We start from the raw sequence: 72,089 nt of genomic DNA, 5'->3' as shown, positions 1-72,089 counted from the left end.
TGTCCTTGATCTCCACATCAAACTCTTGAAGCAAGAGTATCCAACGAATTAGCCTAGGTTTTGCCTCCTTCTTTGACATCAGGTACCTTAAAGCTGCATGATCAGAATAAATAATAACTTTAGTACCCAACAAATAAGGTCGAAATTTTTCTAAGGCAAAAACAACAGCTAAAAGTTCTTTTTCAGTTGTAGAGTAATTGAGTTGAGCATCATTAAGGGTCCTTGAAGCATAGTAGATGGCATAGGGCTTCTTGTCCTTCCTTTGGCCTAGCACGGCCCCAATGGCATAATCTGAAGCGTCACACATAATCTCAAAGGGAAGAGGACAATCTGGTAGAAGCATGATTGGTGCAGATGTTAGAAGCTCCTTCAAGGTGTTGAATGCCTTCCTGCAATCCTCATCAAACTCGAATGCCACCTCCTTTTGAGGTAGACGACATAGGGGCCTAGAAATTTTTGAAAAGTCCTTGTTAAAGCGCCTGTGGAAACCTGCATGTCCAAGAAAAGAACGGACCTCCCTCACACTTGTAGGGTATGGTAAGTATCTAACAAGATCTACTTTAGCTTTATCTACTTCAATTCCACATTTAGAGATAATATGCCCTAAAACTATCCCTTGTTTAACCATAAAGTGACATTTTTCCCAATTAAGCACAAGGTTAGTCTCTTCACAACGTTCAAGTATCAATTCTAAGTTACTTAAGCAATTTTTGAAATCTTTACCAAAGACAGAAAAGTCATCCATAAAAACTTCAATAGTTTTCTCAATAAAATCAGAAAAAATACTTACCATGCATCTTTGAAACGTACCTGGGGCGTTAGATAGTCCAAATGGCATTCTTATGTAGGCAAACGTTCTAAAAGGACAAGTGAAGGTTGTTTTCTCTTGATCCTCATGAGCAATGGCAATTTGATTGTAACCAGAATATCCATCCAAGAAGCAATAGAACTCATGACCAGCTAACCTCTCAAGCATATGATCAATGAATGGCAAAGGGAAGTGATCCTTCCTAGTAGTTGCGTTGAGCTTCCTATAGTCTATGCAAACTCGATGTCCAGTCACAGTCCTTTGAGGTACCAACTCATTCTCTGCATTCTTCACAACAGTTATCCTAGACTTCTTTGGCACAACTTGAACTGGTGAAACCCATTTGGAGTCTGAGATAGGGTAGATGACGCCACAATCAAGAAGTTTGATGACCTCTTTCTTAACAACTTCCATCATAGGTGGACTCAAATGTCTTTAAGCCTCCCTAGTTGGCTTGGCTCGCTCCTCAAGCAAAATTCTTTGGACACAAGTGGTAGGGCTTATTCCCTTGATATCCGCTAAAGTCCAACCAATTGCAGTCTTGTGCCTCTTAAGCATCTCAACAAGCTTGTCCTCTTGAGCTAACCTCAAAGATGATGAAATAATAACAGGTAACATCTCCTTGTCCCCCAAATAAGCATACTTCAAGTGATCCAGTAATTGCTTCAGTTCTAAAGTAGGTGCCTGAATCACTGAAGGTAGAGGTTTATTAGTAGAAACTGAAATTGACAAAGAAGAGACATTACGTGGTGTTGCTTCAATAAAAGCAACGTTTTCTAGGTGGATGGCCCCATAAAAATCCGTGAGCTCTTCCTTAGGTATGGTTGCGCTATCTTCCAAGAAACCAACACCACTTCCAATGGTTGAAGCCATGGCATCCTTCTCCATAATTTCCATGAATTTCTGCGCAAGACCATCAAGTATATCAATAAAAAAACATGATTGAAAATCAACTAAAGGATACCTCATAGCTTCAAAAATGTTGAAGCCAACAACTTCACCATTAAACTCCATCGTTAATGAGCCAGAATAAACATCAATTTTAGTTCTAGCCGTCCTCATGAAGGGGCGGCCTAGCAACAATGGAGTTCCACTTTTTGAGGATTCCTCCATCTCTAAGACATAGAAATCTGCTAGGAAGATTAGCTCACCAACCTGCACAAGTACATCCTCAACTAACTCCTTAGGGTATGCATTAGATCGATCTGCCAACTGAATGATAACATTATCATGTTTAAGCTCACCTAGACTTAGAGTTTCATAAACAGAATAAGGCATGACATTTATAGAGGAACCTAAGTCTAGCATGGCATTTTCGAATCTACTTGTTCCAATAACACAAGGGATAGAAAAACTCCCTGGATCCTTATACTTTTCAGGCATTCTACGTTGAAGCACAACTGAGACATTCTCACTTACCTTCACCACTTCTTGCTCATGGTTTTGTCTCCTTGTGGTGCAAAGCTCCTTCAAGAATTTGGCGTACTTAGGAATTTGCTTTATGGCCTCAAGGAGAGGGATGTTGATTTGCACTTTCTTAAAGGTTTCCAAGATAGCCTTTTCGGCCTCATCCTTCTTAGATCTAGCATATCTTCTTGGGGAAGGCAAGGGAGAAGAAGATGGATTAGCCAAGATCGAATTGAAAGAGTTAGAAGCATTACCTTGAGGATTCGGTTTAGCATTGGAAGGTGGTGACGTCACTTGAGCCTTAGATGTTGCAGGGTCCTCCTCCTCCTCTAATATTGACTTTGGAACCTTCTTAGGAGGCTTTAGAGGGTCTACAAGGGTCTTACCACTCCTTGTAGTGACGACCTTTGCTTGCTCAAAGTGATGATTAGGGATGGTGCCACTTGGAAGCTTGTCTTGTTCATGAAACTTACCCATAAATTCCACAACTTGGCTCATTTGCTTCTTCATCTCTGCTACATCTGTGGATATGGCGTTGATTTGGTTCCCATGAGTAGTTTGACCTACAATCAAAGCTTGAGTAGATTTAGTTAGTGCCTTGATCAACTCATCATTAGAAGAAGAAGAAGCATTTGAATTAAAATTTGAATTAAAAGGAGTAGGGTTAGGAACTTGAGGCTTTTGATAAAAGCCTTGAGGACGTTGTTGGAAGCCCTGAGGTGCACTTTGAACATTCTCATTGTCCTTTCGACGAAAATTAGGGTCGTCCCTCCATCCAGGGTTGTAGGTGTTTGAGTAAGGATCATTCCTAGGACGTTGGTACCCTTGTTGGAAGCCTAAGGCGTTAACACCTTCAAAGTTGGCGCCTTCCATGAGTTGAGGGCATTGATTTAAGACATGCCCTTGCATAGAACACACACCACATGCCATGACTTGTCCATATATTCCCTGCGACACAAGAGAAGTAAGTTTGTTAATTTTATCCTCCAATTGAGCGAAAGTACTTACCTCATGGACCTTTTCACGTGTGGGCTTTGGCCTAGAGCTCCCATATTGTTGTTGATTCAAGGCCCTATTTTGAATCAACAACATGCTAGCAGGAGGTTGCTTATCCACAAAAGAACCTCTAGAAGCAGCATCAAGCATATCTCTTTCCAAGTTCGTGAGACCATCAGAGAAACAAGTGAGCAAGGTCTCATCCTTCATACCATGTTGAGGACATTGAGTGATGAGAGACTTGAACCTTTCATAGTACTCTGCGTAAGACTCATCTTGGCCTTCTTGAATGCCAATTATCTTCTTCCTTAACATGATGATGCGAGATGTAGGGAAATACTTCTCAAGAAACGCCTTCATCATGTCCTCCCAAGATGTAATGTGTCCACTTGGTAACTCATAAAGCCACTGCTTAGCCTTCTCAGCCAACGAAAAAGGGAAGGCCTTTAACTTCAAGATTTTCTCATCAGCTCCTTGTGGCTTCATGCTTGTGCAAATGAACTTAAACTCCATTAAGTGTTGGTTGGGATCTTCCATAGAGAGTCCATGGAAGATAGGAAGACGATGAAGCAATCCAGATTTCAACTCGAAATCAGCTGTTGATCCCTCAACTGCAGCAGGGTAGGTGATACAAGTGGGGACGCCACCTGGATGTAGAGAGTTGCCTTATGGTGAGAGCCATTGGTGGTGGTGGTAAAAGCAAAGGAAAAGGGATGTTGGGTGGTTCCAAGTGTGGTGAATGTGGAGTATGTGGTGGTGATTGATCAGATGAAATGTTTGAAGCTACTGATCCTCCCTCTACTCTATTCCTTTCACTATCTATTTGAAGCTCACGAAATTGAAGTGGAGTAGTAACTTGGACGTCAAAGATATCCGAGTTCTGCTTTAGCTTCTCAATTCGTGCTTGGATGACGTGGAGGGGTGTCTTGGTGTACTTGGGTGGTTCAGATGATCCGAACATTCATTGATCTGTAGTAAAATAAAAAGAATAAAGTTAGTAAGGTATAAAAAAGACGTGGACCAAGGTACACACATTAAAAACGTCATATATTAACAAGTATACACAAGGCCAACAAAATATTTGATAGTGGTTAGTTACAATCTTCTACAATTTTCGACTGAACCAATTTTAATAAGAGTTTTGCAAGTCAAGGTTTGGACTTGCGGCCCAGAGATTCTAATGTTAATACAAGTTCCCCCCCCCCCCCCCCCCCCCAATCTTTTGGTAACTCTTTTGGCACAGAGCTAGGTAGTAGAGGAACGATTTTTGGCAGGGCTACTTCCACATAGTGGTTTTGGCCCTCTTGTAAGCACTTCTCGTATCCAATCAACCTAGACATCATCCTGTGTTACTAAGGTGCGCCGCAGAGATAAAGGGAGTTGCTTGACAAGTATTAATAAAAGAACTCTCACCTATTCCGTTATGACCTACATTATTCTTACCAAAACCAATTCTTTCGAAAATTGTCTAAGTATATGACTTCAACAAGACATCATGAACTATTGTTTTGGACGTGCGGCCCAAGTCCTTGTCTCCACACATATTTCTTCTCAAATCCTTTGGGCAACCTTACTGAAATGGCCAGTGCGGGGGAGGACGAACACGAGAGGTAGAAACCATTTTGGCACAAGCTACTCCCACATAGTGGTTTAGGCTCGTTTGATTGCACTTCTGGATTCAAAACCCATCATGGACGTTGTCCCCTTCCTAGTCACCATCTCACATAGGCTATACTTACTTAGATAAGAAAAGGCCTAAGTGCAAGACATTTTTCAAGTGTTAATAAAAGCCGCCCACAACCTTAAGAGACCTGAATCAGGTGCCAATAAGGGGTTAAGGCTAATATCAACAAACGAGACTTCACCTATTCCATAATAGTTCATAATCTCTTACCAAAATCATACCTTAGTGGCGTTTTCATCACATGAAGACTTTTCAATCCTCGGCAACGGCACCAAAAATTGATACGAAAAATGAAATTGCCAATTTAAACCCTGAAAAATATCATCGTTAGTATAGAGCAAATAGGGTATCGTTCAAAACCGGGGATTGAGGGTGCTAACATGTAACAAACGAAATTAAATAGTTAATAATATACATTCACACGAAATTTTACAAGAACACAAAGTTTATATATACAACATGCATAAAATCTCAAAAAAACAAAGAACTAGAGAGAGAGACATACATTTAACACGAAATTATAGAACAAAGAATGAAAACAAACATATATATACTCACACAATTCGAAACAAACAAAGAATTTAAGTTAGAAAAGGTTATGGAAATCCTAATCCTATTTATACACATTTTTCAAGTCATAGTTATATTAGAAATCCATATACAACAAGGATTACTAGTTATACACTAATTAGGATTACTTAATTATAGACCAAGTCAAACAAGGAATCCTAAGTCAAAACTAACTCTAACTACTTTTCTTAAAAACAAGGAACCAATCCCTAAAATTAAGGAAGACATCCCTTAAAACAAGGAAAACCTAACAAACTTATAACAAACACCAAAATTAATTCCTATAATACACTAACACATATTACTATTTTGGAATCACTATTCACAAATTTAATTAATTATTTTCAGATTATATACCTTATTATTTATGTGAACATGCTATCTAAAAATCCTAAAATTAATTTTATTTATTTACAAATATACAAAACATCAAGAACATAACAAAGGGGGTTTTTAGAGATTGAAATATGAAATTTACGAAAACAAATAAAAATAAAAAAAATCGTTTTATTTACAAAGGTGGGAAAAGAAGAATTTTCAAAGAACAACTTATCAAGAACCATTCAAGATCAACGTTTCATGCATCCCTTAATCTTTCTTTTAATTACCATGGAAAGCTATCAACCAAGACACAAAGATCAAAGCAACCATTGTCTCTTTTAACTTTCTTTCTTAAGTCAAATCGAAATAGCAAAGCACCAAATCAATTTTATTTTGAAAAGTTCGATATCACACACTCAAAGTAACTGCGATGAAAATCCCGTTTTCAAATCATTAAGTTCAAGAAAGAATCAATAGACATGCAAATCCAAGCACTCAAAGCAAGTCAAACTTATCATCACATGCATAATCTGATTTGTCTCAAAGCAAGCCTTTACTACTTATTCAAATTAGGGTTACAAAGCATAAACCTAATTACTAGCAAATTACGTGCAAGTCTTCCTATGTTTGCAACCACAAGAATGTTCCATGTAATGAAGCACAAAATCAGATCAACAATCCATATATTCGGCAATTGATCAAGACAAAGGACACATAAACACATCAATCATTGAATAGAACATCAAAATTATACTTGAAAATAGATTTGCATACTCAAAAGATTCGGTTTACACATAGAAAATCCAAAGCAGAAAATCCATTCAACAATTACACAAAACCGTGAATTATATGTATGATAAAAAATATGAACAACCCTTAGTTACGTCCCAAGGTCCAAAGCAGCTCCTTAGCACGGCAACAAGTGAAGACCACGGTGGTGGAGGGTGATGGCACGGCTTTACTCCTTGAAGATTGTGAAAACCTGAAAACTAGAGAGCAAACAAGTGAGAATCGAATTTGTGGAGAAAAGTGTTAACCTTGAGACATCAAATACACTAGGTATATATAGGGGAACGTCTCAAAGCACTCCCAATTCATTTCTACTTGACTTCTCTTAGTTTGTGTTGATCTAGGACTTCTTTGACACAAAACAGATTTCCGGCAGACTTGACCTCAGTCTACTAAAACGGTCATAACTTCCTCTAGAAAATAAATATTGACGAGATGTAAAACGTTATGGAAACTAGAAATCTGTAGCTTTCGATAAAGATCATAATTTTCTGAGCTCTGAGCTAGTTTTGACACTCCGTTGAAATTAACTGATCTGCACAGGCAATTTTCCGAATCTATAATGGATTTGACTTTTAAAGCACAACTTAAGTCCAATTTGGTTTTCTTTCATATCACATGCCTCTCACATGTCTTCCATGCCTTATTGGAGAATGAAACGTCAAGAACTCCCTATAACCTTCAAGAATCTCACGGCAATTCCAATCCAAACTCAACTAGAAATCTAAACTCCATATTGCTTTGAAATCCGATTTCTTTGAGACTTCATCTTCCATGTGCACGGCATATGATCTTCTTGAGACTTCTAGATGCTTCATGAACTTTCCAAGACTCTCCTAATATGAGTAGAACTCCTTATGCAAGTAGGTTTCCTAGTTGAATACAAACTTCTTTTCTGCGATTCTTCCACACTCTTCCGGAACCTTCTTGAGTAATCCTTATCCAATAGGGACTCTTTGTCATACTAGTATTCCTTATTTGAGTAGAATTAGGTTTCCTTGTCCAAGTAGAACTTCTAATTTCCGCGACTTAAGAGTTTGAATCCAAGTCAGCTTCTGATTCCTATTCCAACTAGGATTCATTTTCCTAGTCAAACTGGGAGAACTTCCATTTCTTCATTTCTTTCCATTTCTACGCCACTTGTGCCTTCCTTAGCCATTTTTGGACTTTGAGACTCCATTTAACCTGTAAAACACTAACTAAGTTAAATTGATCAAGATAAAGGAAATAACTTAGCAAAATATAGGTAGTTAAACATTATAACGTCACATTTTATGCTCCTATCAGAGTCATAGTTACACTTTGAAGCATTTTCCTCAGCGGCTTAGCGACAAGGTGATGAACTTATCTCTTCTATGGTGATAGAGAGTCTTTGACTCAGCGCCTAAGAGCTTTGTAGATTGGTGGAAGGATGGTGGTCACGGTCTTGTAATGATGGAAGTTTGAGGAGTGAATTGGGCAGAGTCTTGAAATAGTTTTTGGCCAGGAAGTGATAGGCAAGGAAGTGATGCCAATTCTATTCTGGAAGTTGCCTATTTATAGGGGAGCATTGGTTGACTTTTGTCGATCATACCCTTCATCATTGGACAGATGAGATTGCATCACAATTCCTTTAATTTTCCAACTGAAACGTCTCCTTTATGGCCTTAATTCCTCTCATAATGGGGCCCTTTAATTTCCAACTGAAACGTCTTTCTCCTTTATTCTCCAGCTGAAAACGTCTTTCTCCTTTATTCCCCAACTGAAAACGTACATCTTTCTCCTCTATTCCCCTTCTTCATTGCTTGGTCAAACATCTTAAATGCTTTATTTTCTGATTCCATCGTCGTTATTTCCAAGAGTTCCACCAGGCAAGGTTTCCTACAACAATGAGGAGAATATCACAATTTTTAGAGAAAATAAAAGGGAATTAAATGTAAAGACCACAAAAACGTCGACAGTGAGGAATCTTGATCCAACTAAGATTTTTCATGAATTTTTCATTTTCCTCCTATTTCACCCCAAACACTCTACAAAACTCGAAAAACGACTCAATGACTCAAAACACAAAACTAAGGAAGAAACAAGGCTAAAATGGGGCATATACTCATTAATATCGTCGCACTTTTTGCTCCTATCAATGAGCCTACAAATTCATCCATTGAAGAATTATTTGCTCAATTCAAAGCTATAAGTGAGAATGTAGATCCAATCATGGAGCAACTCAAGGCTAGCCTACTTCAAGAGCAACCTCCCGCCACTTTATATTTGCAAAAGTCTTTCTTTGATCAAGTGGAGCCTATTTCAAAAAAAGAAGTGTATATCGAGCATCTTGAGCAAGAGTCATTTATTCAAGTTGAAGATGATGATAATGATGTTGATCTACAAGAAAGTGAGCTTGGTTATGAAAGTTCCAATGCAAGTGGTGTGAGAGGCTACACTTCAGAGGAATGGGTGCAATATTGGAAATCTAAACTTCACCATGAAGCGGAGATATTTGAAGATGATTCTGAAGAAGAGGATGTCTTGCCTAATGGGGAGGATGTGGAGTTTTGAAGTCATGTACCACAATCCCTTATTCATTGAGGCCGTAATTGAACATGATTCCAATAAGGAGGATGTCTTTTCTAGTAGGGAGGATGCGGAGCTTGAAGTTATACACCATAATCTGTTATTTATTGAGGCTGATATTCCCAAGGAGGAAGAGAGTCCTTCACTACCTTGTGACGAAGAAGTTGAAAAGACGTGGATTTTCTATCCTCCCACATCCAAGGAGATCCATCATGAGCTTCCCAAGGTGGAGAGTAGAACATTCAGCACTTATGTTCTTATTAAGAAAATTGAGACCAATGTAATTTTAACCTCTCAATCCACCATTAGGTGGTCAATGTTTCTACAAAAAGGTGATCGATTTTGCACTTACCTTTTCTCATCACTCTCAAGAGCTTCTACAACCTATTGTTCCTATACGCATCATTTGTACACCACTTTTGAAGGAGAATGCAAGGTTGGCTACTATAAGAACAATTATGAAAAAGAGGAAGGTTAAGAAGCTACACTTTTGGCCTCCAATTGGATTATGCATTGATAGCTCTTGGTCTTGCCTCTATGATACATCAAAGAGTCCCTTTGCCCCAAACAATAGGGTGGTCGCACTTAAGAAGTACCCCCCTTGACAAAAATTACAATCTATAAACTGGCTTGGGGTCTTTAAAAACAAGCGCTTCTAGGGAGGCAACCCTAGGTGATTTTGAAATTTACTTGTTCATTTTGCATCAATAAGGCTATTTAGCCATCTTTTTGGGAGGATGGGAGGTGTTCAGAGTTGGAAGTGTGAAGAAAGAAAGAATGTGGTAGTGAGCAATTTATGTTTAGAAAGTTCAGTTGAATTGGGTGACTATGTTTTTCAATATACAGACTAGTTTGAGCTGACATTTTCTAGAGCTATTCTTCTGTTTGTCTACTATGATCTGCCCAAATTTCAGCCTTGTTGAATCTCTGGAACTTCAGTTATTTAATGGTCAATGCATGCAGGTCAGAACAGACGCATCTATTGTAGAGTGAATTTGGGAAGCTACACCCTCTAGATATCAAGCAATTTGGAGCTACAATTTTTCAGAGATGTATCTACACATGTTCTCTATGTGCTGGAAAAACAGTTTTTAATTTGAACCTTGCTAGCTTCTGATACAGTGTTCCAAATTACAAAAGTCAGAAACAGGGCACAGCAAAAACTGCATAACAGATTAGTGAGTTTGGAGGCTAATCATTTTTGACTCAGAAACTATTTTTCAGTGAAATCTGACCAGATGGTCGATATATGAGTCTGCTTTCACATCCATTTGGTTTTACCCTCTTTGCTCCTCTAGAGTTTTAGATATTGAAGTTTTGGTGATTGAGGGTCATCAGCAGAATTCATTGCAAGCCAACAACTTTGAGCAGCTTTAGTTTTCATCTCAGTCGGATATATGTGACTCACTTTATATGGATAGAAAGCTCTATGAGTCTACTTTCCATCCCAAGTGACTTATCACTTTCGGATTTTGAGATATGGGCATTTGAAGACAGAAAATTCATTGCTGGAAGTTTTCTACACTCACTAGTGGTTGGACTTCTTTGCATTTTATTTCATCTTTGGAGGATAATCTATGGGCAGTTTTGGGTGTGTTGGAGGTGGCAAAGTGTTGGAGACATCATTGAGTATGAAAGTGTGTGCAAATTTGTGTATGATGTTCCTTACTTCCAAGTGTAGAAGGTCAAGTTTTAGTAAGGGAAAGTGTAGAGTATCGTACCCAAGGGATTGGGGGAAACTCCACCCTAGCTAGATCACCGCAAAAATAAACCTAGAAAATACATGCAAGGTCTACCTTTTTACAAGTTCAATAGTTTTGGCCCTTTGGAAGCCTAACTACCAAAAGTGATATTAACAATGGATAGTAGTGAATTGGCTTTTGAGTTAATTTTAACTATATTAAAATTAAAGTGCAAATAAAGCAAAATAAACTAACAAAGTATAAGAGATTTGATCGAATGAGATAAAAGGGGTTGTAAGGCATCACACCTAACCTCCTTTGTGCAAATTCTAAGTAACGAAATCTAACATGCTCATGCCAAGATGGAATCCCCTTCGGTTCTCCTGATTATCGAGTAACCAATCAAGAAACAATTATACTAGAGAATGTATTAAAGCTACCCCTTGATTATCGGACATAACTCTCCTACAATCCTTTTAGTTTCTACCCATTCCTTGATTATCGGACACAAGTAGACCTATATAGATGCAAGCTAAGATCCCTTGATTATCGGACACCTAAGCCACATCCACATGATAAGCTCAATTGTAAGGACCCAAGCAACCTTATTTGATTATCACAAGATTACCATTTCTACATCTGCAACATGCTTTAGTTTACTAAGTTTGTCAAGCCTAGCATACTTCCATGAAATTATCAACATTTACCAACCTTAGGTGACGAATCTAAGAAGCATAAATGATGAAAAATTAAACTAGCAAAGTAAAAATTCATGGCATGATCCATATTAAATTTAACTACATAGTTTGTACACAAATTCGGCTAGGGCTAAACCCTAGCCCCAAATTATTCTACTCACAACTCATAGTTCCATAAATTAAATCCATAAACTTGTAAAACATTAAGTTAAGAGAGAAAATAGTAGATAAAGAAAGGAATACCCACGGGTTTGGTTCCAAAAAGAACCAAACCGTACCTCTAAGAACACTTTCTACCCTCCAAGATGCAAAATAAGGTGAGAAATATTTCCTACCATGGTATTTTTGGTTTCTAATAAGAGAAAGGATCCAAAAACACCATGCAACTCCACAAATCTCTCAGAAGTATGATGAGCAAGACTGGAATATGTGAAACTAGAGTTGTGATTGATCAAAAATGTATAGATACTTCGGTTTTGGTAAGGAAAAACCAAGAACCCAAGAAGCTGTACACCTATCTCTACACAAAGCTAAGAAACTATGAACTAAAGCTATGAAACTAAGAGAAATGTGTGAGAAAGTGAGAGAAGAACATGAAAAACTTCCACCATGAGGGGAGGGTGTTTTTATAGGCCAAGAGTGATGAATGGAGGGTGGAGATCAAAGGAAATGAAGGGCTAGATGTAAAGAACAAATGTGTAAGCACAAAATGTGGATCTAATCTTTAACTCCACATGAAAATGACTTAGGAAGCTCATAGATATTTTGGTGGAGGAGATGAAATAAGGGTAGAAGGGTCATTGGGAGACAAAGGTGTAAGATGTAAGAGGAGGACCATTTGTCATCCTTCAAATTTTGAATTTCAAAATAACCTAGACCTAAAGTCATTCCATCTAAACTCTTTAACCCTAGTCAACAGCTGTTCCATGCCCTCCACACATGTCCTTGGCTGGAGAACCTGAATTCACCGGTTTACTAGTCATTTGGACGGTAAACGATCTTTACTTTCACTTTTACTGTCGTTTCAGTACGTGTAGTGGCCCTAAAAGTTGACTTTTTGGTCGGGGCAAAATTTGAGAAAATGTTCTTCATGGAAGTTGTAGAGGACGTTAGACCGAGCACGTGCATATGTGGTATGTAAAAATCGGAGTTGTAACGAAGAAGTTATAAGGGTTTTAATTTAGTGGCAGTTTTGTAATTTTGTGGAATTCATGTCTATAAATAGAAATTTGGACTTTCCGTTTTGGAAGCCCCGAAAATTTTCAGCTTTCTTCCTCGCTCGCCGATGTAACTTCCTAGCGTTACCGTCGCCTCGTCCGGCCACCTATGGCCATGAAATTGGTGTCCATCTATTCGTCTTGAAACAAGGTTTCTATCCATATATGCCTTGCACCTTATCATTCACCATAGACGACGAATCGAAGCGAAGAAGATTACTGTAGCAGTTTGGCATTTTCGGCGTTTTCTTCCTATTCCGGCCTTCTCCGGCCACCAAACTGGTGTCGAAGGTTCGGTTTTTGCCAAGGATCATTTTGCCCCTAGCCTTGAGCCACGATTTGCAGTGTGGAGGATGAATCGACGGTTTGAAGTTTGAGGTTACTATTCATAATTCGGATTCAACCTTCTCCATAATTGTTGAGGTACTTCTACTCATTTTCTGACTTTGTCACAGTTGAGAAACTTGTTGGGTCTGTTGAGTAGGTGCTACTACCAAAGTTTGGTGGCCATCGGAGCTGGTGGCTGTAGCGGCAGCTGCGGCGTGTAGGGCAGTGTTTTGATTCTAGTTTTTAGCCCATTAAATCCTATAAATGTTGAAGAGCTTGTATGTGAAGTTTGGTGAATTTTGGAGGAGTTTGGAATTGTTTGTGATTTTCCGAAGTTCTAAGTTTTGTGATTGAATTGTGGGAAACCCGGCCGTCAGATTTCCCGCGTTTTCTTTGTGGAATATGTAAATCGAGGAATTGGTGTTATAGGTGTTATTTGGGTGGAATTTGAGAAGTAATGGAGATATGGATTTCGGGTTTCGTTTAGGTTCGTAATTATTTATTCGAATTTTCATTTATGGAAGTGTACTTGTGTACAGGACGATATATCGAGCTACCGCTTGATGAAGGAACTCGTTTGCATGATCGCCAACCAGTACTGTGAGTGGACATTCATTTTAAATTAAATGTGCATACAGTATATTATTATTTTACCGATTGAGGTTTAATATATTATTTGAATTATTGAGTGTTATGATTTTATGAGCTTGATTTCTTGAGATTTATTATGCTCTATGAGTTACGGGATTTTTTTAATGGATTTCCTTCCCGAGGGCTTTCAATAGATTTTTCAAGCTATTTATTTATGAGTTATTGAGTTGGGAAATGATTTTCGGGAAGTGACTGATTAAGAAAATATTATGAGAATTATTGTTTTCGAATATCGGTTTTTATGAGGATTCACGAGTACGAACGTTTCATCGATTATTTGAGCATGATTGAATTATCGAGATTTATTGAGCTCTGAGCTCCGCACTTATCAGCCTTGAAGTTAGATTGAGATTTCTTTCTGAAAGCATTTATTGATTTACAGAGTATTTGATTTATGCTTTCGAGGATTTATTGAGGTTTGAGTTAGCGAGATAATCCTGAGTTATGCATTCGGTGAATTATTAATGATTTATTGAAGCAATATCAAGTTTCTTTCCGAAAGCAAGTAATTGATAGAGGTTGTTTCCAGTTTATTGAGGAGGCTATCAGTCAGCGCATGCATGCATTACCTAGTTGGCAGTCCCTTCTAGGTAATAGTCTAGTTGGCAGTCCCTTCCAGATGACATGAGGTAGTTAGTTGGCAGTCCCTTCTATCCACCGCCTCATATTCCAGTTGGCAGTCCCTTTCGATGCCTCATCTGGGTGGCAGTCCCTCCCAGATGGCATGAGATGACTAGACAGCAGTCCTTTCTGGTCATCAAATGAACCTCTTGAAAAGGATGTTTTAAAAAGGATTGAGGATGAGATTTTAAGAGATTGCAGTAAAGATGATGATTAAAAGTATTTCCAAGATGGTTACTGCATGCGAAGTTTTAGAGAATAACTTGGGAAAACATTAAGTTTTACTTATTCATTCGAAATTACTTATTTTTCGTCCACTCACTCTAACGTTTTTTTAAATGATTTCCCCTGGGCCCTTCTGTTTTAAATGCCCAGTTTGTAGGCCAGTTTAGCTGTTTTAAGGTGATGTACCTTAGGCTCCAGCATAAACTGACTAAGTGTATTCACCGCATAAGTAATCTCCGGCCTAGTGATTGTAAGATAAATTAACTTCCCAATCAATCTCCGGTACCGAGTAGGATCCTTGAGGGTATCACTCCCTTTTTCGGTTAGCACCAAATTGGGCACCATAGGTACCTTTGCAGGTTTCACCCCAAGTAATCCATCCTCCTCCAATATATCCAACGTATACTTGCGTTGGCAAACTGAAATTCCAGCTTTGGAGCGTGCAACTTCTATGCCAAGGAAGTATTTGAGTGGTCCAAGATCTTTAATCTTGAAACAATTGTTAATAAACTTCTTGAGATCACTAATGGGCTTCTCATTGTTCCCTGTAATAACCATATCATCAACATAAAGTAATATCACAGTAATGGAATTCTCATGGACCTGTGTAAACAATGAATAATCGGCACGAGACTGCTGAAAACCAACTTCTTGAATGGCAGAAAAGAACCATTGGAGCAAACTGCGGGATGCTTGTTTAAGACCATAGAGGGATTTATGAAGTCTACAAACCATGTTCTCCCCCTGTCGACCATAACCAGGAGGAGGCAGCATGTAGACCTCCTCAAGAAGCTGGCCGTGGAGGAAGGCATTTTGCACATCCATTTGGTGCAAAGGCCAATCTCGCACTACAGCAACAGCCAACAGACACCGAACTATAATCAATTTCGCAACAGGGACAAATGTATCTTTGTAATCAATGCCTTCGCATTGAGTAAACCCCTTTGCAACCAGCTGAGCCTTGTAGCGTTCGATGGTGCCGTCGGCATGGTATTTGATCTTGAAAACCCATTTGCAGCCAATGGGACGGTGACCAAAAGGTAGAGGAACCATGGACCATGTATCATTATCTTCAAGGGCTCGAATTTCAGAATTCATTGCCTTAACCCATTAAGTATGATGACGAGCCTACTCATAGTTTACTGGTTCAACCAATTGAGAAATATTGTGCACAAAGGAACGATATCTGGGAAAGAACCCATAGTAGGATACATACCGGTGAAGTGGGTATCGAGTGCCGGATGTGGAGGAAGAGGAAGCAGCTGGGTCAAGCAAAATGGCGTGATTTGTCTTGTAGTCTCGAAGATAGGGTGGTGGCTGTTTGGGACAATAAGAGTGTCGTGGGGCTGGCATAGGAGGAGGAACAAGCTCTATCGACAGAAAAGAACCCACTGGAGTCGGGGACAGAATTTGGGCAATTGGTGAAGGTGAATTCGGAAGCTGGGATTGGGTTGGAGATTGGGAGGACGGCAGTGAGGGATCGGTAGTGGATTGGGTGGGCGGTGGGTATGGGCTTGGGGATGGTAGCGCCGACGATGGGGACGATGATGGAGAAAAAGGAAGCAGCAAGTTCTGGTGAGTTGCGTCTGATGTTGAAGAAGGAAGAGAGAGATTATGACCGAGATGAGGTGAAGTGGGCTGGGCGGGTTCTAAAGATAAAATGGGCTCTGGTGAAATAATGGACTGAGAAAATTAGGATGGGTCAGTGGTAGAAGTGGGCTGGGAGGGTTCTAGAGTGGGTAGGATTGGAGAGTCTTCTTGTTCCTCAAATGGCAATTTAGTTAGAGGCATAATGTGTTCATGAAAAATCACATCCCGGAAAGTGAAGAATTTTTTGCTTTCAAGATCATAGAGACGGTAGTCCTTTTGACCATGTGGGTAGCCAAGAAAAATACATCGCCATGCACGGGAATCAAATTTGTGAGAAGGAGTGAGATTGGTCGCATAACACAAGCAACCGAAGACACGGAGATGTGAATAAGTTGGAGATGTGCCATGCAAGAGTTCATATGGAGATTTATGAGAAAGTAGAGGTGGGGGAAGACGATTGATAAGATAACAAGCTGTTTGAACACTTTCACCCCAGAATTGTAATGATAAATTTGCCTGGAATCGAAGAGCACGAGCAATGTTCAAAAGATGGCGATGTTTATGCTCTACGACCTCATTTTGTTGGGGGGTGTAGACACAAGTATGTTGAAAAATAGTGTCATGCACATCAAAGAAACCACACATGGATATGAACTCTGCCCCATTGTCGGCACGGAGTATTTTAATGTCACTATTAAATTGTGTTTTTACCCAAGAAAAGAATGATTTCAAGATTGTTTGAGTGTTGGATTTGAAACTCATAAGATGAACCCAGGTAAAACGTGTGAAATCATCGATAATGGTGAGAAAATAACGAGCCCTAGAATGTGTGTGAGTTTTGTGTGGTCCCCAAATATCACAATGAATCAAATTAAATGGTGCGGTTGTTTTTATCAAACTTGAAGGAAAAGATAAACGGGTCTGTTTTGCTAACGGACAAACATCACAAGGATTAAACATAATTTCTGGAATAGCTTGAGATAGAAATTGGACAGGTGCAGAAGATGGGTGCCCAAGACGTTGATGCCAAAGATTCGAGGTGCGGGTGATGTGATTGGCTAGATGTGGATTTTGAGATGGTGTGAGGTAATAGAGCCCATTAAAAAGCTTGCCCAGGCCAATCGTCCTCTTCGTATCCATGTCCTGCACAACACAAAAATCTTGGTAAAATATCACTATACACTTTAAGGCTCGGATCAATTTACTCACATAAATCAAATTCACACAGAACTTAGGCACATGTAGGACCCTGTCAAGAGATAACTATTTGGACAATTTAATGGATCCAATACTTTCAATGGCAACTTGCCCTCCATTAGGTAACCCCATGAAATCATATGATGCCTTAATATTATTGTGAGTGGGTGAAAGATGAGACACATGGTCTGTTGCTCCACTATCCACAATCTAGTATAAAGTTGAATGAGAGTCATTTTGTATATCATTGGAATTGGGTGTGAATATACCTGTCGCATTTGCAAATGGTTGATCATTACCATTTTTAGTGTGAAGCAAAGCCATGATCTGCTTGTATTCTTCAGCGGTGAAAGTTGGGCTCTCATTAGCAAGTTCTGTCTTTGTCTCCACATTGTGGGCAGCAGCTCTCTTGTTTCTAGGCTACACATTCTTCCCATGCCATTTATGGCCCACTGGAAACCCTTTAAGGTAGTAGCATCGATCAAACAGGTGATTCTCCTTTTCACAATACGTACACTTCAGCGGTTTATGAAAGAAAGGAGTCTTTGATATGCCTGATATGCGTGCAGCTTGCATAGCATTTGAAATTGGTGGGTGTTCACGGCAGGTTCCTGTTCCATTTGCCTCTCATGTTGGAGGATGAGGCCATGGACCTCCTTTGTATTCGGGAGGGGGTTCATCATTAGGATTGAGCCACGAATATTAGAGTAAGATTCGTTTAGCCCCATTAAAAACTGCATAACCCTCTCTTTTTCTTCTCTATTGGCTAGCGTTTTAGCACCATCACAATTACACATGATGGGTTCCTGATAGAAGGCTAGCTCATCCCATAGATCCTTGAGTTTGGCGTAGTGTATAGAAACTGATTAAGAGCCTTGGCGACATTCAGTGATCTCTTGTCGAATCTCATAGATCCTGGAATCATTACCTTGTGAAAATCTGTCCTCAAGATCACTCCATACTGCAGCTGCTGTATCTGAAAAAATCACGCTGCAGGTGATGTCAGGCTGGATTGAATGAAGAATCCAGGTCAACACCATGTCATTGCAACGTTTCCACATGGGAAATTTGGGGCCGGTAGCTGGAGGCGGTTGTATTGTTCCATCGATCAACCCTAGCTTGTTCTTGGCACTAAGGCTGAGATGCATTGAGCAGCTCCACTATCTGTAATTGTGTCCATCAAGCAGTGTGTTAACTAGGATGAGCCTTGGTATATCAGAATGGTGTAAGACCAAAGGGTCAGGTAACCTTATCTCAATCTCCTCCATGGATTTGGATGAAGAATCATTTTTGGCTTTTGGAATTTATGTGTTTTCGATAATTTCGACCATGGTGTTGATGTGGTGGTGTTTTGGTGTTTGATTGTAGCGGAAGATAGTGGGTTAGAGACACCAGAATCGGTGCTCTGATACCATAAACAAAATGGTGTTTGAATATGTGTAATTGATTGATACGAGCAAAAGCATTCGCCAATTTAAACCCTGAAAATGTCGAGCGTTAGTATAGGATAAGCAGGGATCGTTCTAAACCGGGGATTGAGGGTGCTTACATGTGAAACGAAAATAAGAGAAAGAATTTACCAAAACTAACAAAAGTAACAAGTATATATAGACAACAATTCGAAATTTACAAAGAATCCAAGTTATAGTCAAATTAGAAATCCATATACAACACAAATACAAACAACAAATCATAATTAAACTCTAACTACACAAATCCATATACAACACAAACTCTAACAAGTTAACATCACAATTACAAATCCTAAAACACTATTCACGAAATTAAAATATATTTTCAGATTATTTACTTAATTATTTACGATTCATGCATACTAAATCCTAAAACCGATTTACACACATACACAAACAAGAAAACATAAAAGATAGGGGGGGGGGGGGGGGTTTAAAGATCAAAGTATAAATTTTCAGAAAACAATAAAAGAATAAAACGTTTTCTATACAAAGGTGGGAAAAGAAAAACTTTTGGAAAACAATTTATCAAGATCAATCCATTCATGCATCCCTTAATCTTGTTAATTACCATGGAACGATATCAACCAAGAAACAAAGTTACAAGCGCCCAATGTCCCTTATATGACTTCCCTTTACACAGTTGATCAAGCAACGCACTTAATCGAACATATTTCAAATGCAGGTATCACACAATCGAAGCGACTCATAATCTCATGCATTCGAATCATTAAGAGCAAGTGAAAGTTTAGTCAATAAACATGCAAATTCAAGTACTCAACGCAAGTCTTTTCATTACATGCATAATCTGATCTCGACCTTTGTCCAAAGCCTTTACTACCATATTGAATTAGGGTCACAACGCATGAACCTAATTTCTAGCTCCAATTACATGCAATCATCCTAAGCGTGCACTCAAAGAACAAAAACATGCAAAAGTTATCTATAAAACAAAATCAGATTATCAATCCATGAATTCGGCAACAACAAGCATCCAAGACACACAAACACATCAATCAACAAAAAGAACATCAAAATTGCATCAAAAAATCAGAAAGTTAACTCATGGTTTCAGTTTCACACAAAGAAAATCAAAACAGAAATTTCTATCTAACAAGTCATAAAACCGAGAAGAATACATATGAAAGGTGGTAAGAACAACCCTTAGACACGTCCTAAGGTCCAACGCAGATTCAAGGCGGCGGCACAAAGTGAAGATCATGGCAAGGATGGAGGATGGCACGGCTAGGAACTTGTAGAAGCGAAAACCTGAAACTCAAGAGCAAACCGGTGACAAACGAAATTGTGGAGAATAATGTGTAACCCCTGAACATCTAATACACAAGGTATATATAGAAGAACGTCCCAAGGCACTCCCAATTTGTTTCTACTTGGTTTCTCTTAGTTCGTGTTGATTTAGGACTTTTCTGGCACAAAACAGATTTCCGGCAGGATTGACCTCAGTCTACTAAAACGACCATAACTTTCTCTAGAAAATAGCTATTGATGAGCTGTAAAAATATCTGGAAACTAGACATCCGTAGTTTTCCAACCGTATAAAGATCATAATTTTCCGAGCTCTGAGAGATTTTTCACACTTCTTTGAAGTTGACTGATCTGCACAGGCAGATTTCCGAATCTGTAATGGATTTGACTTTTGAGGCACAAGTTGAGTCCAATTAGGTTTTCCTTTGCATCACATGCCTCTCACATGTCTTCCACGCCTATTCTGAAGTAGAAACGTCAAGAACTCCCTAGAACCTTCAAGAATCTCACGGCAATTTCAATCCAAACTCAACAAGAAGTCCAAACTCCACATTGCTTTGTAATTCGAATCTCTTGTTGCTTCCTCTTCCATGTGCACGGCATATGACCTTCTTGAGACTTCTAGATGCCTCTTGTACATTCCATAGACTTCTCCTAGCTTCCACAGGTCTCCTAGTATGAGTAGAACTCCATATGCAAGTAGGTTTCCTAGTTGAATACGAACTTCTTTTCTGCAATTCTTCTACACTCTTCCGGAACCTTCTTGAGTAATCCTTATCCAACAGGGACTCCTTATCACACTAGGATTCCTTATCTAAGTAGAATTGGGTTTCCTTGTCCAAGTAGAACTCCTAATTTCCGCGACTTAAGAGTTTGAGTCCAAGTCAGCTTCTGATTCCTACTCCAACTAGGATTCCTTTTCCTAGTCAAACTGGGAGAACTTCCATTTCTTCATTTCTTTCCATTTCTGAGCCACTTGTGCTTCCTTAACCATTTTCAGACCTTGAGACTCCATTTTACCTGAAAAACACTAAGTTAAATTGATCAAGATAAAGGAATTAACTTAGCAAAATATAGGGTTTAATCATTATAAATATGGCATTTATGCTCCTATCATTGATTGATTGAATACAATTGTACAAGTGAATGATATATACACCTCTTATTGTTCTATACTAGGAAAAGCTGTAAATACAAATAACTAGGATCCCTCAATCATTCCTAGATTGATTAGATGAGATGCTCGATCAACCATTCTCTCCAACATATCTGCTGTCGTTTGAATGCAGACTAATGACAAATATCTTTCCTCTAATATTGCTGAAACTAACTTTCCAAAAGCAAGACACTGAATGAAAGAGTGGAGCTTTTATTCTCGCCAAAAATACATGTGAAAACTAATTACTATGTAATTATGCATAACCAAGAACATCTTATTCTTTGTCACAATATTTAGATACTAATTAATGAGTTGTTCAAGAGTAATCTCTGGTAGTCTAGAGGAATTTGAAAGTTGTAATGATAACACTTGAGAAACTGTTTGCATTGTTGGCCTGGATTCTAGATGAGAATGTTTGCATGCAATTGCTAGCCTTGCAATTCTTATCAGTTCATTCTCATTATTTCGTGTCGGAGGGGCGAGGCGTTGGTCAAAAACATCCTTCAGCAATATGTCTCCGTTGGCGGATGGAGTCGAAGAGGAGGACACGAAATCAGCCAGCTGCTCTCCCATTTTCACTTCCAATGCCAGCACCCCAAAGCTATAAACATCACATTTCTCGTTAACCTTCATTGTGTAAGCAAGCTCTGCTAAAAAATTGAGGAACAGAAAATCATTAATATTGACCAAGTATAAAAGTTCAAGAACATTTCTTTCAACAAATTTGTTACCTGGTGCTATATATCCATATGTGCCTGCACGGGCAGTCCAATTCGATGAGTCTGGATTTAAAATGTAACGTCCCGAACCTGAATTTACTGATTTACTAATCATTAGGACGGTAAAAGACCTTTACTTTCACTTTTATTGTCGTTTCAGTACTTTTAGGGGGCTCTAAAATATGACTTTTGTTCGGGTAAAAATTTGAGAAAATTTCCTTCATAAAAGTTGTAGAGGACGTTAAACCGAGCGCGTGCATATGTGGTACGTAAAAATCGGAGTTCGTATGTGAAAGTTATAAGTGAACGATTAAAGTTACTGTTTATTGTTACTGTTCATGGTAACTTTCTATAAATAGCCGAGTTACTGTGGTAAGTTTCCATTTTTGGAAACCTACCCGGCTTTTCTCTCTTCCCTCCCCCGACCCTTTCTTCCTCTTCGGCTGATTTCTTCTTCCTCCGAATTCTTCCTTCTCTGGCAGACCCACGATGGAATCCGGGCACCAGCAGACTCGCCCCCTCTTCCTTGTCACGCTTGGGGTGGTGTTTTGCGGTGGCTCGGCCGGAGGAGCTTGGAATTGAGCCACGAAGTTTACTATAGCCGAATGGAGGTTTCATCGATTTCCGGCGGTCCCCGGCCACCAAACTAGCGTCGAAGGTTCGGTTTTTGCCATGGATCATTTTGCCCCTAGCCTTGAGCCACGATTTGCAGTGTGGAGGTCAAATCGACGATTTCAAATCCTAGGGTTCTTGGGTTTTTCTGGAAAAAATTCAACGGCCAATTTCGATCACTTACAGGTAAAATTGGAACTTGTTGTAGTTGTGAAAAATGCTTGGACTGTGGAGTAGGTGGTACTGCCAAAATTTTGTGACCACCGGCGAGTGGGGCCCGTGGGGCCCACGCGCTGCCACTGTTGGCTCAGTGTGGAGGCGTGTAGGGCAGTGTTTTTATTTCAGTTTTTAGCCCATTAAATTGTAGAAATATTGTAGACCTTGAATTTTGGAGGAGTTTGAAATTGTTTGTGAATTTTCGAAGTTCGGAGTTTGTGATTGAATTGTGGGAAATCCGGCCGTCGGATTTCCCTCGTTTTCGTTGTGGAATATGTTAATTGGGGAATTGGTGTTGTGGGAGAGATTTGGGTTGAATTTGAGAAGTAATGGAGATAGGAATTTTCGGGTTTCGTTTAGGTTCGTAATTATTTTTTCGGATTGCCGTTTACGGAAATATAATTGTGTACAGAGCAATGTCGCGAGCTACGGCTAAATAAAGGAATTCGTTTGCGTGGTCGCCCAATAGTACTGTGAGTGGACTTTTGTTTTTAAATAATGATGCATGCACTTATTTCTTAAAGTAATGCTCTAGTTAATTATCATATTACATTTCGAGCATATGATTTAATTTCGGAGATTGATTTCACTTTATCTCATATAATTTCTTTCGATAATGATTTGTTTCCGAAGTTGGTTATGATTTATAATCCTATTTGACGAATTATTTATTTCCGAGGTGATTTCCGGAATTATACTATTTATATTATGTTTCTATTCGTCGATTTGAGATTTTATAAGAGATTTTCGAAATGAGATTTCGATGGAGTTAGTTTTCATATTTTTAATCGACCTTCGGTTTTGGCATTGGGAATTCCTTGATGATGATCTAATTATTCTTTTAGCGTGTGGGACACGCTGTGGATTTATGTGACTTTTTATCGAGAATTTCCGGGTACGGTTGGGAATCGTACCCGTGTTTTTGTTATATTTGTGGGACTTATGGGGAAGCCTTACTGATTTTCGATTTTCGTATGATTTTAACCCACCATACCTGGGTCGTCATATTTATTGCTAGCTAGCCTATTAGTACTCCTCCCTGCTTACTATGTGTTCGTGGGCGAGTAAGAGCAGAGCATGGGATGCTACAGAGTGTGGGACACTCCGACCCGAGCCTGGGAGGCTCCCTTCTTTCGTATGGTCATACTTCTTCCCCATATCTTATCGCTGCTTGACTAGCGGGGCTAGTCTGATTTTCACTGTAGCCAGCAGGGCTGGTCTTATCTTTTTTAGAAACGAGATTTCGGTTTTACGATCTATTTTTCGAATGTTGTGACTAGCGAGACTAGTCGGTTTATCGTTTTGAAATTCTTGGATTTAAAGCTAAATGTGTTTTCTAATTGTTGCATGCATCGGTTTTTTAAGAGAATAAATCTGGGAAAGTATGAAATCCTTTTTCTTTTAAATTGTTTATTTTTGTCCACTCATGCTAACGTTTTTCGTCTACTTTCCCCTGGGCCTTTCGGTTGCCAATGCCCAGTTTGCAGGCGTTATTAGTTGAGGTCGAGTGTACGTGTTTCGAGGCATAGCTGACGAATAGATTCCGCACTTCTTCATTTGGCTCTGATATATTGTGAGTTAATAGTTTTGGGTACTTCACTTTAGGGGTGACTCGGCCAATTCTCGATAGAGTTATCTCTAAGATGGGCCCTGCAGGGCCACCTTGGATTTCAAGGTGAAATCCGGGGCGGGTCCTGTCATAAAAGCTTAGCGGTACCAAAGTCTGAAACAACGGGCTCATAATCGTGATCTAGCAGCATGTTGTTGCTTGATATGTCTTGATGCACAATAGGGGGAGAGCAATCATGATGCATATAGGACAGGGCGTGAGCTACACCTTTCACAATCCTGACCCTTGTGCTCTAGTCCAGTTTGTTAGCTTCGTATTCTTTGCTTAACATTGAATGACGGGCGTGTGAACAGAAACCATGAAGTTTCACAATGTTCCGGTGTCGTATCTCCATTATTGCCCTTATTTCGAAACCATTGGTTGCCTTGATGATTTCTCCATACATTCGTCTCCCATCAAATTCAGACATTAAAAAGAAATTTTGGTGCTGCACATTGCTCTGCCCGCTCTCCTGCTCCTTTTTTCTTTTTTTCTAACCGTGGAAATTCCAAGGAAGTTAAGTACAAGTAAAAGTGTTCCCAAAATATAGAAAATAATTAAAAACATGAGCCTTCTATCTATTTTTGAGGTATGCTCATTATCCATGGAGGGAATATTGCAGGGTTGAAGTTTTGCAACGTTGCCACACAGTCCTTCATTGCCTTCCAAAGGAGCATCTTGAAATGCTTTGTTGTTGGGGACGGGACCCTGCATCTGGTAGGAAAAGTCTATTTGAACCAAGCTATGCATTTGTTTGAAATTTGTCGAAATGGGACCAGAAAGATTGTTGTGGGAAAGATTTAGAATCTCCAAGCTTTGCATTTTTCTCATTTCTGCTGGTATGTTATCCTCTATAGTGAATTATGACTCAAGTCTAGCTCAGACAGGTGAACTAAACTGCTCAATTGAATTGGAATTTCTTGGCGGAACTTATTGTTGCTCAAATTCAAGTGGTGTAATTTGGACAAGTCACCTAAAATGCTTGGAATTGAGACATTGAATTTGTTGGTGGACATGTCAAGATATTCAAGATCCATCAATGTTTTTAAGTCTGATGGTATGCGACCCCAAAGTTGATTGTTATTCAATATCAGATCCAGCAAAGCTGTTAACCTCCCAATCTCATTTGGAATCACCCCAACTAAACGATTTGAGGAAAGATCAAGTTTATGAATTTGGGTTGCATTTCCGAGCTCAGGTGGTATGCTACCAATAAGGTTGTTTCCTGCAATTCTTAGGGTCGCTAACTGAGGACATTGCCCCCACATGGGTGAGATTTCACCGTAGAAGTTGTTGTGGCTAATATCTATATATTGAAGATTTGGATAGGCACCAAAGACTTCTGATATATTGCCTGTCAAATTGTCCCCTTGAAGATGGACTCTCAGTAAGCTCTTGCAAGTTTTCAAGGTTTTGGGGACTGGACCTACCAAATGGTTGTTGTTTACCGAAAAATTTTGCAGAGATTTACCAATGCAAATATATTGGGGTAAATGACCAGAAAAACTATTAGTATCTAAGAAGAGACCCTTCAACTTCCTGAGATTCCCAATCTCTTTGGGGATGGGGAAAAATTCTAAGTTACTCAAGTCACCAACTGAAGCGGGAATGGAACCACTGAGTTGATTCTCCTCCAACTCTAGGTCCACAAGAGAAATCAGATTCCCAAGCTCTTTAGGAATGATTCCGGATAGGTTATTTTGGTAGAGAAATAGATGGGTAAGGTTTGTGAGATCACCTAGAGATGGAGGGATTGAGCCAGAAAGATTGTTTGTTTGAAAACATAATTGAATTAGAGACTTCATATTTCCTATTTATGGAGGAATAGAGCCCGAAAGACCATTCGAGTACAAGTACAAATAAGTGAGCTTTTTTAAGTTTCCAAAATGCGGAGGGATGAGACCTGTTAACTTGTTGGATTCCATCTGGAGATCAACCAAATTAGAAAGTTTTCCCATTTCTGGAGGAATGTAACCAGAAAGTTGATTTTCTTGAAGATACAAAAGAGTAAGGTTGCTCAAATTACCCAGAGAAACAGGAATAGCACCAGAAAGGTTATTACTATAGAGATACAAAGAAGTCAGGTTACTCAAATTACCCAAAGAAGCAAGAATTAGACCTTCTAGACTGATGATGTATAGAGCAAGCTCATAAAGAAACTTAAGCTGCCCTATTTCTCGAGGAATTGAGCCATTTAACTGGTTTTCATTTAGATGCAAGACTTGAAGATTTCCCAGAAGACCAATTTCTAGTGGGATTTTCCCAGACAACAGATTACAAGATAGATCAAGATAGGTGAGTTTGGAGAGGAAACTAATCTGAGGTGGGATGGAATCGAAGAGTTAATTAACGCTAAGGTCAAGATATTCCAGGTTAGGGAAGGAAAGGAATGAAAATCCATGCAGCGTACCATGAATTCCAGAATTTATGAGGTTTATCTTGTTGACACTTCCAGCAGGGTTGCATGAAATACCATTCCAAAGATTGCATGGGCTTCCATTTTCTTTTGGATGGGTGGAATTGATGGGAAAGTAAGTCCAGGAGGTCAAATTATTTTGAGTTTGGTTTTGAAAGTTGGCTTTCCATTTGAGAAGAGCGTCTGCTTCAGCTGAACTAGTAGAAGCAAAAGCAATGTTTAGTAATGAAACTAGCTGGACATACAAAGTAAAGCATGCTAGAGAACAAACTTTATGGGAAAAAGTTAACGACCCCATGGTTTTGTATGTGTTACAAATAGAGCACAACCTTCTATCTGTTCTGGTCTTTATTTATGGTGCTCTGGATGGCTGCATTTCCTACTGTTCTTCATAAACCTTAGTTACTGTTCTTCATAAACCTTAGTTCAGAATTCAGACTTGAAAAGTCTATTTTAACTTCTTCTTTCTTGATTATGATGGTTTTGGTTTCAGACCAAGAAAATAAATGATTGTTTTGGTTAATTTGGGGAGACTTGGAGTTTTAGTTTAGTCTTTGCATGTTATCTTTATTTGAATTGAAGTGTGAGTTGGAAATTTTGCATTTCTCTTGAACTCAAAATTAATTGATAGGAACAATTCTTTTTTGGTGGTTAATGAGGGTTTCCTTCATATGAGAATGGCCAAGTGAGCTTAAACATATAAACGTTGCTATTCCCGTCGTAAAGTTTATGTCTCTTCTTAAATTATTTACTTTTGGACTAGTGGAAGATCGATCTGTAAAGATAGCCTTTAATGACAGTTTTTAATGACAGTTTTTTTATGGCATTTTGGTAAAAACGTCAGCAAAAAACATTTTAATGACGTTTTCAGGTTGAAACGTCATGAATAATTTTATAGTAAAAGATTTGTGACACTTTTGAAACGCCATAAAAAAATTTAAACAACATGACGTTCCATAAACGCCATAAAAAAAAAATAAAAGACAGCGTTTGTTAAACACTATAATCATAGACAAATCCATGACGTTTATAAACGTCATACTAAGAAATAATAAACGGCGTCCGTTAGACGCCATTACTAATCCGTAAACGTCATACTTGAAAATATTTAAATTGCCCGCCCGCACCCAGCCTATTTTCTTGTTCACACATTCCAATCAACTTTAATTTTCTTTTTCTTCTATTTTCTTCTCTGTTCTCTCTCCGTCTCTCCCTCCCTTAAACCCTTTTCTTCTTGATCTGGAGCAAGAAGCAGAAATAACTCGAGTTTCATCCTCGGTCTCAATCTATCGTCTCTTGCTTCCTGAAGATGTTACGGCGAGGTCTATCCGTACGTCAAGTCATTGTTCTCTTGCATCAAGCAGAAGAAGAAGAGGCTGACTAGCTCTCTCTCAAAATTTCACAGGTTAAATCTAAAATATCTCTTGGGTTTTATTCCTATTGAGTATTTTCTGTGATTGGGTCTATTTGATTGAAATTTCTCACATTTTCTTCACATTGAAAATCCCTATGTGATTGGGTCTATTTGATATCTCGTTTGGTATTTTCGAACTGTCACTACTACAAAAAGTTAATCACACAACACTAATCACACAACAGAATAGAAATCATCTGTTGTGTGTTTAAGTAAGCTCGATTGTACAACGGTATTAGGGATATTCTGTTGTGTGAATGTCAACAAAGTGATAACTTTTTTATCAAAACTACATTGCACAACGAAATTAAGTATTGTCCGTCGTCTGAGTGTTAAAAAATTTAGCGGCAGATTTCCCTCCACTTTGGAGTCTTGGTTGGCTCTTGAAACACTAAAATTTGGGCTACTAGGTACAACGGGTTTCATTATTTCCGTTGTGTGATTGAAAAACTAAGCACCAAAGTTTGAGTAAGCTTGCTTGAATGTCTTCCCTTAGATAGGCCTAGTGTAAGTTGTGGTCATCAGACAACATATTAAAATTTTTCTGTTGTGTGAACTTGGAACTGGGCGGCAATATTTTGAGCCAAAATATTGTAGGCGCCATGTTTCCCTCCATATTTTGGCATTTTGATTTTATGTAGTGCACTCATACGACAGTTGATGAGGTTTCTGTTGTGTGAGCAACTTTAGAATTTATTGAAGTTTAATTGTGCCCTTACCCAGTCCTTGCCACATCGTGTCTGAAAGAAAAGAAAAAAAACAAACAAAACGAAACCTAACCTCTCTCGAGCTCTCTCAGTCGCGAACCCCTCCCTTCTCTATCTCTCTCTTCCCCCGCGAAACCCCTCTCTCTCCTGAAACCTCTTTCAGTCTCTCGATCTCCTTGCTTCTATTCTTTATCCTCTGAAATCCAAATCCTCTTCAGTGATGGAGGAGGTAGAGTGTCCCATAGATCCACTTTCTCTCTCCTACTCGTCCGAGATGCAGAAGAGGTTTTAGGTCGCGGACGCTTCTTCTGTCAAGGTTTATTTCAAGCGCGGCGACTCCATCGATCGCCCTCACCTTTGGCCCTTCCAGGTTCATTCCAATTTCATTGAATGGGGCTGAATTTCAATGTTGTAATTGAGTTTTCCTGCAGTTTTGGCAAGAGACGGATAAAGCAGCTTATCTTGTGAGACAATACTTCTTGAATAATCTACATGAGGAAGAAGAAGAAAGCAATAGAGTAGAAGAAGAAAGATGGCTAGGTACGATAGGGCCATTACAGTCTTTTCTCCCGACGGCCAGCTCTTCCTGGTCGAGTACGCCCTCGAAGCCGTGCGAAAGGGTAACGCTGCTGTCAGCATCCATGGCACCGACACCATCGTTCTCAGCGTCGAGAAGAAGTCCACCGCCAAGCTTCGGGACTCCAGGTCCCTTTTTGCCTCTCTCTCTCTCTCTCTCTCTATTTCTCTAACGCAGATGATTGGTTTCTCTTTGCTTTGATCTTATGGATGATGAATTCAGCATTAGGGTTATGGTTTATGTATGACATCGATTTTCAATATTGGTTTCCAGTTTCTGCAATTAGCTTAAACTAATTGAATGTAGGATTTTGATTGGGTTTGCACATATTGTGGTTCAGGTTCAGGTTGCTTTTTTAAGAATTCAAGATGTCAATTTTATTTGGAAATTTCGGTTTAATGAGTGAACAGAGATAGATGGGTAATCTGTGAACTCATAGAATTGCTCTTAGAATTGTGGAAGTCCTGATTTAGTACAAGTACTACGGAAACACGATAGACTCTTTGCAAAAGGCTGCATTTTTAAGGCCCCATTAGCTCTATATCTATGTTAGAACTTTTGAGTATGTGGAAACTAATCCATTGGTTTTTTGTTTTCGTAGATGGGGTCCGTAGCTAGACCAAGCTACTTACAAGAACCTCAGCGTCTTTATCTTTCTGAACAGGTAATGTTGATTTCCTCTTTGAGCATCTAAACTCTGTTTTGTTATTTGATCGGAAGGGGGAATTTTTACATTTCTTTGGAATTTTGTTTCATGATTGCCGTGTTTATACCTTGCTTATTGAGTTGTTAGATTTTGGATGGCGGTTAGTGATGTAGTGTGAACTGATTCGGTAACTGTCAGTCTGATGCATCTGATTGTGAAAATCAGTGTTCGGAAACTAACTCAGTTCATGTCATATATATTCAGTCATTCAATGTATCATTCATTTTCATAAATGTTGATTGTCATTACTTGTTAGCACATTACACATATGTCATGCCGTCTTGTTTGGTTTGTATTATTGTATCATCCTCTTTTACATTTTTGTTGTGTCCGTTTAAATCCCCTTTGTTTTTGCTTCCCCCTGTACTTTTGTCAGACCGACGGAAGTGTTCCAAATACACTTGTCATTGCAAACTATGAAGTTGTCGAACCTAGGGTTGTAGCTGCAGAGCACATATCACAGGTAATATCATTATGATAATCAATATGTTTCTTTTCACTGATGCCTTTTTGGTTATTTACCTGAACTTATACCCTGTGAATTTTACTCATTTGTTGACTCCCTATTTTGCTTGATCTTTGCAGTTCAATGAAGAAGCACACTCTCCTTTTGTAAAGAAGTATAAAACTATAATACATCCTGGAGAAGGTGATTATGCAATACATCAAATGTAACTTTGTTTATAGTCTTTTCTTGTTGATAAGTCTGCAGGAGATTGCTTGCACTAAAAAATTGTACTTATTTTACTTTTCTCTTTATGCAATTGCTGATAACCCTAAAATTTGAAACTTTAGACCAATTCTGTAATATTGGTAATGGAAAATATTTGCCATTAATGCATAGGTGTCACACTAAAGGAAAGATCTCCAGATGGTGTTGGGACGTTAGTTGATGCGGGCTTGAGTAAGGTATTCTCGTTGTATGGTTTTGCTAGTCTTTCACGAGTTATTGCCTGATAGTTTTCTTCTTTGTTTTTCTGAATCCCGGGAGTTAGCGATTAATTGATTTTGTTGACAATATGCAGAATGTCGTGATCCTGGAACAAGAGTTCCAATGGCTATGGGAGACAGCTGGAATCTGGATGCTAGTAATGAATGTTTTGTTCTGAATTCTTTTAACTATGGTGATTCCTTTCTTAATAGTTAGTCAAGGTTTCTTTTCATCTTTTAGTATGAATCTTAGATACGTAATGCTTTTTTTCCTATGGCATTTTTCTAGATATATCATGGCAGGTTGTATCATCATCCAAGCCAAGGGAAGAAGCAGGGATGTATTGGGGGTACAAAGTGCGCTACGCTTCCAATATCACTTCGGTAATGACTGAATGTCCATACGAGGTATCCATACATTGACTCTATGCCTCTCTTTGCCTTATCTATTCTTGTTGTGTCTCTAATCGTTCGGATATGACCTTCCTTACCAACTTCTATTATCTCAATGACAGGGTGGCTATGATCATTTGATTAGGACCTCAGAGCATGGTCAGATTATCAATTCCTCCGATTTCACTATACCCGCTTTCAGGTACTAACCATTAATTGATAAGATTGTACTTGTAGATGAGGCGGGTATTGCTTTTCCTGGGTAGCTGGTATTTAGCCACAAATGGTGGTTGTTCTCTTTGCTAGATGCATATTGTGTCCATCAACTAGATTGCTTATTTATAGGGAGATTCTTGATGTATGTGGGACGGGTTTTGAACCTCTTTCAATCTGTCGAACTCTGATTTCTTTCAGGGCATATGTAGAAAATTGGTGTGAGCTCACCTTTAATATCCTGCTAAATGCATCATGCCAATTGAAATTTCTGAAGTTGGAGAAGTTATGAAAATGAACCATGCCATATTCTTCCTTCAATTTCATTTTTGCTGCATCTCTTTGCAACTTAAGGACTAGCTGGTGATAGCTCCGTGAGGAACATCTCATCTCTTTCTCCATCAGGCTTTCGCAATGGAAGAAAAATCCTTCCCTCCTGTAACATGAGATAGATAGCGCATCCCACCCCACCTTCTCCATTTCCTTTTTTACTTTTCTACAAGTGCTTGAATTGCTACTTTAAAAATGGCTGGTTTTTGTTATTTTCCAATCAAGTAGGTGGCCTAGTAGCTTTTTCAAAGATTTGGCGTGAGGCAGCCATTCTTTTTATATATATATATATATATATATATTGCTTTAAGAAAATATATCTATATAATACATACATATATATACATATATGTAAAGATGCATCAAGGTTAAAAGGGTTAGTAGGCATAATTCCTGTTGAATATTTTGGTTTAACAATTGATTGCTCTGAGTGTATTTAAGAGGACCATGGACCTATAATTAGTATCGATATATCAGGTTCCGTTGCTTTTCTTTAAGAAAAATTGAAACATGAAGCTAATGTATAGTTATATAAATAGAGATTTGTACCTGCTTATCCACTTATACTTGTTATTTGACTGAATGAAATTTTTTAGGCATCTATTGATTGCGTTTGGTGGACTTGCTGGGTTGGAAGAGAGCATTGAAGAGGATCATACCTTAAAGGTATGGTTGCTTAGGGATTTGGTTTGGGACTTGAATGTTAAACCCTGGGCAGGTGCAAGCCTTTGCTTCCTGTAATGCTAGAAATTAGCTATAAGCTCTGTGAACAGTTTTATGATCTTGGAAATGTTTGCTTGACAACTTGTAATGGTTTGTTTAACTGAAAGTAATAAGGTAGAAAGGAAAAGTTATTTAATAATTTTATTGACACAGGCAAAGAATGTGCAGGAGGTGTTTGACATATAGCGCGCGGGTGGTTATCTTGTGGAACTGAGTTTGCTTGACTACTGCTGTGTTCGATTCCTACCATCAGTTATTGCTGCATTAGCGGTTTTTCTTACAAGGTTCACAATCCTGCCTGAGGTTCGTGCCTGAGTAAGAAACAATGTAGCAGACTTAGTAATTGTGAGCTTGTGAATTTTATCTAAAGTTGAAATCTTGCAACTTAATAGTTAATACTGATTGAGACTGTTAGAAATATTTTGAAGATTATTGATCCCTCTAGATATGTTGCAAAGCTTGGGACTTGCAAGGACTTGCTGGTTATAAACCATCTGACTTACAAGATTGTGTCCTTGCCCTTCATGACTTGCAGCTGAATAAATAAGGAAGCAATTTGCAAGCAGATAGAGATAAATATATGCAAGCAAAGGTAATGTAGTTTTATGTTAAGGTAATTTGCATCTTGAAACTGTCCCATGCAAATTTGTTGATATTCTAAGTTTAACTTCCAGAAGGGCTTATATATTTGTACATGGATGGAAATTACAGTACATGTGTAAGTTGTATGTGCATTTCTATTTTCTAGAAAGACATGTGTAAGTTGTTAACATTTTTTCAGAGTTTCAACAGTCTTCAATTATGAGAGTGAAGACTGGGAATGAAGATATTAGAACCGTAACCAAGGATGCCCGCTTTGTGGTAGTGATCCAAATCTCTGTCGTCTGATTAACTTATTGTAGTAGTGTGTGATTCTATTAAGGATTTCGATGGGTTCCAGGTTCTGGCAATTTTCACGTTGTAGAGGTTTTGATTTTGAGTATTTTTGGTTTTGAGTATACCATATTTTAAGGTAATTTTGTCCAGTGACTCCATTAGGATGATTAGGACTGGGAAGGATCAAGTTCAATTACTGCACACCATGTGGTTGAAGTTATGCCTCAAAGACAGCACCCAAGCTGAACTAGTGGGCTATTCCATGATTTTCAAAAACCCTATACTTCTTGTTTTACTTTTGGTTTTTTATATCTTAGAATAGACTCTTCAATGATCATATCGAGCTTGGTTTCATGAAAAATGGAGTTAAAATGAAATACTTATGCCATTTTGAAATTACTGCACTGTTTCAGAATTTCTGCAGAAATCAGTATTTTCTGCTACTTTGGATTCTTGTTTGACCACTCATTTGAACTGTGAATGACCTGAAATTTTGCAAAATAGTAGTTTTACATGTCTACTTCAAATCTGGAGAGTTTTGCATGAAATCACTGAAAGAGTAGTTGTTGGTGAATTTTTCTTTCTTGCTATCAATCTTCTGAAATTTTCTCAAATTTGCAGCAACCTTGTTACGAAACAATGTGTTTGAAAGGCTTTCACAATTGTGTCAATCCTTGAATTTTAGTATGTTGAAATAGACTGAATATTAACATTATTATCTGGATTTCTTGTTAACACTTAAGCAGGTTTGTAGAGAAAACAACCATGGGTCTAGAAGAATGCTATTCACATCGATATGTAAGTCTAATATCACGAGTGTAATGTAATTGGTGGAGAGGTGGACCAAGTGTTTGTTCCTGTATTGTATTATTCTAATTATTCATGCTTCTTCTAATGCTTATACATATGTTTTGAAACTCAGAACTCTAAGCCGGCCGAGATCTACTCCTGTTATTTATTTGTAAGTTTGCCAGGCAACCCATTGTCAATGTAGCAGAAAGCAACTTCGCTACCACATTTTTACTTCTTGAAATATCATGTCAATCTTGTTTGATAAAGCTCTTTGTCTAAAGATGTTATTTGTTATTCTTTAGATTAGCTCTTTGTATATGTGCTTATTTCTCTATTTTCATGTTTTTCAGCATGATTAATATGGATTTTTGGGTTTTTAAGCTGCTGGTAAATATCCTTACTTTCCTGGCCAAGAACCCACTTTGCCTGGGGATATCGATTTGTTGCTTCAGGTATGGCTTTCATGAACCTCCCTATGTGTTTCTTTCTTAATCCAATGTACTTGAAGTTGCAGTTCTATGGTTTTTGCAATGCACAGAAATAAGGGTATAGAGATTAGTAATTGTCATCATTGTCATATTGTCATTGTGATCTTCTACTTTGATGGTATAGATTGTGTCAGTTGTAATTTTCTATATGACAACTTCAACATAATGTATTTTGTCTTGTCATGTATCTCCACTAGTATTCCAATTATGTCTTACCCTCTAGTATTTTTCTTTTCAATTTTGTATGTTGCTCATTTAGAATGCAGTGGTTCTCATAAGTAAAATTTTTGTAGTAATTCGATTAATTGATGTCATTCTGCAGGTAGAAGTACATGCACATATTTCAAGTGTAGTTGTCCTTTTGAGAAATTATTTACGTTTCACAAATAAACAAAGTTTTAGTTTTCTTTCGTTTACATTGATTAAGATTCAGGAAATAGTCCATCACCGAACTTTGGAAAGAAGCCCAGATATGTTGTGAATAATGTGTTTTCTTTGTTGCCTTTCTTGCCTTGACCATATATTTTGGATGCAGGGGGAAACAAGCTCACTGGGAGAGAAAATTTCTTTGTCTGCATTAGGGAAAACTAGTGAATACAACATGCTATAAATGCCAAGAGCAGTTGCTATTCTCCATCACTTCCATATACTCTGGTTTAGCTAGTCTAAAGCAACCTGTGTTATCTCTTCCCCCCCCCCCCCGCCCAGCTTACTTGTTTAAGAATTTATTAATAAAATTTACAATGACGGAAGTATTGTGGATTGGATATTTCTGATTTTATTTATTCAGAGTTACATTATCATAGTGAGGTGTAATATTCTAGCCAATACTATAATTGATTTTCTGCATTTAATCAAAAATCAATTTATCTAATTTTTTTTTTTAAGTCGGAAAAAATTTCATAGCGTTTAAAAAACATCATGGAAATATTTTTAATGGCGTTTTGGAAATGTCGTTAAAATATTTCAATGGCGTTTTCAAACGTCATTGAATATCTTTGATGGCGTTTTCAAAACGTCATTGAATTTCTTTAATGGCGTTTTCAAAACGTCATTAATGTGCCTAGGAAAAAATGGCGTCGGTTATTACGGCGTCTCTAGCGTTTAAAAACGCCATTAAATGGTTTTTATGATGTTTGAAAAACGTCATTGATGTAATCTTGTGTAGTAGTCCATGACGTGCTTTCCATATGAGAAGAGCCTTTGCTTTACTAGAACTAGCAGAGGCAAAGGAAACCTTCATTGATGAAACCAGCAGAGCCTAAAACATGTGGCAAGCCAGAGCAAACTACATCATGCTATCATAGTTTTCGGTAGTGATTTCTGTTTTTTGCATGTGCTATAGTACTTCACTTCAGGCAGAGGATCCGAGTCGTGATTTTGAATGAAATTATTGAATTGAAAATTAACTTGTAAAGCTGCAACACAGGAATGGAACTAGCTTTTTCGTGATAGTAATGGTACTAGAAGGAGAAAAGGCTTTTTTTTTTTTTTCAAGAAAATTAAAGAAAAAACAAATTAGCCGGATGAACCTCTACGAAACCTAGCGTTCAAATAATTATCAAATAAGATTACATTAGAGAGAGCAGGAAATCTTGTGGCTCATTTCTTTGCACATTTCTCGAACCGTGAAACGGGTTGAGGAAATCTTGTGGCTTTAGTTTAATGGCCGGAGTCAAGTTTGATGGCTTTAGTTTGACTAAAGAATTCTTACATGATTCATTCAACTTGGTGTTGGAAAATTTGGTCGATGGATGCTACTTCCGTCACCAAATTTCATTTCCTACAAAATTCCACAAATATAATATTTTATTAGTAAATAAATATAATCACATGAATGCAATAATAAGCTGAAATAGAAGATCAACACTTATCTTTTAGATTTGCGAGCCGCTACCAAATGATTACTTCAAAAAGAGTTTAAGGTTGAGGCGTGTAAACACTTGCCCTTAAGAGTAGATTTCGCCCCTCAGAGACAATATCTCGTTGTAGCAGGTTTGTGGCGCCCTACTCTCCAGGGTACAACAACATCGACCCTTGTAGGTGTACATTCACAATACTCGAATTGTATCGAATGCTTGAAACTTTCTTTTGATAGAATAGATAAATTAAAGGAAACACATGAATACTTTGAGCTCGGAAAGGAAACAAAGGAGGTTGAATTTCTGTTGTGTATTTTTATCTGGAAAGCTAGGGATTATATATGTGGCAGGAATGATCAATGCAATGATAATTTAACAATAGCAATTAAGCTATGTAACTTATGTAACCGAAAGGAATATTATGACATTGATTAGGAAGAATCAAAACGTCAAAATAGGAATGACATTTAAACTCTGTAACTTATGTAACAGAAAGACAATATATATCTTGATATTGATGAGTAAATCAAAACGGAAGAAAGCAAATAAGGAACCACCATAATTGCAGACTTTGAACAAATGAATGATATATGAGTAAACTGATGAAATCTTTGTGTCAATCACAATCAAAGAGAGTTAATGACTATTGTCATTTGCAATTAAATGTCCAATGGAGGTTTCAAATATAGCTAGTATTTTGAAATATTCTAACTAAATTCCAACACTTGGAGAGATGATGAAAGTCCATGGCAGTTGCTTCTAATTAATGCGATAGATCAATCGGTATCATCACCACTTGGATAATAAGACTTTTTGTTCTGTCAATATAACTGCACCGATGTATACTTACACCAACATGAATAGATAGTTGAATGTTTAATTGATTTAAGCCGAACTGATTCATGATTGAATTGCCAAATAGAAAAAGAAAAAAAAAAAGATTTACAAGGAAGGGTAGTTAAGGTAATTTATAAAAAAGCTTAAATTAAAGTAACAGAAAATTAGAAGGGGTGTCTGAATAGAGAAAAAAAGGTGTGTGAATAGCATCACCCTTAAAAAAATATTAATTATAGATGTTAAGGGTTGAGATCATCTTATAAGTGTTTGGTCATTTGCACCATCGGTGCATAGAAGAATTTTCATTCAATTTAATCTAAATTTTGAGACGTTTCTTAATGCCTGAACTATCTATCTTTGTATATAGTGTGATGCCCCGGAAATTCGTATTTATTTTTCAAGGATTTTCCGGAATTTAATTTAGGGTTATTGGACGGTTTCGTGACTCGTGGACGGAGCGGAAGTGTTTCGGACGAGTTTTGATTCGAAAGTGTGGATTTAGGGGGGGTTCAAGGTTCACTTTTGATACATTGAGATTTTCTAAAGACTTCCTTCACGAAAGTCGTAGAGTGCGTCGATACGTGTTCATGGACATGTAGAACGCGAAAATCGGAGTTCGTATGTGAAAGTTATGAGCATTTGAAGTTTTGAGAAAGTTCTATAAATAGGAGTTTCCATTTTCGGAAACATACTATTTTCATTGTTTCACTTTTTCTTTCCCGAAATCAGAAGCTCTGTTCTCTCTCTTCTTTGCGGGTGACCAGACCCGGACCCGACAACCCAACCCGGCCGCCATTTCCGATTCCGGTGACCTCTACCGGTGAAACTCTCCAGATAGGTTCGTCTCCACCGTGCGCTCCTCTCTGTGGTGTCCTCTAGCACCAATTCGCAGCGGCGACGGTCCAGCAAGGCGGCGAACTTTGGTGCAGTCAGACTCGATCAGTTCTCCGATCTTCGACGACGGCGGGGCTTCAACTTTCCTTGGGTGAGTTCAGAGGAGCCTCCTTGATCAATCTGTGGTGGCTGTTTGTATCGATTCACGTGAAACTTGGTTCAACTCGGATTGAACAGTAATCTACGGGTTGTGAGGTAGTTTTCGACCCTTTATGCTTGTTTTCTGATTTCGAGCTAGTTATGAAAATTCACAAGCATGCTTAGATGAATAGCTTTGATGTTGGAAGTTTTGTGAAATATTGTGTTTTGGCCGGCGGTGGTGCGCCACCGCCTATTGTGGCATTCCGGCCATGTAAGGGACTGTTTCTGGTATTATATATCTTCTACTCGTCGATACGAGCGTCTCAATATATAATACACAATTTTTGGAGTTTGTATGAAATTGTTATGATTTTTACGGTTTCATACCGGTCGATTTATTTGATCCGTGAGGATCCGAGAGTTCGATCGACTTTTGGTTAGGACATATCGGTCGTAGAAGTATTCTAGAGACATTGGGTGGTCTCAGATGTGGTTTCGCCTCAATTGGCGTCAATTTGGGAATTTTGGTTCGATTTAGGGTGTCAAACGTTATTCCTTGTGTTTCATTGACAGAATCAAGGCTATACTTTTCTTAGGTGCTTGACAAAGTATATTCTGTAAGTAGTCTAGTGGTGTGAAGACGCAGCGGGAATTTCAAGGTGAGTAATCTCACAAGGTTCATTAATGAATGAAATACCTTTATTTTTTAGAGTTATTTAATAACTGCAAACTATAGTTGGTATTAGTAGGCATTCTTGAGCGGATGACTACGTATATATATATATTTATGTTAAATATATATGTTTTGATGGGTTTGTGGATTTATGAAAACAATATGCATGAAATGATGCTTTTTATGGTTTTGGGTTGTGGCTTTTGGAAAACAAATGATTGTGGAAATGTTGATTTCGATTTGTTTTGAAAAGCGTTGAGATTTGTGTATTTGTGGAACATTTTAGTTCGCGGTGGGTTATTTAAATATGGGTCTTATACCAGGAGTAATTGATAGGGGTCAATTACGGGGAATCTTTCACTTTAGATTCGTGTAACATTTTGGGTCCATTGCGACTCCTTCAAATATTTTGGTATTTATACCGTGGATCCAAAGACTTACGAGTTGAGGATCGTGGATCATGAAATGTGATCGTGGGTGGGAAAATCAGGAATTCACGCCTTTGGCCGGGTTAGTGAATACGATCAGTTAGAGCTCTAGTCTGTCCGCCGTGCTTTGTTTCTTGATTGAAAAGTGATTTGTTTATTGATTTGAACGTGATTCGTGTGAGTTTATCTCGTGCTTTGTTTCTTGATTGAAACGTGATTTGTTTATTGATTTAAACGTGATTCGTGTGGGTTTATCCCGTGATATGTGTGAGTTGTTTCTTGATTGAAACGTGTGGGTTTATCCCGTAATTTGTGTAAGTTGTTTTCTTGATTTAAACGTGTGAGTTTATCTCGTGATTCGTGTGGGATTATTCGGTGTTTTACGTGAGTTATTTGAGTTACTCATACGGGCTTGCAAAAGCTTACTAGGTTTATTGTGTGGCAACCCGGTGCACCATTCAAATGGTGTATGGGTTAATCCTGCAGGTCAGGGTAATCGTGGCTAAAAACTGAGGTAGCGAGCTAGCAGCTTTACGGTAGAAAGACAATTTTGTGATTTTACCGTTATTAAGACTTCCGCTTGTAGTGAGCTCTGAGGAGCATTTACGTTTTATTTTATTGTTGACAATTTAATTCTTAAGCTTGTGTAATATATGACTCTGTGGAGCAAGTGTATATTAACCTTGTGGGTTCAGGGCATCAGTATGTACTTGGTTTAAAGGGAAAAAGTTTCCTGGTATTTGTATTGATGACTGAACGATGACGCATGTATAATTATGGGATAATATATCGATTTTTATTTGTGTTAAAAATCAAGGGCGTGATAGTTTGGTATCAGAGTGTAAGGTACATATTTGGTGATAATCAGTACTATCCGAGTGATGGCCCGTCTGCAGCGCATCCCCATCTGATGCTCTTCAGTATTGATATAATCATTGGGTATGTAGGAGTATTAGTTGTGGGTTAGAATGTAGCATCATCAGAGTATTGGTTTGCTCTGTGAGTGAAGTTGTGAACTTAAGTGTAGGTTCTTTGAGTTATAGTCTTTTGAGGAATGAGGACCTTTAGATTTAACTCGGGATTGACGTAGGGGGTGGAAATTGTATCCTCTGATGTCGTGTTGTGGTTGATTTAATGATAGCATTGACTTGTGCTTGTGTTGAGAGTTATACAGGTATTAACCACGTGTTGTTGTGCTCTTTAGGTGACGGATTTTCAAGGAAGCAGAGCGAGGGGTCGAGGTAGACCCAGAGGCAGGGGTAAAGCCCGAGGTAGAGGTAGGATTCCTCCTCCTATTGAGGAGACATTTGGGAATGATGTCGAGGCATCAAATATTAAGCTGCATGTTCCACCTGTTGTGGAGGTTGTGAATGCTGCTGATCCCACTCGTTTGTCAATGTTGGCAAAGGAGATTTCTAGGCTGGGAGGAGTCCCATTCTAGGGAGGTACGGATCACATGTTGGCATATCAATGGATCGAGAACATGAAGACCTACTTCGAGATGGTCGTTTGCGACGACGTTGAGAAGAGAAAGATTGCGGCGTTTATGCTCCAAGGCGATGCACGGGTATGGTGGAGCGGCACACAGAGAGTTATGGATGTGTCCACCATGACCTGGGATGGTTTTGTGGAACTGTTCAGGAAGAAGTACTTTCCGCCTTCAGTGAGGGATCAGTTGGAAAGGGAATTCATCTCGTTAGTCCAAGGGACTAAGAGTGTGAGGGAGTATGAGGCTGAGTTCTCAAGGTTGTATCGCTTTGTGAGGCAGATGGATGGTGAGAGCTTAGCTATGAAGTTTCAGTGGGGACTGAATGCTTCGATCCGACGAGATGTCGCTGTTCTGGAACTGAAGACGGTGGAGCTCATTTTTGCTAAGGCTATGACCATTGAGCAGGAGAACCTGACTTTCCAGGAGCAGGAGTCGGCTGAGAGGGACTCCCGAAGGAAGGGAAAGGCAATTACTGAGAGCAGTGAAGGAACAGATAATCAGGGTGGGTCCTGGAAGAGGCGGAGGACTCATCAGCAGGTGCCAACTAGGGAAGCAGTTGCACCTGTCGGGCAGGTGGTACCCTCAAGATGCTTTAATTGCAATGAGATAGGACATGCAATCAGATTTTGCACGAAGTCGAGGAATTTGTCATGTTACAAATGTGGCCAGATAGGGCATTACTCTAGAGATTGTACCCATGCACAAGGTAGGGGACAAGGGAACCAGCAGAGGCATCTACCTCAGGGAAATGAGAGGGTGTTTGCTGTTGTTCAGCAAGGTGCTAGGGAGGAAGGTATTTTATCTAATTTTGCTTACCTTGCTAGCATTGTGTGAGGTAATAGGGTACTTCGTTCCGCGGTGTTGTTTTGTGTTGCGTTGTGTTGAGCTTTACTTGATGTCTCTAGTGAGACTTTAGCATATGACTTCCTTTTGGGCGAGGGTAGTATGTGTGTGATGTATCTTTCTTCATTATGGCTCAATTGTGTGATATGCCATGTGAGGAGTTATGTATGGGTGATCAAGGCTAGACCTTATCATGATTTTGTGTTCTGAGAAGGTAGGACGAGTTTTGAGTTGTGATGCAGATAATGTTGTGATACTAGGTGGGGTACCTGTATCCATTATGGATCGCGGGAAGTTGTATTTTGAGATGAAGGGCATTCTTGCCTAGGAATGAGAATTGGATTGAGCAAGATTTATCCGTACTTGTTGGCGTGGTACGTGTAAACTTCGGGACGAAATTTCTTTAAGGGGGGTAGAATGTGATGCCCCGAAAATTCGTATTCATTTTTCGAGGATTTTACGGAATCTAATTTACTGTTATTGGATGGTTTCGTGGCTCGTGGATGGAGCGGAAGTGTTTCGGACGAGTTTTGATTCGAAAAGTGTGGATTTAGGGGGGGGGGGGGGGGGGAGGGGGTTCAAGGTTCACTTTTGATACATTGAGATTCTCTAAAAACTTCCTTCACGAAAGTCGTAGAGTGCGTCGATACAAGTTCGTAGACATGTGGAATGCGAAAATCGGAGTTTGTATGTGAAAGTTATGAGCATTTGAAGGTTTGGGAAAGTTCTATAAATAGGAGTTTCCATTTTCAGAAACTTACTATTTTTATTGTTTCACTTTTTCTTTTCCCGAAATCATAAGCACTGTTCTCTCTCTTCTTTGCGCGTGACCCGACCCGGACCCAACAACCCGACCTGGCCGCCATTTCAGATTCCGGGGACCTCTACCGGTGAAACTCTCCAAATAGGTTCGTCTCCACCGTGCGCTCTCCTCTGTGGTGTCCTCTAGCACCGATTCGCAGTGGCGACGGTGTAGCAAGGCGGCGAACTTTGGTGCAATTGGACCATCGGTTCTCCGATCTCCAACGACTGCGGGGCTTCAAGTTTCCTTAGGTGAGTTCAGAGGAGCCTCCTTGATCGATCTGTGGTGGTTTTTTGGATCGATTCACGTGAAACTTGGTTCAACTCAGATTGAACAGTAATCCACAGGTTGTAAGGTAGTTTTGGACCCTTTATGCTTGTTTTCTAACTTCGAGCTAGTTATGAAAATTCACAAGCAAGCTTAGCTGAATAGCTTTGATGTTGGAAATTTTGTGAAATATTGAGTTTTGGCCAGCGGCGGTGCGCCACCGCTTGTGGCGGCTTTCTGGCGGCTTTCCAGACATGTAAGGGACTGTTTCTGGTATTATATATCTTCTACTCGTCGATACGAGCGTTTCGATATATAATACATAATTTTTGGAGTTCGTATGAAATTGTTATGATTTTTATGGTTTCATACCGCTCGATTTATTCGATCCGTGAGGATCCGAGTGTTCGATTGACTTTTGGTTTGGACATATCGGTCGTAGAAGTATTCTGGAAACATTGGGTGGTCTCAGATGTAGTTTCTCCTCAATTGGCATCACTTTGGGAATTTTGGTACGATTTAGGGTGTCGAACGTTATTCCTTGTGTTTCATTGATTGAATCAAGGCTGTACTTTTCTTAGGTGCTTGACAGAGTACATTCTGTGTAGTCTAATGGTGTGAAGACGCAACGGGAATTTCGAGGCGAGTAATCTCACAAGGTTCATTAATGAACTAAATACCTTTATTTTTTAGAGTTATTTAGTAACTGCAAACTATAGTTGGTATTAGCAGGCATTCCTGAGCGGATGACTACGTATATATATATATATATATATATATTTACGTTAAATATATTTGTTTTGGTGGGTTTGTAGATTTATGAAAACAATATGCATGAAATGATGCTTTTTATTGTTTTGGGTTGTGGTTCTTGGAAAACAAATTATTGTGGAAATATTGATTTCGATTTGTTTTGAAAAGCTTTGAGATTTGGGAAAAGCGTTGAGATTTGTGTATTTGTGGAACATTTTAGTTCACGGTGGGTTATTTAAATATGGGTCTTATACCGGGAGTAATTGATAGGGGTCAATTACAGTGAATCTTTCATTTTCGATTCGTGTAACATTTTGGGTCCACTACGACTCCTTTAAATGTGTTGGTATTTATACCGCGGATCCAAAGACTTACGAGTTGAGGATCGTGGATCACAAAATGTGATCGTGGGTGGGAAAATCGAGAATTCACGCCTTTGGCCGGTTAGTGAATACGATCAGTTAGAGCTCTAGTCTGTCCGTCGTGCTTTGTTTCTTGATCGAAACGTGATTTGTTTATTGATTTAAACGTGTTTCGTGTGAGTTTATCTCGTGCTTTGTTTCTTGATTGAAACGTGATTTGTTTATTGATTTAAATGTGATTCGTGTGATTTAATCTCGTGCTTTGTTTCTTGATTGAAACGTGATTTGTTTATTGATTTAAACGTGATTCGTGTGGGTTTATCCCGTGATTTGTGTGAGTTGTTTCTTGATTGAAACGTGATTTGATTATTGATTTAAACGTGATACGTGTGAGTTTATCTCGTGATTCGTGTGGATTTATCCCGTGATTTGTGTGAGTTGTTTCTTGATTGAAACGTGATTTGTTTATTGATTTAAACGTGATTCGTGTGAGTTTATCACGTGATTCGTGTGGGTTTATCCCGTGATTTGTGTGAGTTGTTTCTTAATTGAAACGTGTGAGTTTATCTCGTGATTCGTGTGGGTTTATCCAGTGATTTGTGTGAGTTGTTTTCTTGATTTAAATGTGTGAGTTTATCTCGTGATTCGCGTGGGATTATTCGGTGTTTTGCGTGAGTTATTTGAGTTACTCATACGGGCTTTCAAAAGCTTTCCGGGTTTGTTGTGTGGCAACCCGGTGCACCATTCAAACGGTGTAGGGGTAAATCCTACAGGTCAGGGTAATCGTGGCTAAAAACTGAGGTAGCGAGCTAGCAGCTTTACAGTAGGAAGCCAATTTTGTGACTTTACCGTTATTAAGACTTCCGCTTGTAGTGAGCTCTGAGGAGCATTTACGTTTTATTTTGTTGTTGACAATTTAATTCGTAAGCTTATGTAATATATAACTCTGTGGAGCGAGTGTATATTAACCTTGTGGGTTTAGGGCATCAGTATGTACTTGGTTTAAAGGGAAAAAGTTTCCCGGTATTTGTATTGATGACTGAACGATCACGCATGTATAATTATGGGATTATATATCGATTTTTGTTTGTGTTAAAAATCAGGGGCGTGACATATAGAGTTTTGAGTTTTTGTTCCTAATAGGACGTAATCTTGTAGCAAAAAAAGTAAAAAATTACATATGTTAATGCTTGGATCCGCGGGGATCTAATTAACGATAAGTAAAGAGAGTGAGAGAGAGAGAGAGTGACACAAGATGTATAGTGGTTCATCTCCCGCCTTTGCGGGAAACTACGTCCACTTGAAAGCTTATACTAGTGTGTCGAGCCTTGCGGCCCAAGTGCATTACAAAGTGTGTAATGGAGTGTGTTGAATTGTGGGAGGAGGCATTCCTTTTATAGGTGAAGGAATGCTTCTCCTTTACATTTTCTTAGATGTGGGATGACTAAAATCACTATTCTAGTCTAGAAAGCCTATTTGTGAGGGCAACTTGGCAAGGCCGGAAAGGTGGCTTCCCGGTGTCGGATTTGTGACTTCCGGATACCGTAGCGTAGCTTGAACATAGGGCTACAAGATGCATGTCTCGGTTGGGCCTCACCATGGCTTGTGGGTGTCTCAAATAGGGTGTTACTTATGCTTGGTGATGTAGTAAATACTCCATATTGTTGGAGGTATGTACAAGTCCCCGAAGTCCCCGAGTAAGAGGAGCTTCTTGATTGGGGAGTTATAACCACGAAGTCATCAAGCATAAGTAACCGGGCGGCACGGAGCCCCTACAAGTCCCCGAACTCCGTAAGCGAGAAGGGACTCGTGAACCTGCACAACAAAGACAAAAAACAGGCATATGTAGAATGCTCGTTGCATTGGGCAACAAATGTGAGTTGCAATGATATGCGTTGGCATATATGAACGTATGGGGTGCGTGATACATGTTGATGTATACATGCGAATGGCGCCGAGTACGATCAAATATGACGTACAAACTCGAGAGCGCGTATGGTCGTGTGAGCATATGATAAATGTAAGTTGTATGAGCGCTGCGAAGGTAAACGTTTGTAATTCGTGAATGATGAATACGTGAACGCTTAAGTTTGTTTGGTTGTCGCTCGTGTTAATGGAACGCGAAAAGAATTCAATTTGTCACGGGCGACAGATGGTAGAAGAATTCAATGTTCCATTAACGTGTTGTGTGTCGAGTAGACATGAGTGTAAAGCTCGAGGATTGCCGGGCAGGCATGAGAGGAAAAGTCAGGGTTGCCGGGAAGGCATGAGCGGGAAGCTCGGGGGTTGCCGGGAAGGCATGAGCGGAAGCTCGTGAGCGGAAGCTCGTGGGTGCCGGGAAGGCATGAGCGGAAAGCTCGTGAGCGGAAGCTCAAGGGTTGCCGGGAAGGCATGAGCGGAAGCTCGGGGTGCCGGGAAGGCAGGAGCGCGAAGCTCGTGAGCGGAAGCTCGTGGGTGCCGGGAAGGCATGAGCGGAAGCTCGGGGTGCCGGGAAGGCATGAGCGGAAAGCTCGTGAGCGGAAGCTCAAGGGCTGCCGGGAAGGCATGAGCGGAAGCTCGGGGTGCCGGGAAGGCATGAGCGGAAGCTCGTGGGTGCCGGGAAGGCATGAGCGGAAAGCTCGTGAGTGGAAGCTCAAGGGTTGCCGGGAAGGCATGAGCGGAAGCTCGGGGTGCCGGGAAGGCATGAGCGGAAGCTCGTGGGTGCCGGGAAGGCATGAGCGGAAAGCTCGTGGGTGCCGAGAAGGCATGAGCGGAAAGCTCGTGAGCGGAAGCTCAAGGGTTGCCGGGAAGGCATGAGCGGAAGCTCGTGGGTGCCGGGAAGGCATGAGAGGAAAGCTCGTGGGTGCCGAGAAGGCATGAGCGGAAAGCTCGTGAGCGGAAGCTCAAGGGTTGCCGGGAAGGCATGAGCGGAAGCTCGTGGGTGCCGGGAAGGCATTAACGGGTAGCTCGACGGTGATGCCCTGAGGCATGAGCGTTGCCGTTGCTAATTATGCTGGGCTGTATGTATAAGTCCCCGAAGTCCCCAGTCAAGGAGGGTGTTCTTGCGGGTTGATACCAAAGCGTAGCTTTGTGCCGTATATCAGGCATAATTAGTGCGAGTGCGTCGTCCATCTAGAATTGGTTGGAGCGAACGCTTTTGCCCTTTCGGGTGGGCCCCTGCTAGGCCCGCCAGGGAGTCCCCCACTCCTGGCTATAGACCTCCGTATGGTCGGAAAATTGTTTGATGAGGGGAACTGCGCGGAGCAGAGGGTGTTGGGTAGCGAGCCCAATCTTAGATACCCAAGCGTCGGGGTTAACTGCCGGATCAATGGCTGCCGTGGGCTGTGTTAACTAGTCCCTAGCTGTTTTCTCGAAAGAGAAACTTGACTGCAATGCCGCGTAGCGGTCATTGTCATTATGAGGCGTTGCCTTACCGCTTGGCGGTTGGTCGTAGAACATAGACTCGTAAAGTTTGTATCTGTATGAAAAATGATAAACACATAGAGCAAGTAATAATATTTTGTTTGTGTCCCATGTTTATTTAATTGGGTTGCAATTAAATAGGAGCATGGCATATGTGTCTAGCATGTACTTGTAATGTGGATGCTAATATCATTTTTGCATTTTTGTAGGCATGCTTAGAGATCATTTGAGATCGGTATATGAAGCATGGCATATCTAGCATGTGAGGTCTAGAAAGTGTTACCAAATCCACGAACTGTTGTAGGCATGCTTAGGAGTTATAAAAGCATGGCATTGGCATGGCACTAGCTCAAATTGAGAGAGCGTAAAAAGTAAGATATAGTTACTTATCTTATGCCGATTTGGAGTGAGTTGGAGTTGGCATTGATATAAGTACCCAAATCATGTTGGAGTTGTCCAAGCATGACGCTTCATTGCTTTGGCGGATAAAGTGTTCCAATAATGTACGTCAACTTGTAGTTGCGGTTGGATGCTTGATAGAAATAATTGAATTTCCTTGCAAAAAATGGATGATTAGTATGCGGATTTGTAAAATGAATATCCATAATTTGCATCATGTTTGATTGCCTACTTAACAAGATAATTTTGTAATAATGTTAAGTGCTTGTAAAATGTATTTACCGGATACCAATGTCATCTAGACGCTAATGGTGCAATGTAATTTACAGTAATGGTAAATTAATATACTTTGATTGGCATAGTAGCCGATATTGATTGGTCTAGTTTGTTTGTAAAACAGACTTTAGTTTGCCGAAAAGTAAAGGCATGGCAATACTAAATGTCAAAGGCCAATAGAGCTAATGCCTTACCAAACATGTACATGGAAATGTGCAGTGAGCAATATATGGACATGTGATTAGCTAACGTAGCTAGGTGGTCCAATTGAGGTATGCATATTTCTAGAATGCTAGAATTCCAAAGGTACTGCCGCATGACCAAGTATTAGTCAAAAAGTGTGCTAATGCCTAGTATATATTAATGGATGACAGAAGCATATTTGAGACAAGGAACTTGGTGTAGCATGTGATCTTGCAGACCTTTGATTACTATGAGCATGTAGGCATATACCCATTCACAATTGGATATGCATTTGTCACGGTTTGAAGGAACTAACGTGCTTTGACAAGTGATAGGCTTGTGCTATACTTGTGATCATACATGCAAGCAGCCAATAGAAGTTACCATGAATGCGCATGGACACGGTATCGTCATATGTATAGCATGTGCACATACAAAGCATTAAAGTATGGTATGAATTAAATTTGCCATGGCATAGATGCATGAGATAAAAAATGATTACAAACATTGCATGGCAACAAGTAATCTATTAAATACTCATGCATGTGTCTATCTTGAATTGACACTGACGTCTTGACTTGCTATAGTGTACTGCCATATAGTACTTTTGATGCATGATAATGAATATTGGCCATATGCTTTGGTTGGGTAGTGGGTCATATGTGAAGAATATGTTTAAAGTAGCTCGGTAGCATGTGTAAAGAAGCAAGAATAATGTGTGGCCTTGAATCGCTTAATCATGCTTCTGCAAATTGTGTGAAGGCATAGGCACGTGAATAGTCAAATAAAGGGATAAGAAAGACTTATGAGAGTTGGGTCTGCTGCAAAAGTGCAGATGAGCTCAGTGCAGCGAACAGAGCACAGCGGGAAAGCTCAGTGGTGAGGCTTGGCGGGGGTTGCCCGGAGGAGAATCTCAGCGGAGGTTGTCCGGAGTTGAAGCTCAGCGGTGTCCATCCCAAGCGGTAAATCTTAGCGGAGGAGCTCGGACGAGGTTGCCCAGCGGAGATTTTGCTCCGGCAAAGCTTAGTCAGCGGAGGTGGGTTGCAGCTGATGGAGCTCAGCGGAAGAAAGTGCCGCTGACTGGCTTTCCGCCGTTGCCGCCGACTGAGAGTAGGTGAGTAGGTGGAGCTGGGCTATGCTAGCGGTGATGATGGTCAGCGGTGGTGGAGACTCGGGAGTTTGGTGGACTCGGAACTCAGCGGAGCCATGCCCAGCGGAGGCTCCGAGCTCGGCGGTTCTTGGAGCTCAACGGAGCTGGCGTGCAATGGAGCTGGAGTGCAGCGGAGCTTTGCCGGCCGAGCTGGCTAGCGGAGGAAACTCGGCGGAGCGGAGCTGTGCGAGAGGTGATGGTTGGTGGCCTGTAGCTCGGCGGAGGATCTTGGCGGAGGTTTTGCCGGCTGAACTGGGATGCAGCGGTGCGCCGCCGCTGAGGATAGCTAGCGGAAGGCCCGTTGGTGGACTGGGTTGTCGCTGACGGAGCTCGGCGGAAACGTGGCCGGCAGAGCTTGTTTCCCGCTGATGAAGTTCGACGGACCTGGAGCTTGGTGGAGGCTCCGAGTTCAGCGGTGATGGCTAGCTAGTTCAGCGGAATCGAGCTAGCGGAGTTCTAGCTAGCAGTGAGGCTCAGCTCGGGGACTTGGAGGCTGTGCAGCGATGGAGTCCAGCGGACGTGGCCAGCGGTGATGCTCGGCGGAGCTTGTTTGGCGGTGTAGCCTAGCGGAGGCCTGCCGGCGGAGGTGGCTAAGTGGCTGGCGGAGGTTTTGCCGCCGGTGTCTCCTAGCGGTGTTGTAGCTATCTGACCTGGTGCTCAGCGGAGGATCTGATCAATGCTAGTGTGGCGGAGGTTGGCCAGCGGAGCGAATCCTTCTTGCTGAGATGGCTAGTGGAGCTGCAGTTGCGGTTTGGCGGAGCGGAGGTTCCGAGCTGGCGTTCAGCGGAACGGAGTCTGAGCTTGAGTCCGGCGGAGATGCAAGTTGGGTGGAGCGGAGGAGTTGCAGCTGGCGGAGCTGCAAGTTGGGTGGAGCGGAGGAGTTGCAGCTGGCGGAGCTGCAAGTTGGGCGGAGCGGAGGAGTTGCAGCTGGCGGAGCTGCAAGTTGGGCGGCATTTGGAACTTAGCGGAGGGGAGAAGAAGAGTTTGGCGGAGGTGGTTGGGTGCCCAGAGCAAATCTCTGGGTGTCCAGAGAAGTTTGCCGCCAACTTTTAAATTTTTTTTTTTTTTTTTTTTTTTTTGAGTTGAGTTGGGCGTTGACCAATATGGTCAGCGTTGACCAAGCCTTGATGTGCGTTGACCTGCTCCGCTGGGCGTTGACCGACCCCGCCGGGCGTTGACCGACCATGCTGGGCGTTGACCAACCCCGCCGGGCGTTGACCGGACCCTAATTTGATGTTGAATGAGCGTTGACTTCGACGCTTATGGGTCAAAGCTCGTGGTAGGTGACGAAGCCTTTGTGTGTCGGCTTCCCACAGACGGCGCCAATGTTAATGCTTGGATCCGCGGGGATCTAATTAACGATAAGTAAAGAGAGTGAGAGAGAGAGAGAGTGACACAAGATGTATAGTGGTTCATCTCCCGCCTTTGCGGGAAACTACGTCCACTTGAAAGCTTATACTAGTGTGTCGAGCCTTGCGGCCCAAGTGCATTACAAAGTGTGTAATGGAGTGTGTTGAATTGTGGGAGGAGGCATTCCTTTTATAGGTGAAGGAATGCTTCTCCTTTACATTTTCTTAGATGTGGGATGACTAAAATCACTATTCTAGTCTAGAAAGCCTATTTGTGAGGGCAACTTGGCAAGGCCGGAAAGGTGGCTTCCCGGTGTCGGATTTGTGACTTCCGGATACCGTAGCGTAGCTTGAACATAGGGCTACAAGATGCATGTCTCGGTTGGGCCTCACCATGGCTTGTGGGTGTCTCAAATAGGGTGTTACTTATGCTTGGTGATGTAGTAAATACTCCATATTGTTGGAGGTATGTACAACATAGTAGCACATGACCAAAGATCTAAACACAGAAAACCCACTTGTAAAAAGATTTATACAAATAAAGACATGAGCCCAGGCCCAAAAGCCAAATGAATCAAGTCTAATTCCCAATTTTAATGGCAAATGGCTAAAATACTCGAGTTTCATCATAATTTACGGCACTGCCACTATCCAATACCCAAACCTTAAACCCTAAACCGAGTTTCATCAATTTCCAAACTCACCGAATTGGAAATCCTTCAAATTCTCCTTCCACAGTGAGAATTTTAGCTAGAAGCTTTGAGGGAAGATGATCAGTGACTCGAGGCGCTCCTAATAGGACCGGTTTCACTTCCGGAGGTGGCCGGAAAATGGAGAATTTCGCCGGAGAACACAACTGCTACAGTGACGGTTTTGGCCAAAAGTGATGGTTTTCTGGCCAAATCGCCGTGACCCATGGGTACCAACGTGTAGAGGAGAAAGAGATGGTTCTTTTAGGGGTGGTGGTGCGCCGTTTGGTAGCCAGATGCCGGAGAAATCAAGGAAAAACGGGAGAGCGCCGACGCGGGGGAGAGAGAGGAAGAGAGAGAGAGAGATCGGGGAAGAAGAGAGAGAAGTGGCTGGGTAGGTTTCTGACCTACCCACAGTAACTTTCCATATGTATACTAATTACCATGAACAATAATTATCTTATTTTGCTTATAACTTTTGCCTACGAACTCTAATTTTTACGAACCAAATATGCACGCGCTCGGTTTAACATCCTCTACGACTTTCATGAAGAAAAACTTTTAAATTTTGACCCGGTCAAAAAGTCAACTTTTAGGGCCCCCTAAAATATCGAAATTTAAATAAATTGTGTAGAAAATCGTCATTCCTCATTTAATAACAACTAAACATGAAAATTTTGATTCGGGACGTAGCAAAAGTTCTGTAGTTTACTTTGATATACATGAGGAGCATATTCATGAATTTAGTATCACTAAGGTTTTATGGTTTACTTTAATATGATCAGCTACTGTTCAAATTGATCTGCTACTTTATAGTTTATGGTTTATGTTAATGATATGATATTCATTGTTTATGGTTCAAATTGGCTACTGTGTGGAGGTGCAAAAGGGTGATGAAACAAGAAATAATCGAACAAAACCAGTGAGAAGAAAAGCTACGGCACGTAGGAAAAAGTGCAGCAGTAGAATTGGACGAGTATGAGTGCAGCGAGTGCAGTAGCAGGATTGGCCGAGTGTAGTAGCTGGATTAAGCGATGACGAGTGCAGTAGCAGGACAAGAGTACAAGTGCAGTAGCAGAACGGAACGAGTGTGAGTGCAGCGAGTGCAGTAGCAGAACTAGACGAGTATGAGTGCAGCAAGTGCAGTACCAGATTGGATGGGTGCAGTAGCAGGATTACGCGATGACGAGTGCAGTAGCAGAACATGAGTAGCAGAACTAGACGAGTATGAGTGCTGCAGTAGCAGGATTAGAAGATGAGATGAGAGTAGTAGGAGAGTGCGGTTTTGTGAAGTAACATAACGAGATTATTCTCAAGGGAAAAAAAGTAACATAAACGGATTATTCTCAAGGAAAAAAAAAGTAACATAAACGGATTATTCTCAAGGGAAAAAAAAGTAACATAAACGGATTATTCTCAAGGGAAAAAAAAGTAATATAAACGGATTATTCTCAAGGGAAAAAATAAGTAACATAAACGGATTATTCTCAAAGGAAAAAAAAAGTAGCATAAACGGATTATTTTTAGAAAAAAAAAGTAACATAAAGGAATTATTCTCAGAAAAAAAAAAAGTAATAGTTAAGGGTAAAAAAGTAAATTAACTCATGACATGTGGCAAGTAAAGAGCAGATTGTCCTTATTTGTAAGATTTAATCCTTATAAAGGGATTAGAAGTCAAACGAAGTAGTTAACGGTAAAAAAGTAAATTAACCCATGACATGTGGCAAGTGAAGAGCACATTGTCCTTATTTGTAAGATTTAATCCTTATAAAGGGAATAGAAGTCAAAAGAAGTAGTTAAGGGTAAAAAAGTAAATTAACTCATGATATGTGGCAAGTGCAGAGCACATTGTCCTAATTTGTAAGATTTAGTCCTTATATGTTTAACTCAATCTTTAGAGGATGTATTTGTTAAGTCATCTTTTGTCAATAGCTTATATGTAATTTGTTAAAAAAATAAAGACGCCATCATTCAATTGCAGAGATCTTCAACCATTTGGTTAGCATAATTATTGTTTTAATTTTATCCGACAAACACTATAGTGAAAACATTAATATAGTATAGTGTTTGTTTATAAATTTTAGATCGAACAAATGACCAACTGATGTATGAATTTGCTGATTTTTTGCGAGGATAATCCTTGAAATGAAACGAAAAAGATGCTATATATGGTATAAGAAAATTCATTAGAGACATATCATGTAATGCGAAATTCAAAGGTAGGTCATATGTGCAACGTGATCGGTATGCCCAGCCATTTATGTTTCTCCATCTCCTAATTGTATTCCAAAACTACCCCCGTATTATTATAAGTAAATTCTGTCACGCCCCTGATTTTCACACATGAAAATCGATATATATAATCCCATAATTATACATGCGTGAATGTTCAGTCATCAATACAAATACCTGGAACATCTTTCCTTTATAACAAGTACATAATGATGCCCTGAAACTATCCGAGTTAATATGCACTCGCTCCATAGAGTCATATATTACACAAATTTACGAATTAAGTTGCCATCACAAAATAAAGCATAAATGCTCCTCAGAGCTTACTACATAGCGGAAGTCATTAACAATGGCAAAGCCAACAAAATTTGCTTCCTAACCGTTCAGCTGCCTGTAGCTACCTCAGCTTCAGCCACGATTTTCCTAACCTGCAGGATTAACCCCTACACCAAAAGAATGGTGCACCGGGTTTCCACACAACAAAACCCGGTAAGCTTATGAAAGCTCGTATGAGTAACTCATGAACATCAATCAACAACTCACACACATCAGCTAAAGGAAACCATGCAACCATGATTCCTTCTAACACTCCAAAACCTTTCCATCTAAAGGGAAACATAAATCACCGCTGTGAAAATGTTCTATTTGCTAACTTAACCATCAAGAAGCAATTCAAGTCTCATCTAGACAATAAAAGAAGAATACTCAAGGAATTCTCCTTTAACTACATACTTATGAGTCTCCAGCAACCTCGACCGTTACTCCCATAATCTATAATGGCAGACAGACTGTCGCCCTATTGAAATCGTAACCACTCGTCCGACTACGGACGTGATTACCTATTTCCTGCCTTGGTCACCATCTGTGACCTGTCACTATCTGTGACATGTGGTTTCAGACCCCGTCTGGTCTCAAATCAACATTTAGGTCACCATCTGTGCTCTATCACCATCTGTGCCCTGTCACCATCTGTGACACATGATTTTCAGACCCCGTCTGGTCATGAAATCAAACGTCAAGGTCACCGTCTGCAACCTATCACCATATGTGATATGAAATCTTCTTAGACCCTATCTGGTCTTAAAGCTAAACGTTAAATAAGTCGCAACCGACCTAAAAACGTTACAACATCTAGCTTCGGCTTTCCTAACCCCTGCTCACCATCTGTGACTCTTGGTACAAGGACCAATACATTTAAAATGAGTCACGCTTGACTCAAAAATGTAACATCAAGCTCAATACTTTTCAAACAATAGAAAACATCTTTTTCCACAATATTGTTTCCTGAAAAGCCACATTCAACAATAATATGAACATCATCATGCATATTACTATTCATCACAATCATCCACAAGGATATATATATTTCACGTAAATATATATATACGTAGACATTCGCTCAGGAATGCCTACTAATACCAACTATAGTTTGCAGTTAAATAATTAACGCCAAAACGATAATGGTAATTCTGTTCATAAAGAACCTTGTGAGATTACTCACCTTGAACTCCTGCTGCGTCTTCAACAAAACACAAAGCCGCCAATTCACAAATAATCGTCCACTGTACTTCGTCTAGTACCTAATCACATACGGTTCCAACTTAGTGACGATTCACATTTGTTTAAGTTCGAAACCCCCTGTTTTGAACTAAAACCCCCAAAGTGGCGCCAATCGAGGCAAAACCACATCCGAGACCTCCCAAAGTCTCCGGAATACGCCCACGATCGATGTGACCAAACCACAAGTCGATCGGACGCTCGAATCCTCACGGATCGAATAAATCGATCGGTATGAAACTGTAAAAATCATAACAATTTCATACGAACTCCAAAATTTGCATATTATATATCGAAACGCTCGTATCAACGACTAGAACATATATAATACCACAAACAGTCCCATACGTGGCCGGAACACCACCGGAACGCCGCCACAGGAGGTGGCGCACCGCCGCCGGCCAAAACTCAATATTTCACAAAACTCCCAACATCAAAAAGCTTCATCTAAGCATGCTTGTGAACTTTCATAACTGGATCGAAGTCAGAAAACAAGCCTAAGGGATCGAAAACTACCTCACAAGCCGTGAACAGTAATCCAATCCGAGTTGATCGAAGTTTCACGTGAATCGATCCAAACAACCACCAGGGATCGATCGGCGAGGCTGCTCTGAGCTCAACCAAGAAAACTCGAAGCCGTGCCGACGTCGGAATAAGGATTTCCGGCCGGGTCCGATTTCTTCAATCTGTGCCACCTTTAACTGCCACCGAGACGGAGAATCGTCGTAAGAGACCACCACAGAGACGACCGGAGCAAGGAGACGAATCGTTCTGGGTTGGTTTCACCGGAAGAGGTCGCCGGAGATGCGAGTTCCGACCGGGTCAGAATACCGGGTCCGGGTCAGAAGGAAAATTTCGTTTCTGAAGGAGCGGACGAGAGAGAAGAGAGAGAGAATTATTTCCGGAAAAGGAAAGGGAAATAATGAATTTAATTTCTGATTTTCCATATTTATACTAAAATGGAAACTTCTTCCGATAGCCATAACTTCCTCATACGAACTCCGATTGACGCGTTCCGCATGTCCACGAACTCGTATCGACGCGCTCTACAACTTTCGTGAAGGAAGTTTTCCGAGAATCTCAAAATATAAAAAGTCAAACTTCACACGACCCCCTAAACTGTGAAATTCGAATAATTATACGTACAAAAACTATTCCACTTCACATACAACCTACGAATAAAGTACAATAACAAATATTCGTACAACTGGTCCATTATTAAATACCAAATTTAAATAACAGAAAACCAGGTCATCACAAATTCCTTGAACATACCTCACTACCCCTGCATGAATCATGATTGGATGGGTATACCAGCCACGGGTCGTCTGCCCTATGTATAAGAATGAGCAAAGAAAGTTCAACCTCTAACCATGTGAAATGCGTCATTGATAGTAAATGATTAGACATCTGAATAGGTTAGATGTTCAAATTTCTTCGAATGCAACTGAGCTGAGAAAATTCAACCTCTAACAATTTCCATTCTCATTAATTTGATAGCAACTTTGCTGAGAAGTTCAACCTCTAACCATTTCCATTCTCATTAATTTGATTGCAACTAAGCAGACATCCCGGGGGGGGGACCATTAGATCATATAACAACTAATGGTTCAGATTAAATAATATTTTTATCAGTTTTTTTTTAATAAATGCATATTCTAAAATACAAAAGTAGATGATTATACTTTTTCCTTTTTTCTCACTCCTTCATTTACTGCAGGAAAAAAACCAATTTGGAATACCAAATCAAATAAGATTATCTATTTAGTTGCTTTTTTCTCTAACCTCATTAATTTTAAGGTATCAATTGGAAAACTATTTAGAATTTTTCATGTAATATAGAGTAAATTTTGTTTAGAGGTTGAGAAAAAAAATTTCGTTTGTTGATTCTACTCCTTAGGTGAGTTACATATCAATCAAAATGCCAAAAAAAAAAAAATTAATTTTGTTTTCTCAATTAATTATTTTTCCTGCAACAAATGAATTGAGAGAGAATAAGAGAAACAAGAAAGTAATTTGAGGGAAGAGATCCTGTAATTGTTGAGCATTTTTTAAGTTGTCTGTAATAAATGAATTTGAAGGAGAATAGGAAATAAGTTAATGGCTGGTCATTTGATTAGATATATAATTGAATATATTATGTAAAAAATAAATAACATATTTTGTTTAATCTGAACCATTAGTTGTCATATGATCTAATGGTCTAGAATCAGAGTATAATCTTAACTATAATTTAAGTGGCCACAGATCCGCCCCCCTGAACGGGTCCTCTAACAAGTAGGACTTTCAAATTTCAAATGCAATTAACGTCCAGAGAAAATACTAGTGAATCACAACCTCATTCTAGTGAAATTACATGGCAAGCACATCTTCCACATCTAATGTACCTGAAGTCATGAAATACATATGTATATATAACTAATTAGTGGAAAGCGGAAAACTTATATTTGTATATGGCTTGATATACATAATGGTCTGCAACAAGGGTAGTGATGCCCTCTACTGGATTCTCTTAATATTTCTAGTGCTACTCTTCTCTTCCGACATAGCATTTGCTAGAGTATCACCATTTTCAACAAACAGTACGTAATTGGTCTTTTTCTTTTATATGTATTTTTGATGGTTTGGTATTATTCCAGTGCTGTCATTACGTATATTTGTTATTGGCTCATTACAGAAGAAAACACCTGGCTGCACTGGCAAATGAAAATACGTGTAAGGAGTCCTCATGATCCTCCCAAAGGGCAGCACCCTAAGAACACACCCCCACCACCTGACGACATTGCTTGACGCAACGGTATGTAGGTGATTGTTAACTTAACAAAAATTTAGATAGTTACTGTTGGTGTGTACAATAGGATAATAGAAAACTATCACTAAGACTAACTCAAACAGATTCCCTATAACTATCCTCATTTTAGGGATAGTGAGGAAAAAGAAGAAAAAAATTCTCTAAATTTACAGCAATCTCTAAAATTTTAAGAAATAATTATGGAGATTTTAGAGATTGCAGTAAAATAAGGAATCTGTTCGAGTTGGACATAAAAAATTATGGAAAGCTTTAACTTTTGCTTTCTATAATTATAAAGAACCTGTTGGAGTTGCTCTAACAATTAAGTTAGAGATCGAACAGTTATTTTTTCTGCAGTACAATTATGATTTCAATGAATTCTCAAGTTGGCTGCCTTTTTAACTTAAATCTTTTTCAAGCATGTTTGTCTAGAGAGATATATCATTGCTAATACTCTCTTGCTTCTCTAGGTTATCTCGATCCCAGCCGTATGTGGAATTGTTTCTGCCTTCGTTTGCGATCTCTTCAAGCTTTTGTTTTGTACTTCTGGAATTTTTTTTTTTTTTTTAATAAGATTGTGCTTCTAGAATTTGGTTTAGAGTGAGGGGTCTCTATCCTTATGTATTCAGACATAAAACAAACATATCATGTATTATTATTATTTTTAAATTAAATAGAAGATTAGGTATTATCATGTATTATTTTCAATTAAATAGAAGATTATTTGTATTATTATTATTTTTAAATTAAATAGAAGATTATTATTATTATCATCATGTATTATTATAAAAATAAAAAAATAAAACAATTAATTAATCTTTATTTTTTAGAATAAATGTATTACAAGTATTCAAATTTTGTTAAAGGAAAAGCACATTATGTGCCTTCGTCAAAGAAACAGACGAAGAGGGAATCAAGCAATCACAAATCACAACTCAATCAGCATTTAGTATCATCAATGTAATTGATATTTCCGTTATAATCCTATCCCTATATAAAGGGGTTATAAATGAAATGAGTAGACCAATTCCAATCCATTTTTAGTTTTACACGTTATCAGCACGCTTAGAGCAAATAGCCAATAGAAGAAGAAAAAAAACCTAATTTTCTAGTTTCTTTCTATCGAAAAAAAAAAAACCCTAGAAGAAACAAATATTTTCTTCTTTTCCTGCCGCCACCATATTACAAAAAAAAAAAAAAAAAATCTCCAGGTCCCAATCAACCTCTCCACACGGGCCTCCTCCCTGCTAGCGTCCAGCCCTGCGCCACCGGAGTACGCACGACCCAGCAAGCAAGCATTCAGTCGAACCCGATCGCTGCCCAGCCCTGCCCTGCAGTCGCTGCACCAAAACCTCATCTGCCTTTTGCCCACCTGCAGCGCACGGAGCACCTATCCCAGCCCCGCATGCATAACTCTGCCTCCAGTTTCCGGCATCGCTGCCTCTAGCCCAGCGCCACAGGCCCCACAGATCCATCTTCCGCCCACGAGCCTTCACCGGAGCCTCATCTGCAGCACCGGTCCCGGTAGCACCGAGCCCACCCGCCTACAGCCTTCCACCTGCCTGAAGTCCAACAAGATCTCGGCTCCATTTGCGTCTGCCCAGAACGTTGTCCGACTCCAGCTGGTCAGACCGGCCCCTGCCCTTTACCGCCCTCACCTAGATCGATATTGATCTACCAGCCGGCTATCCCCAGTAGAAAGAAGAAGACACGAAGGAGGAAGAAGAAGAAGAAGAAAAAAAAAAAAACATAAAAAGAGACGAAAAAAAAGGTGACCCGGCCAAAGAAAAGGACCGAAAAAAAAAAAAAAAACAGGCCCAGAAAAGAATAAGGGCGGGCCCATAAAATAAAAATGTTCAGAAAAAAAAAAAGGAAAACAAAAGAAAAGAAGCCTTGCGGCCCAAAGAAAAGGCTGATCCGGCCTAAAAGAAAAAATAAAACAAAAATAGGCCCTGCGGCCCAGAGGAAAAAGAAGAAGAAGAAAAAAGAGCTAATTCTCAGCCCAACAAATCAGCAGGCCCAACAGAACCCGAAAAAAAAAAAAACACATCGCTACGCACGCCTGCATCAACACGCGCGTGCGCTAGGATCGTTTTGTTTTCTCGCAATCAAGTATGTTTTCTTTATTTTGTTTTTATGATTTTAATCAAGCATGTGAATTTTATTTATGTTTTCTATTTTTAAGCATGCTTTATACTTCATTATTCATGCTTAATTATATCTGGTTATTAAGCATGTTTAGTTAGATAGTTTTGATCATTTTCAGCATGCCTTATTATTTATGTTGTATATGATTTATAATTATGTTTAAGCATGCTTTATGTTTTTTTTATCATGAAATTTTGAGCATGTTTTATTTTATTTTACGCTTATATAAATTATGCATACGCATGCTTTATATTATGCTATTATTTATATTTTATTTTACGTATGATATATTATTGTTATTATTATATGTAGGGATAATGATAAAAGAGGTCATTTTAAAGTACCTTATGATAATCTAATCACCACAAATGTCTCTATGATAATTAAGGTCATCTATTAACAACCTACCATTAAAGTTAAGTTTAATTACCAAAGCCGCCACTGGAGACTCTCTTTTCCCTTGCCGTTACCCAAGCCCATCTGAATCCATTCGGACTCAACCCTTACCAAAATCTCTCTCTCTCTCTCTCTCCCTCTCTCCCTCCCTCCCCCATGGCGTCCAGTACGTCTGGTCCCTTATGACGTCGTTTCTGCGTTCTTCGCCGGAGCGGGAGCTTTGAATCGGCTCTGTGGATTTGGAGAGATTTGGTAGCGGCGGCGCGTATTTCCGGGAGTTGCTTCGGGAGTTCCTCAGGTTTGGTTTAAGCTTGAATCGATTTTGATCGGAGCTTCTCTCTCCATTTTGATTACGATCCGGATCTTGTCGGACTTGAGCCACTCGCGGCAATTATACCCGCCGGATGTCGACCACGGCGGGATTTTGTACACTGCGACCTCGCGCATCACTAGCAGCTTAAGAATCCTCGTCGTCGCAGCCGCCGCGATCCATCTCCTTCGTCACTATAAGCTCGATCTCCCCTCCGATCTCCTCTCCTCCAAACCCTCCGATTAGTGCTGGACCTCCAAAGGTGCTTCCGCGCTTTCGTTTTTGCACTTGTTTTCTCAATAATTCAATTTGCGTATACAATGGATTTGATCCATGTAGATCGAATTTTAGGTAGAAGATTACTGATATGAAGCGTTTAAGTATACTGTGGAGTAGTTCATTTTTGTTTTCTTTTAGCATCAAGTTCTTTGATTATGGCTTCGTGCATCTCGAGTTATTCATATTCCATGTTTTTTTATTTCGCGCATTGGATGTTTCTCATAGCAGTGTTGCATTTGTATTGCTGGTGTTAGATTTTGGTCTTTAATATCGGTGCTTATGATCGTTTGAATTGCTAGTGTTAGAAGGGACTTTGCAGTCTGAGCATTATCAGTAATCTGGGAGTGCTGCTTATCCTTTCTTCAAGCTCGGAGAAATCGTCACCACCATCCCTACCATCAGTGAGCCCTAAATCCCTAGTTTTTGTTGTGTATAACAATTTCATCAAATATTCATCAGTGATCGAAACCGATATGCTTTGACTCAATTTTTCGGGTCAGTTTTGCTGTTAGGTGGAAATTTGTGCAAGTTTTACTTTCGTTGTGCTATGTTAAGACTATTATGTGTTGTTGTAGAGATGGCGAATAGTTTCGCTTTTGTAGCATTATGTGGATCAGAGTATTGTTATGTTTTGTTTAATTGTGAGAGTGGTTGTTTACATGATTTAACGTCGAGACTGTGGAATACAGGAACATCAGCTTCACTTTGTGGGATGTAGGGGGTTAGGACAAGGTAACTGCTCACTCTCTGACTGTGTATCTCTCTGCATGTGTCTCGTTGCATGCGCATAGATAAAGATTACATTATGATTGTGTAACCATTATAATTAGTGGAAATTTATTGACACTTGCTTTGATAAGCATGAAATTTTTTTTTTTTTTTTTTAAAGATCTTCTAAAAGGCTGTGCAATTGATGGGGGATATGATGATAAAGTTTTATATCATTTGTTTTCATTTAAAAGTTAGAACTGGGAGGCCATTCTTTGTTGTACGGTGTCTCATCATCTTAAGAGGAGTTTTGGTCTGCACATCTATATATGCATAACCAGTGAGTGATATAGTTCCTTCCAAATACAGATCTGTCCATTGTGGAGGCACTACTTCCAGAACACTCAAGGTCTTATTTTTGTGGTTGATCGCAATGACAGGGATCGAGTTGTTGAGGCAAGGGATGAGTTGCACATGATGTTGAATTAGGTAGTTACTGATTCTCATGTATTATAATTTGTGCTTGTTTATACTAGGGATTCATTAGTTCCAATTGCAAAAGATCATAGGATCCTTTTACCCAAAAAAATAAATAAATAAAATCTACATTGCTTCACTAAGTTTCTATTTGGTTTGGTGCATACTTTCCTGGACTTGCATCTGCTTACTTGTTGTAGTTATATAGCTTTATGTCTTAGTTGCTTGATGAGTTATTCTGGTTGCATGCCTTTTAAGTGATTAGAAGATTCAGAACCTTGTTTAGGGTTCTTGTTCTTTGTTGTTCTAAATTGTTGGCTTTTGTAAGTTTCTATAGACACCCATTTGATTGGAGCCAAATTGTTTTTGTTTTTTGGGTTAAGGAAGCAAAGGTTTCCTTGAAAGGATTTTTGGACCTTAAACTTCTCTAATCGAATCAACCGTTTTGTGAAATTGTATCAATAGAGACTTACAGCCCCGGCTGATATCGGTTTGTTGTTGGATATGCAGGGAACTGCTGTGGAGTTTCTCTCTCAACTATCTCAAGATAGCACAGAGGAAGAACTCTTGGTGTTAACAGTGTTGAATAGTATTAGATACTAGGCATCAGGTCTAGTAAGGGTGGTTGTTCTATACATTTTATATTTCATATTTACAGATGAAATTCTATCAGCCATAACCATTTGTACCGAGGGAGGTGACATTTAGAGCCCCTTGCACATTATCATTTTAGGCTTGTAATTTGTATCAAATAACAAATTACTGGTGTTTTCTTATTTTATCCAAAAAAAAAAAAAGGACTTGATGCTCATTATGTTAGCGATCATGACTTGTGGGATTGAGTGTTTTGTTAAATTATTGCTCCTATAGCACATAACGTTTAGTATTCTTATTATGAAATCACATCTAAGCCAGGTCCTGTTATACATTTAATACACATGTCAAGTTACTGGCCAAGTCACATTGCATGTCAGTGGCTAGTAACTTGATCAGTGACCATATCACTGTTAGATACTTATACTCATATCACTGACTAAGTCACTGGCCAGGTCAGGTTTCTAGTTAATGAGGTCACTTTTAAGCTCAAGTCACTGGCCAAGTTACTAGCCATGTCACAGTCATGAATATATCACTGATTAAGTTACTAGCCAAGTCACATTGCATGTCACTATCAGTGTTAATCTCAAGTCACTGTCAATTACTGGCCAAGTCATTGGCTAAGTCACTGTTAATCTCTAGCCAAGTCGCTGACCAGATCAAGTCCCTAGTTAGTAAGGTCACTGCCCAAGTTATTGTTAACCTCAAGTCATTGGCTATGTGATTAACAGTGACTTGGCTATTAACTTGTGACTTGGCTACCGACAGTTACTTGGTCAGTGACATGGTCAGTTACTTAGTTAGTGACATGTGATTAACAGTAACTTGGCTACTGACAGTAACTTGGTTAGTGACATGGTCAGTTACTTAGTTAGTGACATGTGATTAACAGTGACTTGGCTACTGACAGTTACTTGGTTAGTGACTTGATTAGTGACATGTGATTAACAGTGACTTGTCTATTGACAGTTACTTGGTTAGTGACATGTGATTAACAGTGACTTGGCTACTGACAGTTACATGGTCAGTGACATAGTCAGTTACATGGTCAGTTACTTGGTCAGTGACATGGTCAGTTACTTGGTCAGTGACATGGTCAGTTACATGGTCAGTGACATAGTCAGTTATATGGTCAGTTACTTGGTCAGTGACATGGTCAGTTACTTGGTCAGTTACATGGTCAGTGACATGGTCAGTTACATGGTCAATGACATGGTCAGTTACTTGGTCAGTGACATGTGATTAACAGTGGCTATTAACTTGTGACTTAGCTACTGACAGTTACTTGGTTAGTGACATGGTCAGTTATTTGGTTAGTGACATGTGATTAACAGTGACTTGGCTATTAACTTGTGACTTGGCTACTGACAGTTACTTGGTTAGTGACATGTGATTAACATGTCATTGTTAATTCCTAGTCATGTCGCTGTCAATTCTTGGCCAAGTTTCTGGCCATGTCACTAGTTATGTTACTGGCCAAGTTATTGTTAACCTCAAGTCATCGATAAAGTCACTAATCATGTCACTAGCCAAGTTGCGATTACAAAAACAAATACATCAGCTGGTATTTCTATTACAAACTGATCAAATGAGCATGATCCAAGGTCAAAGTCATGTATTTTGACAGTCGCATAACTATCATAAAATAATTAAATAAGAAAGACTAGCTGTGCGAGCAAGCATTGCTCTCTGGAGAATACATCTGCCATGAAAAGCAAGCACGATAAGTAGAGAAAAGTAAACAGAAACCCAGATGCAAAATTGAGCTTTATAGTCAATAAAGAAAAACAACATTTTATCTATTAATAAACTATTGGGACACATGGCTTGGCTTCAACATCTTGTTGTACTCCTGAATGATAAAGAACAACTTGTGCATCATAAAATTTATACAAAAAATTCCACGAGGCATTCTTGGTTTCAGCTCCAGCAATTTCTGACATATACCATCTGCAAAAGAATGACGAGCATTTCAGTGTAACCCAAACCTAACTGAACATCATTTTCTACTAGTAGCAAATCATACTATTCACACAGTTAGCCCTCAATTCCCTTATAGTCACCCTAGTATTAGTTTCCAGGTTCCAACTACAGAAGGCTGTGTATCCAGCACTGCATACGTGAGTTTTAATACAAAGTTATTATTTGGGCTACATACTAGATGAAGCTCTACAGCTTTATAAATTTCCAGAAAATTTAAAAGGAAAGATATATGGCTTCATTGCATTTATGGTCCAGAAGATTCACTCTCACAGGAAGAAACACATATGGGTATACTTGGATAACTGGTAGGAACTAATGGAATGTAAGGCAGCATTAACAAACATAAACCCAGATCAAAACCTGAAAGGCATCAATCTTTGATGCAAAATTCTAAAAAAGAGTGGTTTTCCTCATAAAAGTATTCAAATAATTCTGTAAAATTGTACAACGAATATGAATCAAAACCAAGACTAAAGTTTGACTGTAACTTCATCCTCACATTGAAGTAAATGATAAAGACTAAGTTAGCATTCAACTTTTTTCTAAAACAAGAACAAAGGCGGCAAGTCAAAACATTTAATAAATGAGTGAAAAGAAAGGTAAAAGAGTAAACTAAAAGGAGGCATTGACTCAAAACTTTGTAACTCAAACTTCTTCCTATACATGTGCAGATCTTGACTCAACTTCAAACAGAACTACAAGGAGGCATGAGAGATCATAAGATATATACCACTCACTCGTGCATATTTCTTTTTAGTAACGCAACATCTGGGGGACACCTGCTAACCTACAGAACAGTTCAAATATTAAACTGCTATCCAGATAGATCACATTTGAATGTCGATGAATGTCAAGAAATGTAAGCTAATACCAATTCGAGTCATAATTCATAGATACAACTGGCGTCCCATCTAAGCCATCTGGAAGGCAGGCCAAACTAGTAGGAACAAAATCTCTCACAAATACCTGCAAGCCAAACCAGTAAAACAGCTAAGTTTCTCACTTTGTAAACGTTTCACGTGTAGTTACTCTTATCCATTAGTAATGCCTAACAAGTTCAGCAATAACATGATAAAGGATGCAAGAAACAATGCACAAATTAGGAAATTCAAACCCACGGCTGCACTAGAACAAATGAGGCATGGAATGTCATGACTAAGGTATCATGGATACAATTAATGATTCAAATTTAATACATTGATCCTTTCACACATACAGAGAACTACTAAATACCTTATTCTAACCCCCAAATAGTTCTTGATGTACAAGCACTTCACAATGTAAAACAAGTTGGAGAATTAATAACATTTGCCAGCAAAGAACTAATAGGATTACTTGCTCAAATTTAGTTCTATCAAGAAAGCATGCATACAGTCAATGGAACCATACATAAACATTCAGCATGGAAACTAAAAAAATAGATAGAAACATGTAGGAACCATAATCACAGGGATTGCCATATTAGAGACCAAAACAAGGCAAGAAAAACCAAGTATCGTTTGCTGAAAATCAAGAAGAGAAGGAACCATTACCTGTACCTGATTGTAATTAAGAGCCTCCGCCAACGTAAGCGAAGACACAAATTTGCCAAGGAATGAGTTAACCGCCAAAACCAATAAACCACGGCTCTATAACATTGACAGCCATCTCCAGATTAAGCCAAACCCTATTAGCACAGCAGCAAAGAGAAAATTCAATTTTGATATCTAAAAACCAAACAAATCAATCGCAGAAAGAATTGAAGAAGAAAAGAGTCTCTGAACCTATTTCCGAATCAAATCCAGTGTGGTGACAGCCGGCGAGGGTTTTCGCTCGTCAAAATTCGGCTTCGTCCGCACAGTCTCGGGAACGCTTCTCTTGGCGTCTTGGCTCATTTCGCGGTCTCCTGCTTCTGATTATGGATAACAAATCAGAGGCGCTACTGTAGAAGCAGATATCTGCTTCTCCGGCAGTGATGAAAATGAAGAGATCGTAGTAAGCTCCGAGGCGGGCGAGGTCCTCCGGTAAGGAACCGCTTCTGGAGGTTTGTATCTCTGTGGAGGAGATGAAGAGAGAGAGAGAGAGCTGCCTTTAAGGGCAGAAAGGGAATAAAAAAAATAAAAACTGACCTTTTTTAACATTCCCACATTATTCATAAGGATTAAATTAATATTATTAACAAATTATTATGGACCATTTTATCAAGTGGGAAACTAAGTGATCTTTTTATCATTTCACACTCTAATATCACCTTTTCCATCATTTCCCTTTATATGTAACATATATTTTGGTATATTTGTGAAATTTGAGCATGCCATGTAATTTATTTTAATATATGCTATGATTTTATTATTTATTACGTGCTATGATTATTACTTGTTTAGAATGCTATACAAAAAGAATTGCGATTTGCCATGATAATGAAAGTTCATGCGCATTATAAATACACAATTACTGTGATAAAGTATTGTCACATAGCATCGAAAAAATGTGACCATTACGAACCTTGGTCTTGAAATCTAATTCATATTTTTTGGAAAATAATTCACGTGGATGTCTTTATGACTGCGTAATTTATATCTTCCCTCTTGTTTTATGTAGATGGCTGATCCAACTCGACCTGAGTTTGACATTTTGGACTCAGAAGGACTTGAGTACCATCGTTGGGTTTCCGATATGGAAACTGCCTTTGTGGCAAAAGACTACACTGCCACCATTACTGACCCCAAAGATGATGAACTATCTAATAAGGTGAAAGCAGATGCCTTAATGTTTCTGAGGCGACATATTGATCCTAGCCTGCGCTGGGAGTACCTTCAGTTGAAGACACCCAAAGAATTGTGGGATGCCCTTAAAGGACGTTTTGGGAACATTCATGACACTTTACTCCCAGAACTAGCTATTCAGTGGAACGGAATCCGCTTGCTTGACTATAAAAAGGTCAATGACTTCAACAAGGACATGTTGCGCTTAAAAGCACGTCTCAATTTTTGTGGAAGGGAAATCACATAAGATGATATGATCTACAAGACTCTTACCACCTTTCCTAATTCAGCTTTTATACTAGCGAACCAGTATCAGTTAGATTATGACAACAAAAGAATCACAACCTTCAATAAGTTGATAAGCCTACTGCAAGTGGCTGAGAGACAAAATAAGATTCTCTTGAATAACAATGCCAGGCCCACTGGGACAAAGAAAATTCCCAAGGCTAATTATGGAAAAATGAAAGGTGGAAACAACTCCAATGCAAGGGGGTTTAGACGTGCTGATCCCTACCCACGTGGCAACAATGCACCACGTGGAAAGGGACATGGGGATCATGGAAACAAGATGCCAAAGGAAAGAGTTGACAATGAACCATGCTATAGGTGTGGATTCATTGGGCATTGGTACAAGAACTGCCAAGCAAACAACAGAGTAGCAGCCAATTACAAGAGGTATAGAGAGTCTAAAGAACAAGTGGCTCACTATAAGGAAGAAGGAGGTCATGACCTAGACGTCAACCTTACAGTTGCAGAATGGCAAAGAGGAACTTGCTAAGTCAATGGATGCTCTCAATCTTGACTGATCTGCTTTATTCATTTTATTTTCCAAAGACAGTTGTGAAGGCATAATGCCTCATTTTTAATTAGACTATTGTTTGGTCTTAAAGTTTATTTTCAATCATGGATTGATGAATAAGATTTCTGAACAAGACCTTGATTTGATTATCGTTGGCTTATTAATAAATTTTGAATTTTATTCTGAAGCACTGAATTTATTCAAATTTATTTCTATACACATATTTACATGGTTCGAAATAGCACTACAAAGATGTAAAGCAATACATCTAGAAAAGAGAAAAATTATTAGAATGAAAAGAATATCATTCTACGCAAATAAAATTACTCTAAAGAATCTGAGATATATTTAAAGTCAAAAATGCTCTGTATGCACCAAGAGCTAATCGAACCTTGTTAATGTTTCAAAGCAATTTGTGCCAACGGTTATCATGTAAAAACACACCGTGAGAATGGAACTGAATACCTTGATATTACATCTAATGACTGTGGAAGGAAACACATCTTAGAGAAACTTATCAGTCAATTTAGTGGACTGTACCTCACTACGATTCGGATCATTGAATCCTATAATGTCACCAACAATGAAATGTGGGACATTGACTCATACAGGCTTTTGCATGACCGCCTATGGCACCGAGGTCGTGACATGATGATCCGTATTTTTCAAGAACTCACACGGACATCCCTTCTTTCGAGTGAAAAATGGGAGAAAAATCCGTCACACTGCAAGGTGTCGGTTCTAGGATTGCTCAAATGCAGTCATTGCTTTCTGAAGTACCAGAAGCACTACCTCCCTCCCATTATACCTCATTGACTATTTCAAAGGCACATCACTCGCTTTGCAAAGCCTGCTCTTTAGCAAAAATAGGATGGAGACCTTCCTATGCTAAAGATATAAAACAAAACATTCCATTCTTACAAAGGATACAAAGAGATGTCTGTGGACCTATCCATCCAGAATGCGGACCATTCAAGTACTTTATGGTTCTGGTGGATGCTTCGACAATCTGGTCACATGTCGTTTTATTGTCCACAAGAAATGCTGCAATACTCCTGGCACAGATTATACGTTTAAGGGCTCACCACCCTGACCACCCTATCAAGTCTATAAGGCTTGATAATGCTGGAGAGTTTACATCAAAAGCATTTGATGATTATTGCATATCTATTTGGATCGATGTAGAGCATCCTGTACCCTATGTGCATACACAAAATGGTCTCGCAGAAGCCACCATCAAAAGGCTACAGATGGTCGCTAGGGCATTGGTTATGCGCACCAATCTGCCTATATCTGCATGGGGTTATGCAATATTGCACGCAGCTTTACTTATTCGTTTCAGACCCACAGCTAGCCAACCATTATCTGCGTACCAGTTGGTAACTGGATATGAGCCTGACATTTCACACTTACGCATATTTGGTTGAGCAGTATATGTGCCTATTGCTCCCCCACTGCGCACCAAAATGGGTTCTCAGAGACGATTAAGTATTTATGTTGGATATGAATCCCCAACAATTATACGCTATTTGGAAACCTTAACAGGCGATCTCTTTTCCGCTAAATTAGCGGACTGTCACTTTGATGAGACAGTCTTCCCGTCGTTAGGGGGAGATAGGAAAAAAGATTTTCCAAGGGAACGACAGGAATTGTCGTGGTTTGTTCCCACTCTGTCTCATTTTGATCCCCGCACTTCACAAAGTGAAAGTGAAGTGAAAAGAATAATCGATCTTCAGAACGTAGCAGATTCGATGCCTGATGCGTGTACTGATATCTTAAAAGTGACGAGATCATATATACCAGCTGCAAATGTGCCTGCAAGGTTAGAAGTCCCCAACAAGGGGCACGATGCCGCAGATAGAGGCACTGCAACCGCACTTAGTGGAGGTGTGGTTGAGGCCGTGGCTCCCCAAGGAAGAGGGGGAGGCCACTTGGTTCGATTGACACTCACCCAAGGAAGAAGAGGGCGAGTATGGCACAAACCAATCATCAATGTATAGAATCCCTCTCATGAGATTGTCTCTGATTATAGTTATGTCCATGAATCAATACTGGAGGACGCTCCGATGTTTGAAATGATTCTAGAGAACAAAGAAATCTCAAAGGATTATGAGAGTGCATATGAGTTGATAGAAAGATCTTCCATACACATTGATGATATATATACTGTTACTCAAGGAATCATAGATCACGATGATATTGAACCACGCTCTGTTGAAAAATGTCAACAAAGAGCAGATTGGCCTAAATGGAAGGAATCAATCCATGTAGAATTAGATTCTCTGACAAAGAGACAGGTATTTGGTCCGGTAGTGCTAACCCCACCAAGTGTAAAGCCTGTAGGACAAAAATGGACCTTTGTCAGAAAGCGTAATGAGAAGAATGAAGTCCTAAGGTACAAGGCTCGCCTTGTGGCGCAAGGTTTCTCACAACGCCCTAGAATTGACTACGAGGAGACATTCTCTCCAAAAAATGGACGTTATAACGTTCCGCTACTTAGTTAGCTTAGTAGTTTCCAAAGGACTGGAAATGCAGCTCATAGATGTGGTTACTGCATATCTCCATGGGGATCTAGATTCAGAGATATATAAGAAAGTGCCTGATGGCCTTACATTACCCAAGCCAAGTGACTCTAAACCACGGAGTGCGTTTGCAACTAGGTTGAAACGCTCACTTTACGGATTAAAACAATCCAGGCGGATGTGGTATACCTGTCTAAGTGACTACTTGATTGGGAAGGGATATAAGAACGATGAATTATGCCCCTGCGTATTCATAAAGAAAACAAGTTCCGGATTTTCAATTGTAGTAGTATATGTCAATGATATGAACATAACTGGTACTCTTGATGAAATAAGAGAAACTGCGAGCTACTTGAAATCCGAATTTGAGATGAAGGATCTTGGGAAAACTCGATTCTATCTAGGCCTTGAACTAGAACACCGAGTTTGTGGAATATTAATCCACCAGTCTGCATATGTCCAAAAGTCAGGCGATATAACATGGACAAAGCACATCCTGCTAGCACTCCCATGATCGGTCGAAGTTTGGATGCAAGGAAAGATCCATTTCGTCCAAAGGAAGATGACGAACAAGTGTTGGGAGCTGAAATTCCCTATCTAAGTGCAATAGGCGCATTATTGTACTTAGCCCAATTTACTCGACCAGACATTGCATTCTCAGTGAACTTGTTAGCTAGATTTAGCTCAGCGCCAACACAGCGTCACTGGAATGGTATCAAGAACATTTTCGATACCTAAAAGGAACCATTGACTTGGGACTGTTCTTTCCCTACAGAGAGGCAAGAGGGACCGTAGATGGAACTGCAATCCCTAAAGGAAATGTTGATGGCAAAAGCGCCACTCCCTACACCGAAAC

The 72,089-nt window shown here is 39.6% G+C and overlaps 4 long non-coding RNA genes across 4 annotated transcripts; 3 read left to right on the top strand and 1 right to left on the bottom strand.

The window, feature by feature from the left end:
• The first annotated feature begins 33,505 nt into the window (after window positions 1-33,505).
• On the top strand, window positions 33,506-35,664 carry LOC121052062. The gene is made up of 5 exons (XR_005807889.1): window positions 33,506-33,656; window positions 34,415-34,469; window positions 34,594-34,632; window positions 34,814-34,915; window positions 35,487-35,664. It is a non-coding gene; the product is annotated as an uncharacterized LOC121052062 (long non-coding RNA).
• A 22,271-nt stretch (window positions 35,665-57,935) lies between these two features.
• On the top strand, window positions 57,936-58,902 carry LOC112191731. Its single transcript, XR_002933087.2, has 3 exons — window positions 57,936-58,061; window positions 58,157-58,276; window positions 58,741-58,902. It is a non-coding gene; the product is annotated as an uncharacterized LOC112191731 (long non-coding RNA).
• Window positions 58,903-60,982: 2,080 nt separating this feature from the next.
• LOC112194760 lies at window positions 60,983-63,399 on the top strand. Its single transcript, XR_005808598.1, has 5 exons — window positions 60,983-61,386; window positions 61,703-61,804; window positions 62,093-62,135; window positions 62,481-62,600; window positions 63,099-63,399. It is a non-coding gene; the product is annotated as an uncharacterized LOC112194760 (long non-coding RNA).
• A 1,328-nt stretch (window positions 63,400-64,727) lies between these two features.
• Window positions 64,728-67,229, bottom strand: LOC112193577. Its single transcript, XR_002933940.2, has 5 exons — window positions 66,932-67,229; window positions 66,701-66,834; window positions 66,040-66,134; window positions 65,899-65,955; window positions 64,728-65,135 (listed from the first exon to the last, which is right to left on the bottom strand). It is a non-coding gene; the product is annotated as an uncharacterized LOC112193577 (long non-coding RNA).
• Window positions 67,230-72,089: the final 4,860 nt, after the last annotated feature.

The sequence above is a fragment of the Rosa chinensis genome, chromosome 3 (assembly GCF_002994745.2).
Source record: "Rosa chinensis cultivar Old Blush chromosome 3, RchiOBHm-V2, whole genome shotgun sequence".
Classification (NCBI taxonomy): Eukaryota; Viridiplantae; Streptophyta; class Magnoliopsida; order Rosales; family Rosaceae; genus Rosa; species Rosa chinensis.
This window is presented reverse-complemented; position numbering and strand designations above follow the sequence as displayed.